General features: G+C 32.6%; 1 long non-coding RNA gene across 1 annotated transcript; it reads left to right on the top strand.

The window, feature by feature from the left end:
• Positions 1 to 5385: 5385 nt before the first annotated feature.
• Positions 5386 to 39345, top strand: LOC141423038 (uncharacterized). The gene is made up of 3 exons (XR_012447700.1): positions 5386 to 5510; positions 32710 to 33553; positions 38473 to 39345. It is a non-coding gene; the product is annotated as an uncharacterized lncRNA (long non-coding RNA).
• Positions 39346 to 72089: the final 32744 nt, after the last annotated feature.

A 72089-nucleotide genomic window follows, 5' to 3' on the forward strand; every position in this document is an offset into this window, starting at 1 on the left:
TTTCTCCTTTCTACACAAGTCCCCTTCTTATGGTGACTTCAACAGGTTTAAAAAATTCTATATTCATTTTAGTATACAGAATACATCAACCATATTCATCTTTTTAACTTCCTTCTTTTACCTCCCCCTCTTATATGTGATCTCCCCTTAGGATGACCGACCTGTTTTTCATAATATTACTTGTATTTGTATTAGATCTTTATTTCACATATGACAATAAAGGCACTTGCACACCCATATTTATTGCAGCACTATTTACAATAGCTAAATTATGGAAACAGCCAAGGTACCCACTACTAACAAATGGATTAAGAAAATGTGGTATTTATATATGATGGAATTTTATTCAGCCACAACAAAGAATCAAATTTTGTCCTTTGCAGATAAATGAATGGAACTAGAGAACATCATCTTCAGTGACATTAGCTAGGTGCAGAAAGCCAAAGGCCATGTTTTCTCTCATATGTGGAATGTAGACCAAACAGATTTATTAGAGACAAAAACATCCTCTCCCATTCTAATTTCATTTTTATTTTAGTTTTCTTGAGATCACCTGTCAAAACAATAATCTCATTTTAGCTACAAATAAATCAGTCATCAGAACTCTTAATCACCACTTTAAGCTACTTCTATTATAATTAGTAATAATCATGCAGATTGAAATCCTCTTTTTCTTCATTTCTTTTTTTTTTTTTGACATGGGGTTCTGGCTTTGTAGTGCAGATTGACCTCCAATTCCTTACATATTTTAGTTTATAATCCTCTTGCCTCAGGCTCAATAGTGGTGGGATTACAGGAGTGCACCACTAAACTTGGTTGCAAAACTGATTCTTAAAAGCAGTGCGTGCTTTTTGTATTGGTGAATATTTTGGCTTTCTATAAATTACAATTGACATTATAAATTAATAATTGGCAAAGATGTATATAAGTGTGAATACTTTGAAGTGTTTCTCTGCCTAATGTGCTCAAAGTTGTATGTCCAACTTTTGCACATTTAAATGGTTAATAAATACTTGGTTAATGGACACAAACAATAAATACAGGAAGGAATTATTCTGCTGTCTCTTCTGACTTTTTATCATTTAACGCCATAGAAATGACATCAGAGTAGAAACCACTTTTGGAGACAATTATATGTTAAAGGACCCTGGGAAACTCGAGGGTAATGTCTCAAGAATCAGGGCACAGGATTAGTTATGGTTGTGAAAATAAAGAAACAAGTAGAGCATACATAATATCTGAAAAAGAAAAGAATATGTGAATGCAAAGCAAATTCTGTAGTGTTTAACACAGAGCAAGTCTTTATATTTTTCACAAGTTTGTTTTTCTTTAATATTCATCAAATAATAAGTGGGCAGCCCATTTAGACTGAACATCTCAAAGTCAGACCACATATGATTTTTCTGCAGCTAATGTAGCTTCTAACAGTGGTCATTTTCTTTTTGAGAAATTGTGCTTTTACAATTTAGACCTAAAAATTATGTTAGTTTATTTGTGGACCAGCATCAGATTTAAAACCATTATTAGAAAGAAAAATACATTTTAACATGGCAAAGTTTGCTTACTGTTGTTTGTGATTAGTATTTTCACAGGTATCGGTTAACACTATCTTGGATATAGTTTAAACAAAAATGCATACTAGCAATGACTAAAATAATTCCTAGTAAAAAGCCATGGCTAGATTTATATATTGCATAGCATTTATTTCAGTCATAATGTATGGTAACCACATGTGATGGATTTACTTTGAAACAGAGGATACATATTGCTGACCACATTATTCCAAAGATTTATTCCAGAATCAAGTCTCCACAGAGCATCATGCTTTGCTCCCGGGAGAGGATAATTGTCTCTGTGTCCTTGGGCTCTGACTCTTGTCTCTCACTTAACACTAGTCAATGAAATAACAATTGTGTTAAGAGGGAACTTAGCCTTCTTGGTTCTTCAGTCAATGTAGTAATTTTCCTGATAAATCTAGCACCCTTAGAAGCAATTTCTTCATCTGTTTTAGGTTCAGTGGCCTCTTTAGAGAAAAAATCAATATGAATTTGAAAGAAAATTCCAGTTCAAAATCGTGTCATCAAAATGCCTTCTACTTCAGATAATTTTTTTTCCTGTTTGTCTATTAACACTAGCATTTACCCGCACACTCAAAGACACAAACAGATTGTGTGTGAAACAAATATAAGGGAAACAGTGAGTTAGAATAAGACCACAAAAAAATATATTTCATTAAAAAATTTTCTTTTTTAAATAATTGACTAATAAATGTTCAAAGTTCTAATAGTTATTTATCTCTTTCTCTTTCCCAAATTCATTATTTTTCTTTCATTTCTTATCTCTTACTCTTCAATTGTCCAGGCTTATCAAAAAGAAATAAATATATACAAATTGCCACACACATTTTACTAATTTTCTCCTGGGCCAGTATTGTAATGTTTCTGATATTAAATCTATTAAAAATTTGGAAAGACATACTCAGTTCCAAATGTAACTAACTACACTGCTAAATAAAATGACTTTGCTTCCAAACTTTTCAGTTTTCTAAAGACATAAATTTGCAGAAAATAAGATCAGTAATATCCCTAATGGTTAAAGGGAAACATTTATGCAAATATATTTTAAAATAAATAGATGAAGTAATTTTTCAAGAATTATTATTAAATGAGACATACACATCTCTATCTTACTAATTTATTTAGCTTACATGTATTCCTCCTTCATATCTTTCCATATATTTATGCTGTGTGTATTTATATTTTTATCCCATGACAGTTATGTAGTCCTTATTCCATGCCAGTATCACTGTATTCACTTTGCATATGTTGAGTTATTTAGTTTTCTGAGTTTAAGATGGAATTCAAGGCACAGAGAGTTTAAATAGATTGGCCATGTAAATTCACCATGGTGACATAACAGGCAATAATTTAAGTTTCAACTTTAGGCAACTTGGTAACAGAGACCACTGAGGAAGTAGGAAAAAGTAAGTTTTAACTGTTGAATTAAGTAATTTGATATTATTTCTACAAAAAGGCCTACCTTATTTGGAAATAGCACCCATAATTATAAAACTTAAATACTGTAAGTCATCTTATTTTAAACATCAAGATGTACTTTTATAGCTTTATTGAAGTACAATGCATGCATAACTCACTTTACAATTTATATTGCACAGTTGAATGAATTTTATATATTTACAAAGTTGTCCAGACATTTTCATAATCTAATTTTGAATTTCTTTCATTACTTGAACAGAAAATGAGTGTCTCTTAGCAGTCACAGCCCATTTATGTCACCATCTTCCCTAGCTCAGTCTCAGGTTTGCCTGTCTTCCTTTCACTATCTGTGGGTGTGTCCTTTCCAGATATTTAATATCAAGTGAGTTGCACAACATTTGGTGTATTAAGTATGGCTTTTTGTTTAGCATATTTTCAAGGTTTATTCATGTTATCATATACATCTGAACTTCATTCTATTATATTGCCAAATATATGTATATATTCTTTATCACTTACTATACATTTTGGTTGTTTCCACTTTTTTACTGTTATAATGTCTTTTGCATAATTTTTATAAACATGTTTTTAAATGTCTCAGATATGCACCTATTTGCAAATTTGTATAAGATAATGTATATTTAACTGTTTGTTAACTGCCAAGCTGCCTTTTAAAATCCAGCATCATTTACAGGACTGTCAATCACATATAAGGATTCAATTTCACCACTTCTTTATTAGCACTTGGTTATCACCACAACTCCTGAATGGAAAGTGATATTTCTCAGGAGTTCTATTTAAATATTTCTAGAATGTATAATGTTACAATGCTTTCATGCATTTTGGTCATTGTTGTATATTTTCAGAAATGTTTATTTAAATCTTCACCCTTTCAGAAACTTACTTGTTATTTTTTTGTTACATTTTAGGAGTTTCATATTTGATCTGCTTAGTAGGCCCTTAATCAGGTAGACTAGTTGTAAATAAACATCTCATTATTTGGGTGTTCTTTTAATGTTCTTCAGAATATATCTACAAGAAAAATAGTTTAAATGTTAATGAAGTTTAGTTAATCTTGCATATTAATATTTTATCTTGCAAATAGTAAGCATAAGTCGGTTAAGAGATTCTTTCAGATGTTTCCATGTATAAGATCATATCCTCAGGGAAAGCTTGGTGGTACATGCCAGCTACTTTGAAGAAAAATCTGGAGAATTATACTTTGAGGCTAGCCCAAGCAAAAAGTTAGGCAGACCCCCATCTCACTGTAATCTCAGCTAGTTCTATGTAGGAGGGTGGTGGTTCCAGACTACTCCCAGGCAGAAAAGTGACTTTTGCAAATACAGATTGTTTTACATGTTCTATTCCCAACTTGATAAAATATATTCATTTGGTTGGCTTAATTTTCCTGGTTACAGCAACCAATAAAATGTTGAATAGAAGTAGCAAGAGCAGATGTCTTTGTTCTGTCACTGTTTTCAAAGGGTAATATGTTAGTCTTTTTCCATTGAGTTTTATATTAGATGTGGTATTTTTACTTAAACATGTCACTGATCAGGTTGGGAAAGTTTCATCTATTCCTAGTCTGTTGAATGTATTATCAAGAAAATCTATTGGGATTTGTCAAATGCTCTTTACACTTCTATAGAAATGATGTGGTTCTGTTCTTTATTAATATGGTGTATTTAAATGATTGATTTTTGTATGTTGAACTTCCTTTGTATTTGGAGGTAAATATGAGGTTGTAGTTTATAATCCTTTTATATACTGGTGGAATTATTTGAGTAATAATCTGTGAAGGGTTTTTTGAAACTGTTTCTATTAGTGTATGATAGTAGTGCAAGGGGTTTCATTGTGACATTTCCTTATATACATATATTATACTCCAAATTGGTTCATCCCCTTCATTGTTCTCACTCTTACCCCACTCCCCTTCTTAAGGTAATTTCAACAGGTTTGCCGTTCCATATGCATACATGTATAAAAGTGCATCAACCATATTCACTCTCCTTTACTTTCTTCATTTACTCTCCCCATACCGTTAGTGCCCTCCCCTTAGCATGACTTGTTTTATGTTCCTATCTTTCGCTGTATAGGTGTCTGTTCAATTTGCAGTGTAGTTTTGTCTTGGTTTTTTTCTAACCTGTAAATATATTGTGCTTAAGTCAGTCTAATCCCCCCAGTAGTCAACCCCATATTTTTCAAGTTTTCATTGTGTGTTATTCCTACACAGGTTTCTTGTTCCCAAGAAAATAATGTATTTCGTGTTCTTTTCTTCTTTTTCTCCTCTGTGGAGGATTTTTACTAGTACATTGTGGAGGATTTCACAAGTTAAAAATTACATGACTGTGAGAAGACAGAAGCACAGCATCTGTTGTGCTTAGACAGCTAGCATGTTAACTGAGGAGCATCTAAAGGTAAATCTCTCACTGCAAGGGCCTTTCCAGATGCCATGGTGCAGGTTTCCGACCACTCAGAAAGAGAGAGAATGTGCACAGCTGAGAAACACAGAAGGTGAGCCTTCCAGTCAAGGTCATGTCCTTCAGCAACAGAATGGCACCTTGGATCAGAGCACTATTATGCTCAGCATAAGCTGGAGTCTTTTATGAACCCAGGGTTTTTATTTTCTATGGATTCTGACTTGTGCATTTTCTTAAGACAGTGTACTAAATAGGTCACCTATGAAAAGCTAAAAATCTGCATTTTTGGACAATACTTAAAGTAACTAGACATGAGAAAATTTGAGATTGTTTTGAGTGGGCTTTGAGTTAATGGTTCCAGCTCACTGTGAAGAAGTAAGCAAATATGGCTTGCATATTTATTTACTTATTTATGTAATAATAAACAATATCCACTGGTATTTTTCTTTTGTTTTGATGCATTTGTCTGTTTGGGTGGAGGCTGAAACAATGCTGGTCTGATATAGTCAGGGTCCTTTCTTTCTTTTTGAATAATTTGTTACAGTTTCAGAATGTTTGCTGTTATTTTTCTTCAAATATTTAGTAGAATTCACTGTGATTCCATGTTTTTCTGGGCTTTTCTTTGTGTTGTTGTTGCTTGCTTGCATTTTTGTTTTGTTTTGTTTAGTGTTTTGAGATAGGCAATTCTACATAGTCCAGGATGGCCTGAGCCCAACAAATGCTGGGATTACAGGTATGCACCACTACACCCAGCTGTGGGAAGTTTTTTGATTATTTACTTTCTAATGGCTTTTCTGATTTTATCTTTACACCATTTAAAAATTATGTGTCAAAGGCTTTACTTATTTAATATTGATGATTTAACTTACTATTGTATAATTTTTCATTGATTTTCTTTATAATCCTTTTTATTTTTACAGGGCTAATTGTCATACTCCTTTTTCACTTAGCAATTTCAAACTTAGAACCTGGTCTCTTTTTTAGTCAATATACTGTTTATTAGTTTTGTTTGCTTTTGAAATAACATCATTTTTCTTAATTGCTTCTTATTTTTCTCTTCTATAGTCTGTTTATTTACACTTCAGTGTTTATTGCATCCTTTCATGTATTTGTCCTGGATTTCATGGCACTATGTTTTTCTAATTCTTAAAGTAGAAGGTTATTGAATATAGATCTTCCTTCTTTGTTAATATTGGCATTATAGCTGTATGTTTCCCTCTGAGCACAGTTTTACCTGAATCCTTTTAGCTTTTGTATCTTGTCTTTTTTTTTTTTCATTATTTCAAGCTATTTTTCATTATTCATTGTGATTGCTTTGATCCAGTGCCTATTTAGGAATTTATTGTTTACTTTTTACAGATTTGTGCATTTACTAAATTACCTTTTGCATTGTTTTCTAATTTAATTTCATTATGAATATACTTTGCAGGATTTCAGTTTATGAGTTCCTGCAGTAAACACTGATTTTTTTCTGAATATCTGCTATTGCAATTTCAGCTCTGAATTTTAACATGGATCATTTTTAATAATTTCTGTTTATTAACTTATATTCTCTATATGGTGAGACAATACCACCATGTTTTCCTTTTTAATTATTTTAGACACAGTTTACTCTGTTTTTTTAAATATATTTGTATTGGTAATTTAAGTTCTTTTTCTATTAGTTCTAAAATAGAGAATTTTCAGAGAAATTTTACATTATTTCTTTTCTCCTTGTATAGTGCGCATTGTTTTCTATGTCTTTGCATGCTATATCATCTAAATATCAGACATTATAAGTTTTAATAATAAATTGCAACAAACTTGATGCTGGATGTGCCAAGTCCATGGTTTTTGCTTCTTGTTGCTGATTACTGGTTTAGCAATGGTCCTAACATCTGTGTTCTCTCTATTTTATGGTCACTGAGTTCTCTGCTACCATTTTTTAATAAGGCATTCATATTTATTTTTCAGTGTCCCTTCCAAGGCTACACCTGAGCTAGTACAATTTGGCCATCTGCCATTGCCTATGTGAGAAAGCACACTTTCAAGTTGCAGGAAGTTTACAAAACAAGTTCAGTTTTGCTTAGTTTTGATCTCTTACTTTTGCAAGCACAGGTCAGTGCCTGGTGTCTTCTATTTCTTTAGGGGTCCCCTGGGTATGTGTATGTGGGTGTGTGTAAAACCAGGAATATGCATATAGGCTTTTACATTAACAAGAGTGCGGTGAAGCAATGTGTGTGACCCAAGTCCAGTAATATTACTGCATTTGTTTTAGGTCTATAATCCACATATGAGAGAGAACATGAGATTTTTGGCTTTCTGAGCTGGGCTAATTTCACTTAAGATGATATTTTCCAGTCCCACTTATTTACTTGTGAATGACAAAATTTCATTCTGCTTCGTGGCTGAGTAAAATTCCATTGTATATAAATACCACATTTTCTTAATCCATACATCAGTAATGGGGCATCATGATTGCTTTCCATAGCTTAGATATTGTAAATAGTGCTGCTATAAACATGGGTGTGCAGGTGTCTTTATAATAACCTGAGTTGCATTCCTTTGGGTTTATCCCTAAGAGTGGTATTGATGAATCATATGGCAGTTCTATGTTTAGTTTTGTAAGAAGCATCCATATTGTTTTCTAAAGTGGTTGTACAAACTTACTTTCCCACCAGCTGTGTATGAGGGTTCCTTTTTCCCCATATCCTTGACAGCATTTCTTGTTGGTGGTGTTCTTGAAGCTAGCTATTCTAACAAGAGTGAGGTGGGATCTTAGTGTGGTTTTGAATTGCATTTCCTTTATGGGCAGAGATGGTGAGCATTTTTTCCTGTGTTTTTTGGCCATTTGGATTTCTTCCTTTGAAAAAGTTCTGTTCAGTTCAGTTGCCAACTTCTTTATTGGTTCATTGATTTTGAGGGAGCTTAGTTTTTCAGCTCCCTGAGTATTCTGGTTATCAGTCTCTTGTCTGATGTATAATTAGCAAAGATTTTCTCCTACTCTGTGGGTGGTCTCTTAAATTTAAAGATCATTTCTTGTGCTGTGCAGAAGCTTTTTAATTTCATGTATTCCCATTTGTCCACGTTTTCTCTTAGTTGCTGGGATACTGGAGTTCTACTGAAGAAGTCTTTGCCTATACCTATTGCTTCTAGAGTATTCCCTGGCTCTTTCATGTACTAACTGCAAGGTTTTGGATCTGATAAATATGATGGAGAAAAGAGCCTCTTCAACAAATGTTGCTGGGAAAAGTGGTTATCTGCCTGCAGAAAACTGAAAGTAGATCCCTGCTTATCACCCTGTACTGGTATCAACTCAAAGTGGATTAAGGAGTTGAGTATTGAAACAGACATCTACACAATTTTTCCTAGATATCTAAAAATACTTGAAGGTATAGGGAACAAATGTTCATTGCTAGTCATTACCATCAAGGATGCTCACTCTGTAGCTTGTCTGGTGTTTAGTGGAATGATGAAATACCATACTTTTCTGACTATAGAAAAGCTTTCCATAAAGAGGAGGTTAAAACACTTGAGATTATTCCAGTCTAATAAAAAATCACCAAAAAGGATCCTGTACTTTTACTGCTGCTTTTTAGATATTTCAATAAAATCTGCTAGTAACATGTAAAATATGAACCTATTAATTATAGTACATTACTACTAAGAGAAAATGTCAAGTTAAATATTACCTATGGGTCCTAAATTACTATTTATAATAAGTTGTCATTATCTTTATAATAATTCAAAGATATTTTCTTTTAAAATAATAAATAGAAATCATACCTAACCCTGGGTCCCAAAACCTGAGAACTGTTTCTAAGCAAATAATAAGAACAAGCTGCTTTAAATGCATTTAAGAGATTATTTAGAATTTTGTGCCAGTTACATGAAAAAATATATGACTCTTAACCACAACTTTTTATACTGAGTAGAGACCATTATCAGTAAAGGGATTTAACCAAAACAAACTATTTTACATTCCAAAACCAAAAGAATAATATATGCAAGGTATTAAAATAACCATTTGCTAATGAACATAGCAAGTAAAATTGTCCTTTGTATCTTTGAGAAAAATTTATTCTTTAGAATAATGATAAATGTTCAAATAGCAAGGAGACACACTTTAAAAAGATTAAAATATAATCAATCTGAATTAATCTATTTTGTGTCACTATTATATTTCATCTAGCAATATAATACTAAAATGTTGAATGTGACCAAGATGAAATAAACATACATTCATACATTTAAGTGTATGCATGCATACATAAACATATAATTAAAGATAACATTTAGTGTCATGAGTAACACCTATAACCAACACCTGGGATGAATGGAGTTTTTCTTTGCTAACATTTTTGAAAAAAAAGCAAATAAATCAATAATTCTTTCATATTAAAATGAGACCTATTGAAACTATTTCAAAATTGGGGGAGGGAAAATAAAGGAGAATGGTGGAGAGAGTGAATTCAAGTATAATATATTGCAAAAACTTTTAAGTATCCTAATGTACTTGCAACATAGCAATAATAATAATAACAATACCTTCATATTAATCTGTATATGTTTTGTCATTATTAGTGCTTTTGCAGATTTTAGAAATTCTTAGTCATTACTTTAGAAATTAAAACAACAATATTAACATAAAAATTGAAGCCATGTAAAATAGGGATGTATAATTAAACTTCTATGTATTTCAAATTCCCCATGCATTTTAAGAAAGACAGTATAGTGGCTTAAAGTATCCTGTAATAATGAATTTTAAAATATTGTATTTTATTCCAGGTTATTCAAGAAAGTGAATAGATTTTTATAAAGAGATTTTTTAAAAATTAAAAACTATGTGTTTATGATAGTTGGCAGTATTAAAACCAGTGTTTCTAACAATGAAATCCATTGCATGTGAGACATTGAGTCCAATTCTAATTAAGTACATTCTGTAAAAGGTAAATTAATTGTATTTACCACCAAAACACCATCTGCTTCTAATAACTGAAAATTGTTAAGTAAATGGAAAAGTTCTATTATGCTGAAAAAAAAATGTCTTATTTTGCAGGAGAAAAACCAAAGCAAGAATCTCAACTGTTGAACGTACAATTAAAGAATTTTAAATTACTGATCAGTGTGAGGCATGTAAATATTTTTGGGTAGTTACATAGCAATGGTTATGTTTATGGGTGTGAATGTGTACCTATACATACATTGTTTTCTATACCTATGAACCAAATGCGTTTTGCTCCTCTAGTCAGAGGAACAGCTTAGCAAATTAATATTCTTTTTCATTTATTTTCTGATATTTTTTACTTTCATATGATAAACATATACTTTTCTGAGATAAATGAATGAAAACACTAATATGGAATCATTTAGGAAAAACACGCCCAGAAAGCTTATATAAGAGCTAAATTATTTTATTGCTCTGTTAAGTGGTGTTACCTTGTGGCATTTACTGAAGTTCTTACAACATATCAATATGTCATACTTGAATTCACCCCCTCCACCATTCTCATTTATCCTCCTTTCCCCCAATTCCTGGAATAATTTTAACAGGTATCATTTTTACATTTACATACATGTGTACACAGTATTTGCACATATTCACCATTGCAATTTTGAAAAAAATAGTTTAAGATAGCTTCACATTTCCATGTACATATGTATTATAATCCAAATTTATTAATCTTTATTTTTCTTCTTTCTACCTTAGTCCCCTTTTTATGGGGGCTTCAACAGGTTTAAAAATTCTATACTCATTCTTGTATAGAGAACATCAACCATATTCACCTTCTAATTTCCTTCTTTTGCCCTCCCCCTCTCATATATGACCTCCCCTTAGCCAGACCAGTGTTTCATAATATTGCTTATATTAGGTCTCTATTCTAAATATGACAGAACCTGGCTTTCATCACTTAAGATTATGATCTCCACTTCCAACTATTTACCTGCAAATGACAAAATTTCATTCTTCTTTGTTGTTGAATAAAATTCCATTGTATATGAATGTCAAATTTTCTTAGTCCATTCACCAGTAGTGGGGCATCTTGGCTGTTTCTATAGCTTAGCTATTGTGAATAGTACTGCAACAAACATAGGTGTGTAAGTGCCTTATTGTAAACTGACTTACATTTCTATGGGTACCTTAGAAGTGGAATTACTGGATCATATGGTAGTTCTGTTTGCAGTTTTATGAGGAGCCTCCAGACAGCTTTCCACAGTGGTTGCACTAATTTACATTCCCACCAGCAATGCATGAATGTTCTTTTATCCCCACACCCTCGCCAACATTTGTTGCTGTTTCTATTCTTGATGGTAGCAATTCTACCAGGAGTGATGTAGAATCCTAATGTGGCTTTGATTTGAAATTCATTTATGGCCGCTGATGTTCAACATTTCTTCATTTGTTTTTTAGCCATTTGGACATCTTTCTTTGAAAAAGCTCTGTTCATTTCAGATGCCTACTTCTTTATTGGGTCATTGATTTTTGGGGAGCCTAATTTTATGAACTGCATGTATATATTGATAATTAATCGCTTATCAGATGTATAACTAGCAAAGAGTTTCTCCAATTTTGTGTTTGGCCTCTTCAATTTTAGAGACCATTTCTTTTGTTGTACAAAAGCTTTTTAATTTTGTGTGGTAACATCTGTCAATCCTTTCTCTTAGCTGCTGAGTCATTTGAGTTCTATTTAGGAAGTTATTGCCTATCCCTATTGCTTCCAATGTATGTCCTACTTTTTCTTGCATTAGCCTCAGTGTTTCAGGTGTCATATTGAGGTGTTTAATCCACATCGATTGAAACTTATACAGGATGAAAGACATGGATCTAGTTTCTGTTTTCTCCATGAAAATATCCTGTTTATTGAAGGGCTGTCTTTTCTCCATCATATGTTTTGGAAACTTTGTCAAAACTCAAGTAGGCATAGCTGCATGGATTCATATCTGGGTCTTCTGTACTGATCCACTGGCCTTCATATCTGTTTTTATGCCAGTATCATACTGATTTTATTGTTATGGCTCTGTAGGATAGTGTGAAGTCAGGTATTGTGATACTTCCAGTGTTGCTCTTTTTGCTCATTATTGCCTTGCTCTTTGTGGCCTTTTGTGGTTCCAAATGTAATTCAGGGTTGATTTTTTAATCTCTGTGATGAATGTCATTAAAATTTTGATGGGGATTGCATTGAACATGTAGATTGTTTCTGGTAATATAACCTTTTCCACAATATTGATTCTACCAATCCATGAGCATGGGAGATCTTTTCATCTTCTGTAGTCTTCTTTGATTTCTTTTTTCACTGATTTATAGTTTTCCTTATAGAGGTCTATCACATCCTTTGTTTAGTTTATTCCTAGGGTTTTTTTTTTTGAGGCTTTTGTAAATGGACTTATTTTCCTATATTCTTTCTCAGTCTGTTCACTGTTGGTGTATAGAAACACTACTGAGTTTTTTAAAATTTTTTTTGCCTCCTGCAACTTTGTCTAAAACTAGTCATGGTGTCTAGGAGTTTTTGAGTAGAATTTTTTTGAGTCTTTTAGGTATAAGATCATGTCATCTACAAATGGGGATAGTTTGACTACTTCCTTTCCAATTTGTATTCCTTTTATTTCTTCTTCCTGTCTTATTGCTCTGGCTATGAATTCCAAGACTATGTTGACTAAGAATAGAGAGAGTTATCACCCTTATCTCATTCCTGACCTTAGTTTTTTCCCATTTAGTATGATTTTGTCCATAGGCTTGTCATATATAACCTTTATTAGGTTGAGGTACATTCCTTCTATTTCTAGTTTCATCAGAGCTTTTATCAATGAAAGGGCAATGGATTTTGTCAAAGGCTTTTGCTGCATCTATTGAGATTTTGTCTTTGCTTTTGTTAATATGCTGTATTATACTTAATTATTTCCATATGTTGAACCATCCCTGCATTTTTCAGATGAAAATGACTTGATCAAGGTGTATGATCTTTCTGGTATGCTGTTGAATTCAGCTTGCTAATATTTTATTGAGGATTTTTGCATCTATGTTCATTAGAAAGATTACTTGTAATTCTCTATTTTGGTTTTGTCCTTGTCCAGTTTTGGGAGGAGTGTAATACTGGTTTTATAGAATGATTTTGGCACTTTTCTTTCCCTTTCTATTTCAAAAGTGTTGGTATTATTTCTTCTTTAATGGTCTGATAGAATTCAGTGATGTATACATTATGTCCTGGACTTTGTTTTTTGGGAGACTCCTTATTGCTGCTTGATTTCATTGCTTATTATAGATCAGTACAGTGAGTATGGGATAGTCATATGTGTGTAGAAATTTCCTATGTCTTCTAGATTTTCAATTTTTTTTATATAGATTTTCAAATTAGTTCCCAATGATTCCCTGGATTTCCTTGTTATTTGTTATCTCCTCTTTTGCACTTTGAATTTTATTAATTTGGGTCTTTTCCCTCATCATTTTATTCAGAAGTACCAAGGATTTATCAATGTTATTTATCTTCTCAAAGAACTAGATTTTTGTTTTATTGGTTAATTGTATGGCTTTTTGTCTCTATTTCATTGATTTGGACCCTTATTTTTATTATTTTTTTCTGCTTATTTTGGGTTTAGCTTGTTCTTATTTTTCTACCAGTTTGAAATGCAGCATTAGGTCATTTATTTGAGAACTTTCTGTTGTTTTTAATACATATAGTCATGAACAGTTAAAATTTTAATCCTGTAATTTTGACAATTATTAATTGGTAATGTGGGACACAGGACTTCTTTAAAGTTTAGTTGATATTTATCCATTTTAAACTCAATAAAATTAAATAGTGAAGTGCTTAAGGATCAAGACTACGAAGAGGATTTTTTTCCCTCTTTGTTCCATGTGTCTAGAGATTAAACAGTCTAATCCTATTAATATTTTCTTAATTGGAAAACCATATAATTTGTTTTGCTGTGTCATAGATATACTTCTTGTACAACACAAGCTGTTTTGTTATAATAGTTTTTGAAATCTGTGTAGTGTTATCTTGGTAATAATTCTAAATTAAAATATTTTTAAATTGAACTGGGAGTATGAGTACTGCCTTGATACATTTCTTTTCTCCTTCTGTCAATTTGATATTAATAGGTTTAACTCCACCTGGGGGAATTTGCAATAAGAAATAGTATAAATCCAAAAAGAAAAACTCTCTTGACAATATTTGAAGAGGCTTGCCTTTTGCAATTACTTAAAACAGCTTACACAAAAATTATTGCTTCATGTATTTCAGAAGACCAAAAATCATGTTCTCCCTCATATGCAGACTTTAGATCCAGGGCAAATGCAGCAATGTTGTTGGACTTGGGTCACAAATTAAGGGGAGAGCACATACCAGAGGAATAGGGATAGGGAGAAAACCCCAAACTTGAAAGTGTTTGATGTCCCTACTGCAGAAGAGCTAATACAGTAACCTTGAAATGCCAGAGGTCAACATGGGAAAGTGACCAGAAAGCAGTGAATAGGTCATGTAGAGATGAATCAATTCAGGTTGTAATATACTTGTGCATGGAAGCAATGTTAGGAATCTCTCTGTATAGCTATCCTTATCTCAAGTAGTAAAAAACGCTATGTCTTTCTTATTATTGCTTATGTCTACTCTTCAAAAAAATTGGAGAAAACGGCAGAACTGATTCTGTCTGGAAGCAAGGGGGGTGGGTGGGAATGACAGGGAGGGGTGGGAGGTGGGGGGAGATGGCCCAAACAAGATATGCACATATGAATAAATGCATAAAAAATGAGAACACCTGAATACTGTATAAAGATGCATTTAATTAGTTGATTTTAAAATTAATCTTGCTTGGTTAATATTAGTTAATTATTAACCACCATGAAATATTGACCACCACCATTTTGTTATTTATTTCATTACTATCTCATGCTTATTTTTTGCTTTTATTTTCCAAAAACTTATAAAATGTTTCCTCATTATTGAGACATTAGATATCTCTTACATTTTTAAGATAACTTGGATATAAGGAAAACATTCATTGAAAGTTTTGTGGAATCATTACATCTGCTAATATGCATAGTGAATATAAAATTCAAGTCATAAAGTTACAGTGAAATGTATAATGAATTTAAATGACAGTTGCACATGAGAAAAATTCTGTTTCATAGTGGGTTGTAGGAAGAAGGCAGGAAATTCTAAATTGGTATGTGATGTGAATAATTTAATAATGCAGAACCTAAATAGAAGCAGCAAATAGAAAAGGAGTCAACATATGGAATTATTTCAGTACGATTTGCATGAAATAAAATCTAATGACTGTGTAATCAACTGAGTATATTTGATTATCTCCCAAACTGTGGATCCTGAGCCAATTAGACACATGCTATAGATGGCCGCACATTCTTGTTGTTTCTTCCATTAAGAGTTGTAGGCTAATTCTACTTTCTTTGAACCCAGGTTCCCTTATTTATTATTATTGTTGTTTTTAAATAATTTGTTGTTATTTATTGAATATCCTTCTGTGTGGCTTCAAACCACGAGGGCACAGGTACATGAAAAACCTTTTGTCCTGTCTTCAGCAATTCTGCTTAAAACTTTGTACTTCATGATGACAGGCTGCTCAGGGAGCTTTCTCTTTCCCAGAAGTTTGGAGCAGACTGATTTCACTATATCTATGTTGGGGTTGGCACCAGTCATGTTTTTGGCAGCTTTTCCTCTTGTCTGCTCAATGACCAACAACCTCAATTTGACAAGGTCTATAGCTGTGCAGAAGCTCTGGTTCCTCTTTAAGTGGTAATGCCTCATGCCAACTTTCTTAAATTTGTGGAAATTGATCCTGTGGTGATAAAGGCCACTAGCATTTGCCTGCCTTCTTGGCACTTCCATTGATTGCAAGCAGGACTGTGGCTTTGACTCACCTTGGTCTTGCTCAGTCTGAATGGCATGTTCAGAGCCAAGACAAAACTGGTTCATTGTTTACTTGATCAATTGAATGTATAGGATTGAATTCTGGGATTTCCAAAGTTGTGTTGTAAGAAGTCTTACAATTTCTTTTTCTAAAAAGTAATCTCTCAAGATGCAAGTATGCAAGAAATTTTTTTCAGCAAAATTACTTCTGTAATTTGGTTTTTTTAATTTGCTTTCTTTTGTTTGTTCATTTATTCATATGTGCATACATTGTTTGGGCCATTTCTCCACCCTTTCCCCCTCCTCCACCTTTCCCCCCTCCCCCAGTCAAGTCTGGGCAGGTCTCATTCTGCCCTTATCTCTGATTTTGTTGAAGAAAACACATAAGCATACTAAGGAAGACAAAGCGTTTTTGCAGGTTGAGTTAAGGATAGCTAAACAGAGAGATTTCTACTACTGTTTTCATGTACCCATATGTTACGACCCATGTTGATTCAACTCTAACTTATCTTTGCATTGTCTCCTGATCCCCTGCTCATGATAACCTGTCATTTTAAGGTTTCTATATTAGTTCCTCTTAAGTGGGGATGTCAAACACTTTCATGTTTTGGGTTTTCTACCATAAACAGCAGGATACAAAATCAACTTACAAAAATCATTAGCTTTTCTATACACCAACAATGAACAACTGAGAAGGAATATATGGAAACAGTTCCATTCACAAGCCTCAAACAAAATCAAATATCTAGGTATAAATTTAACAAAGGATGTGAATGACCTCTACAAGGAGAATTACAAACTCCTGAAGAAAAAGATTGAGGAAGACTACAGAAGATGGGAAGATCTCCCATGCTCATGGATTGGTAGAATCAACATAGTAAAAATGGGTATACTCCCAAAAGCAATCTAGGTGTTTAATACATTTTAGTTTTCATAGGAAAGCAAACAGATAAATATTACTTACTATGTTGAAATTGCCTTTTGGCAAACTTATTTATGTTTCTGATTTGCATACATATTTGGTAAATGTAAAAAAAACTTATAAGTAAAATTTTAATGATGGGGCCATGGAAATAACCTTAATGAATGAAGGGCAAGATATCTAGATATGTTGTTAGGGTCCGAGAATCCTATTCCTCCGAGAGACAGAGAGTCACGCGTGAATGCAATCAACAAAGCAGAGTTTATTGAGCTGGCAAGCCAGGGTCAAGCTCCCACACAGACACACAGGTCCGATTGGGTAGACAAGACCCCGAGCCTCTTTAGGGAAGATCTTATATAGGCCCCTACTGGCCGTTACAGCAAAAGCCCACACAGTACATAGCCAATGAGTTTGTAACACCACATACATTTCCAGTCTATCAATTTAAGAGTACATTACTTCTTAGCCTGTAGATTCAAGGGTCAGTATTTGCGCACGCGGTTACATTTAGCAAGCAGGCAGGGCATATCTTGCACGTACTTCTAGTCGTCTGCTCACATTCCTCACATTCCTCACATTCCACCTGCCCCCATCCTGTTTATCTTATCCTGCACAGGGCATCCTGTGCTGGCTTTACTGGTTTCTGCTATGGGGATCTGCTGGGGCAAAGGGTACATCCTTTCAATGTGTGTGTAATATATGCATGATGGATATGTATATTTGTACATGTATGTATTTGTATGCCCCTATGTCTCTTAATTTGTAACTACAGATTTTACTTATGTATATGGATTTTTTTTGCTTTTGCAGTACTGGAGATCATACATACAGCTTTGCACATGCTAGGAAAGGCACTTTATCACTGAGCCACCTCTAGGCCAATAAGTATATAGCGTTTTTGCTTACTTATTTATTTATTTGTTTTTATTGTGCTGGGTGGGGGTACATTGTGGCATTTATAAATGTTTTTATAATGTATCAAATATATTAATCATTTTAAAACATTTTCTACATTCTGTTTTACTCAATTTCAGAGATATAATTTAAGCAAACATGTATGACTTCATTACCAAATGCTTGAAGATTTTCTAGATATTTTAAGCTAATGGATTTATTTTAATTACATTGTGTTCATATACCCTGAATATAGTTAGTCTTTTGAAACCTACTGAGACTTATTGTATGACCCACAGTATGGAGTTTGTTGGTGAATATTCCATGGTACTGAAAAAAAAGTGATTGAGTAATTATTGACTTTAATAGTCAATCAATACCCATTTGGAGAAAGGACTCCTTTTTCTCAATAAGTATTTGTTTATTTGTATATTGGTTATTGAGCAATGGGGAGATAATTTAGATAATTCCATGAATTTGTCAACTTTTTCTTTCACATATTTGAATCTTTAGTACTTGCTATATATTAATTTAATATTTTGATGTTCTCTTGATTCATTCTTACTATTATCTTGAGGAAATGTGCTACTTCATGCCTAGCAGGACATTACTTATTGAAGGTTAGCTTTATTGACAAAAGTACAACCATATCAGCTTTCTCAGGATTGGTATGGTAGATATTTATTCCTATATATATTTGTGTCCTTATACTTAATATCTCACTCTTCTCATCTACCACCTTGAAATCTTGCTGTCTTATCTAGTTTAAAAGTACATTCCTTTTTACAGGAGACTTTAATATATTTATATTCCCATGTTGTTGATATGGCTTTTTTAAGTCTCATACCTTTAAATTTTTGTTTTGGTTATAACAATTTTTGTCCCCCTTTTCTATTTTTTCTTCTCCTGTACTTTGTGGCAATTAAGTATCTTTTATTATTACCTTGTATCTGCTTCATTTAAATTTAGTCTATATCACTTTGTTCTTTTTTTTTGACTAGGCTAGAGCTAGATTATCCAATAGATTAGGAAATAGCCACTTGAGGCCACTTAAACAAAAATTAATGCAAGTAAAATGTTACTAATAATTCAGTTCTTAAACTACACTAGGTACTTTCAGATGCTTACTAAACACATGTATCTAGTAGTCACAGGATTGGATGGCATAAATTAATTGAAAGTTCTATATTATTACAGACAGTACTATTGGGAAGAGTCTTTCACAAGTAGGAATCTGTAACTTATCATATGGAGTTTGAAAATAATAAATTTCTCCAACCATATAAGTTGTATGTGTTTCCATTTGTGCTTTTCTCTATTCTTTGGGCTTTCTCCATAAATTTTACATGTTCATAAGCCCCAGTTTACACTTTTATCATTTTGCTTCAGTAATTAATATTTTGGAAATTTTCTATGTGTAAATTCCTATATATATCATTCATAAAGGATAATAAAATGGTAATTCATAGTTATATTTTATTTTTCTTCCAGCACATCTGTGTATTCATCTAGTATCATGTCCGTTTGTTCTGGAAACTTTTGTCAACCATTTGTTGCAGTTCCTTTCTGTTGGAGACAAATTTGCTCAAACATTTCCCTCTAAAAAGGCTTTTGTTTCAGTTCATTCTGAACAATTTTCCCTCTGGATAGATAACTCTGTTTTGACTTTTTTGGGGTAATCTTTTGGAATTGTAATCATTTTTTTAATTACCTTCTAGTTTCTTCTGATTCCCACATTGTCAGGCTCCTCTGTAAGTAACAATCTCTCCACTCACTGACAGGGTTTATGTATTGTTTTTGTTATTGTTTTACTGTTTGTTTTTCTAGGATAGAATTTAAGAGGAGGGCACTGAGGACTGAGGGCCAAGGTTTGAAAGCCATGTGAAATTTTCACCTCTATAGTGTTAGCAAATTACTGGCTTTCAGTAGTTGAGGATCCATGCATAATGCAGAAGAAAGGATAAACCACTGTGCTATTAGTGTTTAAATGAAGAAATGCATACAAAACCCTTGAACAATATTAAGTGATTATTGAATGGTAATTACCATTCCTTACTGCAAATGTTTACTCAAATCGTTTGCTCACTGGGCAGATTGTAAACTGTTTCAGATTTGAAAACACCATGTGTTACTCATTTCCCTGTTTTCTCAATGTCTCAGAACTTTCTCATTTTAGCTTACATTCTCAGGGATAGTAAATATACAAATTACCTGTAGAATTTTTCTACCAGTTTATATTCTGTCAAAAAGAAACATATTGAAACATATGGATACTTGAGTGTGTCCCATTTTTTATTTAGTAAATACATTTGTTCATAAGTCTGAGTTTTACTGGAAGCATTGTCATCTTTTTTCCTGGTTGATTTTTAAGGTCCACATGTTAATGAAGTTCCATTGAAGAAAAAGTGAATTAAAATATTAAGTTGAATTTTAAAGTCTCTGCAATTAATAGAAAGAAGTTATTTAAAAGAAGAGTAAAAATGTTTAACAAGTATTTGTTCTTTCAGCTACCTATGATAATTTTGTATTATGTCTCAAACGTCACCTAAGTTCTGAAGTATAATAGTGAATAAGATGTCAACCTTGACATTCTATAGTTTTTAAATTGTAAGACTTGCAACAATAATATAAACATCCTCAGAGTGAGACTTCAAAATTTACCACGTGATAACTCTGTCATCCGGGGAAATATTTTTACTTTACATTTGTTGATACATTATATTGATTTCTGCAAAATCTACCACTGAATACTAAAGTGTTAAATAGTATTTAGTTGTGCTTAGTAAATTAAGTCCTCATTAAGGACTATTTTATCTCTGGTGAATATTTTTTATTATTTATAAAATGTAGTTGTATGCTGTACTTCAAAGATAAGAAAAATCTTTCAATGTCTCCAAATATCATGTGGCTTAACATTAATGTTATTCCTTACTGAAACTAAATGTGTGATTGATAATACAAAACTGGTCTCTTATGAAATAGCACATCTATGTTTTAAAATCTCTTTGACTTTATTTAAGCCAAAGATAAATCAAATTCAAATCTATTCTTTTTGCAATAAGTCAAATTAGCTCTATCATAATTAAACTTTGTAGAGTAAATTGTTAAATAATGATGCAGACAGAGTAAATTTTTTGGTGAATAATTTCCTAGGACCAATCCAACATAATTTCATAGACTGGCTGACTTAAACAGAAGAAACTTATGTTCTTGCCATGTAGAGGATGAAATTCCAAGATCAAGATGCCAGCAAGTTTATTTCTTTTAATGTCTCTGTCCTTGACTTACAATTGGAGGACTTCCTGCCTTGTTTCACAGCACTTTCTGCATTGATCTGCATCCTCACTCTCTCTTATGTATGTCCCAATTGCCTTTTCTAATAAAGATACCAGTCAGAGTGGATTAGGGTACACCATCATTGTCTCATTTTAACGTGATCTTTTAAAGGTCTTATCTCCAAATAAGGTCACATTCTGAGTTAAGGGGATAAGGGCATCAACATATGCATTTTGAGGGAGACATAATTTATCTAATAACAAAAATATGAATTTTACAAGCAATATAGATTCTATATTAGATATTATACAAAAGGCATATATATACATGTGTGTATACATATATATTTCCATATATACTTCTGTTTTGTTCTCCCTCCAACATCCTGGTGCTAAGATCTATCAGAATTATATTATTTTTTAACTGAACCTTAAGCTTGGCTCCCTGGGAAGATACATTACAGTTAATCACAGTATCCTTTTCAGACAGGTTCCCTGTAGACACTGCAGGGTGTCTTCATGTCTTATACTTCAAACATTCTCTGCATTTGAATTTCTTCCACTATGTTAAGTGGCTCATGTTCTAAACACAAACAGCACTGTCTGGTGTTGACATTTACATCAGATTTATAAAAAGTGTAACAATTATCAACTCATCTTCTATTTTGTCTAATTTAAATTGAGAGAATGAAAACATGAGGAAGAAAAATACATGCATAAACAAAAAATATTATGCTTGTTTCCTTCCCTCTTCTTAAATCCTCCACATGTTTGCATATCCCTTGAAATAAGCTATTTCTGCCATCATGCCATCAAAAAGCCTTTGTGTAAATAGACATCACTTTTTGATTAAAAACCCCAAATAAACTAGATGTAGGGATCATACCTTAACATAATAAAAGTTTAATAAGACAAACTAATGGGCAATATCATACTGAATGGGGAAAAACTAAAAGCATACTTCTAATGTCAGGAACAATACAAGAGTTTCCACTCTCAAGACTCTTATTCATATAGCATTAGAAATTTTAGCCAGAACAACAGGGCAAGAGAAAGAATTAGAAGTGTATAGTATAAAAGTAAGAAAGTAAGAATTTAAATTATTCCTATTTACAGATGATATGATTCTTTACTTAGAAAACCAACAGAGGCTCCACCAGAAGTCTCTTAAAAATTGATAAACAAAACAAGCAAATTAGAAGTTTGTAAAATAACATACAATATTAGTAGCTTTCTTATACCAAAAATAGACAAGAGATAAATCAGGAAAATAATCCTATTCACAATTGTCTCAAGAAGAAAAGAAGACCTGGGAATAAATATAATTAAGAAAATGAAATACTTCCATATGGAGGTTATAAATATGGAAAAAAATAATTAAAGACACTAGAAAATGGAAAGACTCCTCCCAAAAATTCATGGACAGGGAGAGTTGATATTGTTAAAATGGTTAAAGTACCAAAAGCTATGAATAGATTTGATATCTGCAGTTTTTATGAGATCCAACATGCTGTACATTTTCCTTAGTTACTAGGAAATGTTCTGCGTGCCTGCACACATTCAAGATGGAATTTGCCTGCTTGGGATAAATGACATACTAGATTATAAACGTTGGATAACATTCTTACTTATCTTTGGAAACCTTTAGCAGTTTTGTGAAGGAATTGTAAGTTGATAGAGGGAATCAGTTTTAGTACTCACCTAATTTTTAGAAAACTAAAAAAGGCCACTTCTATATTAAATGAATGTAGAATTAAAGGAGATTTAAATCCTCCCAAAACATTATGGTTGAACACTTGAGAATAAAATTCTGGATTTTTCTGATTAAGATGATTTGAGTGATAAAAGACCTGGTAAAATTATATGAGTCTTTAACTAATAAAATATTTATGATGATCTCTTTTCCTTGTCTAGCTTTCAGTTTAAGAAATTGTTTTCAGAACCTGTAAAAATTAGATGGATCAATATGAAATTAAATATGCTCAGCCCAAATATTCTTGCCAATAACAGCAGAGTATTTTGCATGCAAAAAAGACCCAAATTAATATGAGACATCTTATTTGGACTTAATGTAGACATGAAGACTTTTTCTCCTTTGTGTTTATTAGTATTATTTTTGTGCTGGGGATATACTGTGACATTTATAAAAGTTTTTAAAAGTATATCATAGTTGAATTTACTCCTCCATCATTCTCCTTTATCCTTCCTTGCCCCATTTCTAGAATAGATTCTTGTAAATTCATTCAAATGAGCTCTATTTTTGCATTAAAATTTCAAGATAGAAGAGCATTTTTTCTGGCAGTTTTATTTATAGTGGTTCCCTCCTACTAAGTTAATAAGTGTAGTTTCTGCAGCAAGAACTAACATCTCCTGAGTAAAGGTTAAAGATAACATTCATAGGTTAGTTTAGGAAATATCTAAGGGTCATTACCAGAGGAGTAGTGTGTAAAATGACAGCAAAAGATATTTAATGATGGACTTATGCTTGTTATGTTTTTATTAATATTAATACCAATTTCTCCTTATTTTTATTTAATATTTATATTAATAAAACTATTTTCTTTTGAATTTAGGGTTAAACAAACATTTGAGCTCTTGATCTTAACTTTGAGCACCTTCATTGGTCACTCCCTTTCTTTTAGCTTCTTATTAGTGCAGAAGAACTTTTCTCTAAAAGCCTCTTTGTTTATATTATCGAGAAGAATATTTTGCAAGAGAAAGAGCAATCTTATTGCATTTAATGACTAGAGTTTGGTCATCTAATGGTAGTGCTTTCTGTAAGTCAACTATTTATTATGTGGTTTGTTCTAGTTTTGTTTTTAGGCTCTTTTGAAATGTATAGTTTGGTGTTGTAGGTCTGGCACTATCAGTCTAGAAACATTTTAAACTAACTTGGCTACTTTATGATTTTTTCTGCCATCCAAACTTTGATTCCAGATTCAAATTTACATCTATACATCTAGACTTCTTTGAGGGCACACTCATATAGTTACTGTATACAACCTACACATACTCAATCAGGTTTTTTTTGAGATTCCCAAAACATTCTTATGCACATGAAAATTTGAAAAGAGTGTCTCTAGCAATGTAGTATTCCAGTTGCCCAATACAGCAATCTCTTGGGGAAATTGGTTCCTGATTCCCCTCATCAAAAAGGTTTTGATTTAATTAGACTGATTCATGACCCAAATTGGGATTTTTATCTTACTATCTAGGTTCCTCTCATAAATAGATGAAGTTTAAAATCACTCCTCTGGAGATGTTATTTCATTTATCCTTTGATACCCATAGTCTTACAAAATTGCTGTACTCACTAAATGCAGAATATATGCTGGAAAGTTAGGTTCTCTATGCAGTAATGTTATTTTTCCTAATTGAAATGGAATACATTCCCTTTCTTTTTAAAATCAAAATTTTCTTACATTTAAAATAGTTCACCTATTCTTTGCTGCTTTACCAGTCATACTGAAACTTGAAGAAGATAAAGGCAAATGTGTTTCAATTTGCTTTAACAATGTTCTAATTTCACAAACTAAATTCTGAAGAAAATTTCTCCACTAAAAGAGAAAAGCTTATTATAATTACATCTTAATATTTTTAACATTTTACTGATAACTACACACTGACACCAAAGATTTATATGAACTTCATAGTTTTTTTTTTTTATTGTTGTGCTGGATGTTGTATCTTGTGGCATTGACAAAAGTTCTTATATCAAATATGTACTTGAATTCAACCCCCCCCCCAATCATTCTCCTTTATATCCCCTTCCATCATTCCTGGAACAGTTTCAGCAGGTTTTATTTTTCCATTTACATATATGCGTATACAGTATTTGAGCTATATTCACCTTCCTACACACTTTCCCCACATCCTCCCTCTTCCCACTGGTACCAACTCCTAAGTAGGGGAGTTCTGCTCTCAGATTTTGTAGAAAAAAATGATATTTTTGTGAGATTTTCATTGTGACATTTTGATATATGTATGTATGTATTACAACCTGAATTCGTTCATCTGCTCTATTTTTCTTCTTTTTCACTTAGTCCCTTTTTTATGAAGGGTTCAACAGGTTTAAAATTCTATATTCATTCTTCTATAGGAAATGCATCACCAAATTCACCTTCTTAACTTCCTTCTTTTACCCTCCCACTTTTCTATGTGATCTCCCTTCAGTGTGACCTGTTTTTCATAATATTACTATATTTGTATTAGGTCTATATTCCAGATATGAGATAAAACATGTTGCTTTTGGCCTTCTGAACCTGACTAACCTCACTTATGATGATGTTCTCTAGTTCCATCCATTTACCTGCAAATGAAAAAATTTCATCCTTCTTTGTGTATGAATAAAATTCCATTGTGTATAAATACCACATTTTTTTAAACATAAATGTCTTCATTTTTGACAGGCATATCTGTGCACGTGCAAATACACAGCACACACACACACACACACACACACACACACACATCTATGTCTCTAAGGCTAGAATTTAAAGACTTGCAAAGTTAAATCATTTTCTCTCCTCTGGATACAACTGTTCTTAGCATGTTGTGTTTTCACTACAAAAATGCTTCAAGATTCTGCACTGTTGTGTGATTCTGAGTGGATTGCATTTCCCCAAACTCCCACGATCTTGACTCTAGAAAAGATGCATTGAAATGGAAGGAGAAGAAATTGTTATAGAATATTGTACGCAACAATAGATTCAAAGACTCATATAGGAAAAAGATAAAATTAGAATTTTTTTCACATCTATGTCATCATTTAGGACATTGATTGTTTTATTCTGCTGTTTGAAAATATGATTTACTTTAAAATATTTTGAAAGTTTTTACCATAAATAAATGGCAAATGTAAGGAAATGTAATTATTTATCTTTAGCATTACACAATAAATGACCTGCATTGAAACATCAGGTTGCCATGTTAATATGTATAATTCTATTATTTTATGTTACAGTTAAAATTAAATTTAAAAAAAAGGAATAAATTTTAGATACTATTCTTCTATTATTTAAAAAGCAAAGGTAGGCTGTGTAGCTTGTTATGTATCTTGTCTTATTTCCGTGACATCAGATGTCTGGTCAAGAGGATAAAAAATGAGAGTCTCCCCCCCATCATTTAAACTAGGGAATGATATTTCTAAGAAAAAAAAAATGGGAAAAAATTTTTGAAAAATAACTGAAAAAATAAAAGAGGAACATTAGACTTTTCAGTTTTATTATTAATTAATTCAATTTTATTTACATTTTTGAGACAGGGTCTCCATATATCACCCAGTCTGATTTTGTCCTCATGATCTTCATGCCTCAGAGGCCTAAGTGCTGGGATTACAGGTAACTCCCATCATGCCCAGTGTAAGGTTTATTTTCACGCAGAGTTGCTTCTGGCTTCTCTGATTATTTTATAAATAGTATTATACTGTATTATAACCTTCATTTCAATGCTAATTCAGCTTATTGTTATATCAAAGGTAATTCTTCCCCTCCTGGCCTATCTTCTGAAACAGCTTCTTAATCCTTGTTAATAGCTGAGTGCTGTTCCCTCTATGGAATATAATCAATTACCATGAATCCTGTGATAAAACCTAGCACCACTTTCCCCCTCTGGGAGACATCAGGTTGAGTATGAGAATTAAGTAACCTGAAGCTTGTCTGAGATGTTTTGGGGCCTTTAGCTTTAGGATGTATTTCTTTATTTGTTTTGTCTCAAACCAGAGATTTTCTCTTCAAGGAAGTTGCTTCATGCATTCTGGATTTGTAATGAGGCAGACTTTCCAGTGAAAAACTGAATGTGAGCACTTTATGCAGCTGTGTTGATGGAAGTGTTTTGTTTGCCATCTCTGAGCATTCTCACTTGAAAGATAGCACCAGGTAATTTGGAAGGATCAAAATTGACAGACTCAAACTCAAGGGAAGGGTGCAACTCAGAGAACTTGAGGCCTGGTGGCATATCTTAATTGAATAAAATATTGAAAAAATACAGCTGTTTGGTTCAGGATTTACAAAAGAAAGTTTTTAGGTATGATTAGGCCAGAATAAGTCAGTCTCTGCATGATAATTTTGTTTTTACTGTTCTTTATTTGTGTGTGTATAAATATTTGCCCATTCACATATTTCTATACATTGCTAGATATTTTATTAATTTATTTATATTTTTGACTAATAGGAGGGGATAGTAGTTATCATGAAATTAAATACATATCAGTTTGGGGGTTAAAAATTACTTTTTGAAATGTTCGTGTTTATCTTCTGATATGTATAAAAGGAATATGACAAATGCTTCATATTTATGTTCTTTATAATGCAAAATGGCAAATGGATCTATCACCAGTGAAATACAGATGGTGGAGAAAAAATAGAAACTGTTGTATTAAATGTTTTAGTTGACTCTATCCATTTGTTCTCTAAATTAATTTACTTTTGTGGTTCACCACTGGAAGAACTTGTCTGAAAAAATTATGATCATGCAGTGTTAATTTAGTTTATGGTACTTATACTTATTAAATGAGTATTTTTGAGCTTATATTATTTCAATGATTCTCAATAGAATTTATAATTCTCTTAACGAATTTTATACACATTATTACATCATCCAAATATAGCTTACTTAACAGTATTATTTCTGATATCTCCCTCACATGTGGTCTTATTTGAAGCTAATCATTTCAAGTGTATCAACCCCTGAAATATATATTATTTCAATCTATTGAACATTCCAAACAGAAAAGGCTTCCTCTTTCTTTCATATGGTATAGATGATTTCTATTCATTCTTTTTAAAGTACCAAAAAGATAGTTTCTATAGAAAACATGTTGGAAAAATCCAGGATAAAATAATAATTTCCTTTATGTTCAAAAACAATTATCTAAAATAATCACACAAACACTTACACTATCATAATTTCATTGATTTACTCTCCAGATAGAATATAAGACGCTTATCTGCAGGAAACACATTTGAATATGTTTCCACAATAACTGGTATTGAAGCTCACATATTTCAAAGGCTAAATAAATACTTGCTATTTATTGTGGATGAATTTTGCAGTATTAGATGTCAAATAATAAGGCTCTTGCAATAAACTTTGTGGAGTAGGATAACTTGAAAATTTTTCAACCAAGAGAAAAATGTTTAGAGATGAAGTGTATTATTTCATGTGTGAATTGATATAAAGACTGCTTTTTAGAATATGTTTATAATCAAGCACAGTGACAAAGTACTTCAAGATTGTTTTTAAATAACTAAGTTTTGAAAATCTGTAACTTTGTGTAATGTCTTTCCAGAATCCCAATTCTTGAACTGAGTCAGTGTTATTTAGCACTGAAAGACTTCAAAATTTAATATCATACTGTTGCTGATACAAAAATTCAGTTTTAAACATAATGATTTCAGTAGTTCTTACTCTCTTCCCTAAAAGCCAAACTTTTCAAGTTTCTCCACCAAACAATTTTATTCTATTCATTGTTTTATGATAAGTTTCCTATTGAAGTAGTCTTTCTCTCCAGGCAGTCAGTTTACTTGCATTGACTGGCTAGTCTGATAGCAAGAGAAAAAGTGTTCTGTCCAAATTTACATTAAAATGCATTTTAAAGCAATTCAAAACACTGACTTTTGGCAGGAATTTACTTATTATGAAGAGAAGAAGAATAGGATCTGCCTATCAAAATGATGAAACTGAGCACACATCTGCCGTGAGTGCTCTGCATGTTGCTGAAATGTATTATTAACCTTGAACACAATATATTTTGTCAAATAAAAGAAATCCCATTAAGAATGCCAATTTTAATATCCATGACAGAGCTCTATTCAAAAGAAGTCCATGCAGTTTTTATAAATCATGAAAATGCAAGCTAGACGTATATGCTTCCTGGCAAATCTGGTGACTGTTATCTCCACATGAACATATGATGTGAACAGTGGGTTTTTTTTTCCTACTAAAAGTTTTAGCTGTTAGGAAAAAATATAACCATGAGCCACACATAAATAAAAGCACAGTTATTTCTAATAATCTTTCATGTTTTAAACAACTGTGGAAAAATATTATTTTAAATATTTTGATAATCTCAAGCACAAAATTCTTAGTGCACTCAGAAGATTATCCCATGAAAGTCAGAAACCATGTTATTATATATGTATTAAGGTCATGAAGAATTCTGATGTTTTAGATGCTCATAGGAAAGAGGGATACACAGCAAAAGTTGAGTTTAAGGTAAACTACACTGCCAATCATTAAAAGTAGAAAACTATGATTCAGCACATATCCCAGTGTTGTGAATCCTGTATTTCTCTATTGGGAGCTTGAAATAGTATAATTATTGGTATACCTGTTCTATCAGTTTATTTGCAACCTGAATCCTTTTGTTTCCTGGCTATTTCCTTTATAGTGGATATCTCCCTTTGTTATTGTCTAACTATTTATTATTATTAATTATTATTTTAGTTAGCATTTCTTTTCCTACACATAATTCCATATTTCCATTTTTTAGAATCTTAAAAACTAATACATTTTTAGAAAATGTAGGTACAATTCCATTTTTTGTCCTTAAGGTGGCCTATATTATAATATTAAATAATAAAGTAAGACATGAATGGAATGGAGAAGATGGGAGTGCATGCACTTCAAATGCTATTTGGCCATGAGATGGATGTTACAAGAAGTGAAGAGTCTTGAGTCAGAAATTGGTCAAGATGAGTGCCAGTGGCCCATGCTGTCAGCCTAGCTACTTGGGAGGCTGAGATGAAGAGGATCAACATTCAAAACCAGCCCAGGCAAATACTTCCTGAGATTCTATGTCCAAAATATCTAGAGCAAAATGGACTCAAGGCATGCCTCAAGCAGCAGCTGACAGCTGCTTTGCAAGTGTGAAGACTTGAGTTCAAACTCCAATACCACGGAGAGAAAAACAAAAGAATACTTTTTATTGCCATTTATAGTATGGCATTTATTTTTGACTCTGAGATATGCTGTTGATATTATGTAAGAATGTAAATTAGGAAGGAATTAAAAAGGGATTGCAAAATCAACAAGTAGGAAAATGTCACAAAAAGTAATTTAAAACTGGATTTATAACATTGGTTTGCTTATTTTCTTGATATTAAGGTCAAAAAGCTTCACATAATTTTCAAGGTTAGATTTATTTTGATGCACATATATCTATTCCAAGTAGTATATGTTGTCATTAACAGGGTGATGAAAATGGTCATATATTGTGTAATTGCTACTATTTCATGTGCTAAATTTATATGCATCTATAACCTACAAGTCATTGTTCTTGGTATTTGGAGTACAATAGGAAATGTAAAATAAAACCATGATCTGTTAATTATTACTATATCTTGTATACACAAAGAATAAAAAGAAGGCTAGTGTGACTAAAGCCAAAATAAAAATGGGGCCAAGGAAACAGGCTCCCATAGCTCACTCAAGTGCCCACGGCACCCTCAGTTGCAATGTTATCATTCTGGTGTTTCAGTTTTCAGGCTAACTGCTCACCCACATTGTATTCTAACTTACAGTATAAATGATGTGTATGTCTCATTCTTCTATACTTTTGCTGAGAATAAGGCCATGTGAATATACAGTTTTTTTTTTAAAAAAGAAACAAATTCCTATTCAAACTATGTAATGGGCCACAGTGTAAATATTTCATCTGTGTTTAGTTTAAAGAAATTTTGTTTCTTGTAATTTTGGTACCACTTCCATCCTCAGAAATTCTTGTTTTAGAATGAAGGTACTTTGCTTTGACTCTACTGTCCAGGTATTTTTTAGTTTGGAAAAAAGCAAATAATTGACATTATATTTGTAATTTTATACACAGAATTCCAGAGTCCACCAATTTAAACTATTTGAACACTGGAACAGAAAAATTTTCTGCTTTCAATAGATTATGAAAGATAAATATTTAAGATAGCATGAAATTAAGATGGAAAGATAGAAAGGTTTTCTCTGTTATTCATGTCCAGAAGACTTCAGGATATTTGAAAACATGACAATAAGTCTTATGAGTTCTGAAAGATTTTAAGTTTGGTATGTGCAGTTGGGGCCTTTTCTGTCATTTTTAACAGCTAAGAGCATTTCCCTCTCACATTTATACAGCATATCATAATCAGAAAATATGTTAGATAAATGGAAAAGACTAATTCTAGTAACATAATAATCCTATGGTCTCTGTAATGCCTAAACACACCTATCTATTAGAAATGTTGACAGATTAACATATCAGCATTGCTGTCAAGGTAACTGTTTTACCAGCATTACTGTGGATGTAATATTCTAGGTTGAAGGCTAGTAGAGCTGGCAGATGGGTGTACATTGCTCTCATTAGACTCTGTGTTTATTATACAAATAATCCCTATATTTAAACATTAGAATAGATATCCTCCATAAACAATGAAAATGTCACATGCTGGACCAAATTCTATCAGACTAAATTCTGATTCATTTAAATTCCATTGGATTAAAGGTTTGCCATAGTCATTTTGATTTTATTTTGTTTTGCTTTGTTGTCATCTGGACACATTGAGTGAAAAAATTATATGCTTTGTCATGTTGGAATTCTGGCTCTTGATGTGGTATAAAATGTAGGTAAAAAAATCTCAGGGTTGACAGAGTGGCTCAAGTGGTAGAGCACCTGTTTAATAGGTATGAGGTCTCAGATTCAAACCCAAGTAAATCCAGACACACACACACACACGCACATACACACAAATCTGTTTCAAAGTTTGACCCATATTATAATCATTTTTAATTTAATTTTCTCATACAGTGAATATTGAGCCAACAAACAATTCTGAAGCTGTATTAATTGTAATAACTAAGACTTAATAAATTGGGTCAAAGTATAAGTATTACATCAAATTCCCCTAAGTTAATAAAATATAATCAACTTCCTTTTTATGCATGCATTTTTATTCCCTATAATTTAACAAACTCTTAAACCTATATTCATTCATGCAACTCCTATTTTATTTTTCACATAGTTTATTAGTTTAAAGGTCTTTTCACTAAGTCTAAAGGGTTAGATTTTTTTTTCCAAGTCCTACTAAAGACTAAAATGAAAGATAGAAAATACAATACACATTACTGGAAGTCTATCATATACCTTCATAATATTTTCACTATCATTCTCCTGGTATTGTAATTTTGAAAAAAAATGTCAAAATTTTACAAAATATAAAATTCCTCATTAACAATGTACTGACCTTCTATCTTTCTATTCTTACAAAATTCTTAAAAATTGTTCTGAAAGAAAAATATACTTTGTTTTATCTGAATCTACTCTTGATTACTGGGGTAATTTGGTGAACATACTGGTAATTTGGTGAAGTAACAACATTTATCTATCCCTAGGATCTCTGGGGATATGACCAGGAGCTTCCAGAGGACTCCCATTTTTCAAACAAGTTATTCATCTCTGAGTAATGCTGGGGATCAGGCCATGTTCCTCAAGCATACTGAGAAAATGTTTTTCTACTGAACTACACCCACAGCTCACTGGTGAAAACTATACTTCAACTCCAGCACTATGCAGTTTTGCCTGAATATTGCAAATACTGAAACTGAAAGAATGCCAAAAATTAATACCTTCAACCAATGACTTGGGCCCAGATACATAAACCACAATGCAGAAGCACAAGAGCATGAAAAACACAAAACACATGACTCCACCTAAAGTCATGAATTTCCCAATATGGACTCTAATGATAGGGAAATGGATGAAACTCTAAGCCAAGACTTCAAAAATTTATTATGAAAATGATAAATTAAATCAAAGTGGACATGATGCAAACACCTGAATGATTTCAAAGAGAAACACAAATAAAAAGCTGAATGAAATAAGGAAAACAGTATGAGATATGAAAAAGGAATTCAATAAACAGAGAAAAAAGTTCAAGGGGAAATTTTGGAAATGAACAGCTCAATAAATAAAATGGAAAGCTTTGCCAGAAGAATGGATTAAGCAGAAAACAGACTATAAAGGCTTGCTGCCAGTAGAGATAAATTATAACATTGAGACAACCATAAAAATGATAAAATAAAAAGGTATGAATGGAACACACAAGATCTCAGGACACCATTAAAAGACCATGCCTATGAATCATGGGCACTGAGGAAGAAGAGGTGCATAAAAAGCATATTCAACAAAATCATAACAGAACATTTCCCAGTTCTTGGGAAAGATATGGACATTCAGGTACAAGACACTTTTGGAACATCAAACAGACAATAACAGGGAAGAAACTCCACATATCATATTACAGCTAAAACATTATACAGACATAGTGAGGTTTGACTATTGAAAGCTGCAAGAGAAAAGTGCAAACATGCATATGAAAGGAAACCTATCAGAATAACAGTAAATTTTCCAAAGAAACTCTAAAAGCTAGGAGGTTATTGGATAATATACTTCAAGTCCTGAAAGATCTAGATTACTCTATCCAGCAAATCTATCCTTCATAATTGAAGAAGTAAAAACCTTCCATAAATCTACTATTCTATTACACCTACACTAGTGCTATTCTGTTATACTATACACTATTACTAAACTCCCCCTAGAACAAGAGCACTATAAATGACCTACTTATAGGTAAACAAATATGAAATGATACTATGATCAAAGTTTTCTAAAACTCTCAGTCTAAATTTATGTCAATAATTTTCTATGTATGCCTCCCCCAGCACTCAGATATAATTGAAAGTATGTAAGTGATTCACTACACCATATCACAATGTAGTTGTCTTCCATAAATAATACATTTATTTACAAAGGAAAAATGGGTTTCTGATTAAAGACTAACCTATTTCCAGGAAGTATTTGAAATAGAAATCCAAAAGGAATTATATGCAAAAGAGCTGATTATAACTTTTCATAAAACCCTCACGTTTTTCTTTTTTGTTTTTGAAGGCAAAAGTCATTAATTATTTACCTCTTAATTTCTAAAGATCATAAAGTATGTGATATTAGAGGAGTTATTAAAAGTAACACAAAATGTTTTTTGTCTTGCAAATATTTATACTACTTCTTAGAAAATCCAAAAAACACTTGACTTAGGCAAATTATGTAATGTCTGTTTTGTGATTAGTTGAAAACTTAAAAAGATTTAACCAAAAAGGAAATCATAAGTTATGTAAACGTTCTTTAGTTAGCTTTTATATTTTAGAAAATGTAATTATTTTATATTCAACATTATATATAAAATTATGTCTAATATTATGTGTTTTCATCCTTCTTAATATAGCAAAAGACTTTCCACTGTGAATGAAAAACAACTTCATAAGCTAAGGTATATCATCATACAATTGTATAAATATGCTTTCTTCTATGATCTATTAATGCCACAAAAATGGAAAATGATCAGTTCCTTAAAAACAAAACTAGGTTTGGTTATCTAATTTAATGGGAATTATCCTAAAAGAAATTTAGAACACATATTTTAAAGAATATTGTTGAAGCATGAAATAATATTATGCTTTGTTTCTATGTACAAGGAAACCCAAATTTTTAAGATATTTATGGCATTTTAAAATATCTATTAGTTCCAAAATTTGACAGAGCTTAATATGTTCACCAAGTAAAATCACACTTATGTAATCACTTTGCTGTCATTTTCTTCTGATAGTTTTCTGTTATACTTTTATGATGATTGGAATCATGGTATTTTCATGCAGTGAAATTTTTGAGAAACTTCTTTCTCAAAAATTCTGTCCTGAAGAAGGTGGTGACATTTTCAGTGACAATACTAAATGTTCCAGTGTATGCTTTGGTGACAATTTAAGGAATTAATGATTAACAGGATAAAAGAAATATATAACATTTTTGTTAAATCATAGTCCTGATGATGATGGGGTAAAAGATAAGTTTTGTTATAAGATTCACAAATTATAGGACTAAGGATTTTCTTTAATCAATAAATAACATATAAATTTAATATGAAGTAAAAATTTTATGATTTTCAGTATCATGTAAATATTATCTACACCAGATAGGAAGACAAATGTGTTAAACACTTTTTAAATATATCCATAAAAAATATGTGTATAAATTTAACTCCAATATTTAATTCTCATCCATTGAGATTCTGACAGCTGGTAGGATACACTAAAAACAAACAACATAGCAATAAATCCATGAGGCATAGTTTCTACATGCCCTATAAATTCCTTGCAGGTAACAGTAAGAAATCATAAGATAAAATATGTTTTTCATCAGTTTTTCACTTATTTTTTCCCCTTTGTCAGTAAAACTGCTCAAGCGATCTACAGATACAGTGAAATTTCTATTAAAATTCACTGTTTACCATGACATTCTTCACACAAATAGAGAAAAAAAAGTGCTAAAATCCATATGGAAGCAGAAAAGACTCTGAAAAACCAAGCCAATACTGAGAAAAAGATCAAAGTAGGAAGCATCACAATATTTGATTTATACTACAGTCATAGTAATAAAACAGCATGGTACTGGCTAAAACCAGATACATATAGCACCCGGGGGGGGGGGGTGGGGAAGCACAGCCAAAGCCATCTGATTCTCAATAAACATGCCAAAAACATTTATTGGAGAAAAGACTTTTGTTAAAGACTCTTTAGCAAATGGTGTTGGGAAAACTGTATAGCCACAAGCAGAGGACTAAATCTAGATACCTAGTCTTATCCTATACAAAACTGAATCAAAACAGATCAAAGATCTTAATCTAAATCCTGAAACTTTGAAAGTAGTAAAGGAAAGCATAGAGGAAACACTTTGAAATATAGTCATTGGCAACACTTTCTGAATAGGACTGTGATTGCTCAGGAAATAATACCAAAAATTGACAAAAGAGATTTCATTAAATTAGAAAGCTACTGCATAACAAAGGAAATGATTACCAGAGCGATGAGACAGCCAAGAGAGTAGGAGAAAATTTTGCCAGACATTCATCTGACAGGGAATTATTATCTAGAATATATAAAACCTAAAAAATTGCTAAACATTAAATGAGCAAATAACCCATCAATGAATGGGCAATTGAAGTGAGCACACAGCTCTTAAAAGAGATACAAGTGGAAAATAAATATATGAAAAAAATGTTCAACATTTTTTTAGTTCCAGCAGAGAAATGCAAACATAAACCATATTGAGATTATATTTCATTCCAGCAAGTATCACTAAGAAAACAAAAACAATAAATGCTGGCAAGGATGTAGTATAAAAACAAAACAAAAAAACCATCCTTCTGTTTTTGTGCCACTACCATGCTGTTTTTATTGCTATGCTCTGTAGTATAATCTGAAGTTGAGTATTGTGATATCTCCAGCATTGTTCATTAGGTCAGTATTGTCTTGGCTATTCATGTTCTTTTGTGTTTCCAAATGAACTTTAGGGTAGATTTTTCAATCTCTGTGAAGAATGTAATGGGAATTTTGATAGCAATTGCGTTGAGCATGTAGATTTCTTTTGGCAGTATAGCCATTTTTACTATGTTCATTCTGCCAACTTATAAGCATGAGAGATATTTCCACCTTCTGTAGTCTTCAACTCTTTCTTTAATGGTTTGTAGTTCTCCTTGAAAAGGAGTCATTTACATGCTTTGTTAAATTTATTCTTAGGTGTTTGATTTTTTGAGGCAATTGTAAATGGAATTGTTTTCCTATATTCTTTCTCAATTTGGTCATTGTTGGTGTATGGAAAGGCTACTGGTTTTTGTAAGCGGAAACAAAATATAGGACCTGGATATGAACACACAGCTATGCCCACCTTATTTTTGACAAAGGTGCCAAAATCATACAGTGAAGAAAAGATAGCCTCTTCAACAAATATTGCTGGGAAAAGGGGTTATCTTCCTGTAGAAAACTGAAACTAGATCCATGACTGTCACCCTGTACTAGTATCGACTCAGTGTGGATTAAGGACCTTAATATCAGACATGAAGCCATGCAGTTAGTACACAAAACAGCAAGGACTACTCTGGAAGCAATAGGTATAAGCAAGGACTTCCTCACTAGAACTCCAGCAGCCCAAAAACTAAGAGAAAGGAAGGATAAATGGGACTGCATGAAATTAAAAAGCTTTTGCATAACAAAAGAAATGGTCTCTAAATTGAAGAGTTCACCCACAGACTGGGAGAAAATATTTTGCTGGTTATACACCAGACAAAGGACTGATAACCAAAATACAAAGGGAACTCAAAAAACTAAACTCCTCAAAAATCAATGAACCAATAAAGAAGTGTGCAACTGAACTAAACGGAACTTTTTCAAAGGAAGAAGTCCAAATTGCCGAAAAACATGAAAAAGTGCTCACCATCCCTGTACATAAAGGAAATGGAAATCAAAACCACACTAAGATCCCACCTCCCTCCTGTCAGAATAGCTAGCATCAAGAACACCACCAACAACAAATGTTGGTGAGGATGTGGGGAAAAAGGAATCCTCATACACTGCAGATGGTAATGTAAACTAGTAAAGCCACTTTGTAAAACAATATGGAAGTGTCTTAAAAAACTAAACATCAATCTGCCATATGACTCAAGTTATTACAAAGGCACCTGCACACCCATGTTTATTGCAGCACTATTCACAAATGTGAAACTCTGGAAACAGCCAAGATGCCTCAGGACCAACAAATGGATTAAGAAAATGTGGTATTTGCACACATTGGAATTTTATTCAGCCACAAAGAATAATAAATTTTTTTCCTTTAGAAGTAAATGAATGGAATTGGAGGACATCATCTTAAGTGCAGTTAACCAGGCTCAGAAGGCCAAAACTCACATGTTCCCCCTCATATGTAGATTATACACATAAAACAAATGCAGTAACATTTTTGGACATGGGTCACACACTAAGGAAAGAACACCCACGGGAGTAATAAGGAAAGGGAAAGAACCTAAAGCTTGAATGTGTTTGATATACTCACTGTAGAGGAATGTATATAGTAATTGTAAACTGTCAGAGGGCACTATGGGAAGGGGACTAGGATGTAGTGATGAGGTCTGGTAGGGATGAACCAATGTGAGTTGCAATACTCATGTGCATGGAAGCAGTGCTAGGAATCTCTCTGTATAGCTATCTTTATCTCAGACTAACAAAAATGCTGTGTCATTCTCTTTATCTCTTATGTTTTCTCTTCAACAGTATCGGAGATGAAGAGGGCAGAGCAGGTTGTGTCCAGAAGCAGGAGTAGAGGGCAAATAATGTGTACACATGTGAGTAAATGTAAAAATGATAAAATTTAAAAAAAAATTTTAATCCACCTTTCCACACTCTTGGTGGACATGTATATTAGTATGTATATTAGTCTAATCACTATGGAAATTCATAGAGAAATCCCTCCAAAAACAGAAAAAAGAGATTCCATTTGCTCCAGCTGTACCATTCCTTGGTATTTACATAAAGCAATGTAAGTCCATTATATAATAAAAATACCTGCAAATCCATGTTTACTGGTGCACTGTTAAGCATGAGTTATGGAATTAGCCCATGAGCCCATAAACAGATAAATGAATAAAGACAATGGGATATATATATTCAATGGAGTATTATTCAACCATAAATAAGTGTTTTGAACTGAACATAATGTTAATTGAAATAAACCAGACTCACAAAGACAAATATTGCATCTTTTATATCATGTATATATAATGTAGAGTTAAAAGAACAACAGTACATCAAAGGGTTATTATCTGTGAGGAAAATGAAACTGGGGGAGTGGGCCAAGGGAGAGTAATTGGGCGTGAATGTGATCAAGTTATCTTATATGCATGATAGAAATGTCACAATGAAACTCATTATTTTGTAAAATTAATATGCATTAGTAATTTTTTTAAAGAAAACTCAACTCAACTATGACCTCCTCAAGGTAGTTAAGTTCTGTTTAACACATAATATTAGAAATAACTTCAGGATTTAATGCTTGAGTGGGAAGCACATTTTTATATAACATACATGGGGCAGAAAATTTACTTGTAAAAATTTAGTAGCCTGTGATTTACTATTGCCCATATCTAGAACATCATTAGACCTGGAGTCCTATGAGTGTGGAACACATGTTTTGTCTTAAATGCAAAAAAAAAAATTTATATAAGCATTTTCTTAGGTATGTGTAGGTAAGAGTTAATTACCAAAAGTACAGATGAATCATTTTGTACCTAAAAAGTGTAAGACATCTATTAGTGAAAGAAACTCATTGATGAAAATTTCTTTGTATATTTTTAAAGGAAGACCTAATTTTGTGTAGGCCTGTTTTATTTTTTGATATTTCCAACAAAATATGGAAATATTAGGTATTCTTATAACAACAGTAGCAGGTTCAGGTATTGAATAAAATTGTTAAGTATCACTTATTTACTGACATGAGAATGATGTTCAAATTCAACAATACTCATTTAATTTCATTTAATCGTGAAATATTTATTCTGATAATAATAGATTCTATTGTTCACAATGAACATTTACATAGATCAGGATATAATTAGGAAAAAAATCTAATGTTCTCCTGTGTTTATAGCTGGCCTACTGAATTTAGTAAAATATAGAAGAAAATGTTAAACATAATTTGAAAATTCATTTCATTGTTTTTAAAATAAAATTTGGCCTAAAATACTATTTTTGTCAATTTATTCCTGAAAAACAAAACGATGGAATTTTGGTTGACATGTTGAGCTAGATTACAATTTTGTTTATAGATGGTTTATGTTTAGATTATCAGAAGCTGTCAAAAAATAAGTGAATGTGATGACAGTGTTATTTTAAACATCCACAAACAGATGAAATAGAACATAATAGCTCTTGGAAACCTTCTAGTTTTTCATAATGCTTGATTGCTCTTTATAGCCCATTATATCAGAGACCAGGTTGTTCAAAGTGTGATTTGTTCTGAATAGAGGAGATCATTCATCATTTTTTAATTTCTAAATTTCCCCTGTCTTTGGAAACATATTATAGGCTGCACTGTGTGTTGGCATAACTAAACAGCTATGGCTTCCATAAGGGATTCAATGAAATAGCTGAGTAGTAAGTACATATCAGTACAATGGATAATTGCTAAGCAAGTTTGCCATCTTCTTTCTTCACCAGATATCTCTTTTGACCTGATGTTTTGACTGACAATAACTGTACTTTTTATGACCAAGAAAAGAATGAAGAAAAACAATGGAAATGGAAAAGATTCATGATATATTACCTGTTTGAGTGAAATTTTGATGATTTCTCAAATCAACTATAAGATGGGTTGCAATGCTCTTCTGTAATTCCCAAATCACATATGCATTCACTGAAATGTAATTTTAAGGTCTCTAGTTTGGTAAACTAATTTGGAATTTAAACTTTTATGGGATATCTTCTTCAGAAGGTGGTAAAGAAATTTATTTAGAAAAATCATAGAATACATCAAATATATTGTAAAGATGTGCGTTTCCAAAAAGTTGATTCACATTTTCAACTAAATTCTAATGGAAATCACAGTGTATTTTGTGGAAATTGACAACTTAATTAAAAAATTTACATGAAGATACAAATGGCCAAGATTAATCAAGTCTAATTTGTTAAAATTATTTTAGGAAATAAATTATTTCACATTCTACAATGCAGAAAACATAATTTCATTAGTGTTTTTTTTCAATATTCTGAGTAGAGTAAAACATTGTAATGAAAGAGAAAGTATTAACTTTTTTAAAATCTTCAAAGTTTTAGGAACAAATGGAATTCAAACTTGAAGACTTATGTCTTCATACTATTTAGATTATTTCTTTCTTCATTTTTCAAAGTATGTAACATCCAAAGATTAAGAAATTGTTATGTGATATTAAAGAAAATCAATTAAATAGTTGAGATTAGTTAGAATCATAATATATTTTCCCAGGTACAAACCATGTTTTTGAATTGATTATAAAAACCAAGTGATCTGGGTGTCACAGAAAACACCTAAAATCCCTGCACTTCGGAGACTGAGCTATGAGAATCATGAATTTGAGTCCTACCTGGACTCTGTGATTAAATGTTATCAGAAAAAAAAAAAAACAAAATAAAAAAAGTAAAACTATTCCTAAGAGCAATAATGATTCTAGCACATATATAATCCTATTGTTGGTATTTACATGTCAGCTCACAAGTCACAAATAGCAATTTTCAACCCAAGGCTTTGGATTTCTTACTATATAAACATATGAATTTGTGTAAAAAGAAAAAAAATGACTAAAAACAAAGAAGCTTTTAGCTGAGAAAAAAGCATGATAAAGATATGGATGAGATCACATGATAAAAGATTATTTCTTACATTTATTTGTTTGTCTATACTTTCTTTTTATTATTGTTGTCCTTGGGATAACAGTGTGACATTTATAATATTTCTTACAATTTATAATAGTTGAATTCATCCCCTCCATCATTCTCCTTTATCCGCTCCTTACCCCATTCCCTGGAATAGTTTCAACAGGTCTCATTTTTCCATTTACATACACATACACATAGTATTTCCACCATATTTAGCCTCAAACCCCCTTTCCTGTATCCTCCTCCCTTCCACTGGTACCAATCCCCCGGACAGGACTTGTTTTGCCTTTCTGTTCCCTGTTTTTGTAGATAATGGCATTTTTGTTTGTTTAAACAGCTATACAAGATTTTTCATTGTGACGTTTTCATGTATATATATATTGTAATCCAAATTGGTTCATCCCCTCTATTTTTCTACTTTCATCCTTAGTCCCCTTCTTGTACTGATTTCAAAATGTTTAAAAATTTTATATTCATTTTTATATGGAAAGTACATCAATCATATTCACCTTCTTAACTTCCTTCTTTTATACTCCCTCTCTCGTATGTGATCTCCCCTTAGTGTCATTTGTTTTCATAATACTGCTGCATTTGTATTGGGTCTATATTCCACTTATGAGAGAAAACATGTGGCCTTTGGTTTTCTGAACCTGGTTAATTTTACTTAAGATGATGTTCTCAGTTCCATCCATTTACCTGCAAATGACAAAATTTCATTATTCTTATGGCTGGATAAAATTTCATTGTATATAAACACCATATTTTCTTAACCCATTCATCAGTAATGGGGCATCTTGGCAGTTTTTATATTTTTTTATTGTTGTGATGAGGATACATTGTGGCATTTACAAAAGTTCTTACAATATGTCAAATATATTGTACTAGAATTCATACCGCCACCATTTTCTTTGATACCCTCTTCCCCATATTACAGGAATAATTTCAATACATCCATTTTTCCATTTACATACGTGTGTGTACAGTAGTTACACCATATTCACCCAGAATATTCATAAGATTCAACCTCAGTTTCATATTTTCTCATGTCATTCCACATCACAACTGTCTTCAATCTTATTTCCACATAAAACCGCATCAATTTCTGAATGTTTATTATCTCCCAAATTTTATGTGCTAAAGTGCCGCTAAGACCAGTACTTAAATCACTTCCGTATTTGTCCGATGAGTTATTGATAAGGAGTTTCATCTCACTTTTCTATTTCTCAATACACAAATTCTTTATTCGCTAACATTTTATTAATGCATTCTAACAATCGACTTGGGATGGGGGACAGATCCATTTGACTTGGATGCAAATATCCTTTTTTTATCTCAAGGTTTATATTACAAGCTTGATAATGTTGCTTAAAATTATCTTCTTGTGTTTACCTTCTCTGTAAAGACTGTCACAGTCTGAAATCAAGATGCTGGAAGAGTTTAGTTCTCATCTGAGGGTTTGGAAATTTTTTCTTCCAAGTTCAGTTTTTTTTATTGTTTTCCCAGTTCAACCTGTTGTAGTTGTGAGAATATAGTTTCTTTTCCACACTGTCAGTAGGTGACTACATTTAGCTATTTGATGTTAATTTATTCCTTTGTTACTTATCACATGCATTCTCATCTTCTGTCTGTCCAATCTGCCTCATACTTACCAATTCTGACTTCCTTTTATAATACCAGGGACCTACCCTGGTTTAAATAGGTTCTGCATTGGGTTGACAAGCCTGAATAATGTCCATAGTTTAAGATGAACAATGGCCAACAATGTAATCAAATGACAAGAGTACTACTCATCATAATCACAGTTTTGGGAACCCTGCATGGTGTGTTTAGTAGGTGTGTGTAAATTGGAAGGGGGTGTTATCTTAAAATTCTACACTATGCAAATATTATAGTGTTCATCTTCATAAGAGAAAATCACTCAAACTCATATCTTTTATGGTTGGGTTGTGAAAGAATTTTTTTCTGGCTTCATAATGTAGTTGGAGATCGTTCACCTTCCTTTGTTTGTTCTAGAATAAATTCTATAACAAGTATTTTCTATAAATGTTTGAACAGATTCCCCCATGAAAAACCCTGAGACTAAAAACTTTCATACCAATAATCCTTTGCCACATTAAAAAAAAAACAAATAAACATGAGTGTACAAGTGTCTCTATTGTATCCTGACTTACATTTCTTCAGATATATGACCAGGAGTTGTATTGCTGAGTTGTACAATATCATAATGTTTAATTTTTTTGGAGAACCTTCATACTGTTTTCCATAGTGGTTGTACTAATTTACATTCCTAAAACAGTCTGTAAGTGTTCATTTTCCCAAATCATCATCAGCATTTGCTGTCCTTGTGTTATTGATGACAGCAATTCTAACAAGAGTCAGGTGAAATCATAATGTTGTTTTGATTTGCACTTCTTTTATGGCCAGGGATGTTGAGCATTTCTTCATGTGATTTTTGGCCATTTAAAGTTCTTCCTTTGAAATATTACTGTTCAATTTATTTTCCAATTTCTTCATTAAGTGATTGATTCTTTGGGAGTTCAGTTTTCTGAGCTTCCTGCAAATTCTGGTCATTAATCCCTTGTCAGAGCCATAGATTTTTCTCCCATTCTTTAGGCTATCTCTTCAGTCTACTGGTTGTTTCTTTTTCTATGCAAACTGTACACTTTCATGCAGTCCAATTTCCTGATATATTTTCATAATTGCTGAGCTAGAAGAGTCCTCTTCATGAAGTTATTACCTGTGCCTATATATTCCAGGGTATTCCCTATTCTTTTTTTGTAGTAATTTCACTTTCAGATTTTACCATAAGATCATTGATCCAGTTTGAATAGATACTAGTACATGATGAGAGACTAGGACCTAGTTTTAATCTTCTACAGGATGATCTCCACCTGTCTCAACATCATTTGTTGAAGAGGCTATCTTTCTTCTAATGCATGTTTTGGACTCCTTTGCAAAAATCAAATGACTGTAACTGTGTGGGTTTGTATCTGGGACTTCTATTGTGTTCTACTGATTTTCATGTCTGTTTTTGTGCCGGTACCATTTTGTTTTCATTACTTTGGCTCTTTAATATAGTTTGAAATCAGGTCTTGTGATATCTCCAGGATTGTTGTTTTTGCTCAGGATTGCTCTGGCTATCCTAATTCCTTTGTGTTTCCATATTAACTTTAGGACTGATTTTTCTATCTTTGTGAAGAATGTCATTATTCATGGTAGTTAAGCTTTGGAAATAGCCCAGATGCCCGACAACTGATAAATGGATTAAGAAAATGTGGCACAATGAAGAATTATTCATTTGTAAAGAAAAATGAAATTATGTTGTTTGCAGGTAAATGCATAGAACTGGACATCAATATGTTAGGTAAAGTAAGTCAGGCTCAGAAAGACAAATTTTGCTTATTTTTTTCATATGTGGAAGCCAGACCTATAAAATAATATATACATAAATTCATCTACCTATCTATATCTTATACATACATAACTATCTATCTAATACATAATATCAGGTATAAAATATAGAGAGAGAAAGAAAGTGAGAGAACTATAATTGTAATGATCTGTCTAAGGGACTTTGGGAAATACATAGCATCTTTGTTTCAAGATACTGAAACCAAACCCACTGAAACCTGTTGAATAAGAGGAGAGAAGGGCAATAAAGAAAGAGTTACCAATAGAGGTAGTTAATCTGATTAAAGTACAATGTATACATGCATGAAATACCAAGGCAATACCCCCTTGAACAGTCAATATACACTTAAAAATGAAGGAGAGGAAGGTAAAACAGGTTCTATCTGGGGATGGGTACCTGGGGGCAGGGTGGGTAAACAGAAATGGTAAAGGAAGGTGAATATGGTGGATGTGCTTTGTATACATGTTTGAAAACAGTACAGTGAAATGTGTTGAAATTGTTCTAAGGGAGAGGAAGAAGGAAGTTGGTAGAATAATGGAGAGAATGAATCGAATGAAGATATACTGTAAATGTCACAATCCCAATATCGCAAAAAATCCAAAATGTCACAATAAATTAATTGTACATATATTAGTATAAGTAATATATGCTGATATGCAAAAAATAATCTAAAAAGGACAATATGTAAGGTTAATAATTACTGCAAATAGAATCTTGAAATGGAGCTAGAATAAGTGCATTAAAACATAAAAATAAGAAAATGTGCTCTTTATTTTAAGTATTAATATATTAGTTTAGAGTTTTGCCTAGAAGAGTTTTTAAATTTAAAAATCATGTATAATTTGATGTACAGTAGTCAGTTGCTCTTATATTTTAAATGTTTTTTGCAGTTTAATTTTTTTGCAAGAATAATTTAATAAATTATTTTATATAAATTTTCAGGTGTGGCACCATTTTTCCATTCAATGTTTTTGCCTATTGACATAAATGTGATATTTTATTCTTCAGTGAATACTGTTCTATTTTATAACTATCTTACCTTTTCTTTTATATTTTTTAAATTTATTTCTACACGGGGAATACTTCTTAGTTTAGACAATTGTAATACTAATACCTAACTTGTGAACTTATAATTTTTTTTATAATTTTTATTTTTGTTAAATTACTTTTAATCAATCATTTTTGTGCTAGATCCTATTCATTTTGTTATTGTTGTAGAAACATTTAATTCATTTGGTATAAATTTTAACACTTTTATATTTATAAAGCAATCATAAAGAAATACAGTTTCTACATATCACATATTCTTCTTATTATTAACATCTCAAATTAGTATGATGTATTTTTTATAAAGAACAATGCTGGAGATATCACAATACCTGACTTCAAACTATATTACAAAGCAATAGCAATAAAAACAGCATGGTACTGGCACAAAAACAGACATGAAGACCAGTGGAACAGAATAGAGGACCCAGATATGAAGCCACACAACTTTAACCAACTTCTTTCACAAAAATGCTAAAAATATACGATGGAGAAAAGACATCCTCTTCAACAAAAACTGCTGGGAAAACTGGTTAGCAGTCTGCAAAAAACTGACAGTAGTTATTAATCAAAGCAAATACTGCATTCATATTTTATTATTTTCACATTTCTTGTGGTCCAGTATCCAACCCAGGATATGACATTGCCTTTAGTGATCATTTACCTATTTTTTTTCAGTAAGTTCTCATGGTTTTCTTGTGTTTGATAACTACATTAGATTTCTATGAGTGATGTTAAAAATTACCACAAATTTAGTGACAAACATATAACATTACAGTTTGGAAAACCAGTCTTGCCTGTGTGAAGTTAAGGTTTCAGGGAGGTAGGCTTTGTTTTTCCTTTTCTTGCCTTTGGCATGTTGTAGAGGCTGCCTGTCCTTCTCAGCTTGTGAGCCTTTCTTCACATCATTCTAGCTTCTCCCTTTCTCCACCATATTTCCTGCTCCTCATTCCTCACTTTGAAGAACACACTTAGTTCTTATGAAGCTCCTTGTGATTACCCTGGACCATCTGGATAACCTGTAAGAAACTGTTAGCTATGTTGTTTAATTTAATCACATCAAAAGTTCATTTTACTATTGTATATGTATAGTATTTTCAGAAATTTACCTCTTTGTGAAAATCTTTCCAAATATTTAGATCTTTGATTCATTCAAAGCTTTTTAGTTTCCCACAAATATGTTCTGTACATGCTTTGTTAACTTTACACCTAAGTATTTTCATTTTGGGCTCTATTGTTAATGATATTATTGGTCTTTAGTTTTGTTTATAATATCAAATTCCAACTGTTATTTGATACTTGGGAAATTGCTTTGGTTTATACACATTGTTTAGTGCAACCTTGTTATACTAATTAATTAATTCCAGGAGTTTATTTGGTAATTGTTTAGGGTTGTCTAACCAAAATTAGTAATTATATATTTTTTAAATCTACTTATTTTATTTAATTTTCTTTTCAAATTGCACTAGCTGGGATGAATGATAAAAGATCCCTCTTTCACTTTTGTTTTCTATATTTTGTCTTGGTTATCCTGGCTAGAGTCATATATATTCTTTTTTTACCTTTCCAAGGAATTAACATTTGATGTTTTTTAATTTCATTGATTTCTGTTTGATTACTTACTATGTATTTCTTCTGCATGCATTAAAGTTAAAATATTCTTTTTGCTCTATTTTAGAAGGCAGAAGTTTAGACTGCTGAATTTGATCTTTATTCTTTCTTATATGCTGATGAAGATTATAACTTTTTCTCTCAGCCCTATTTTTGCTTCTATGCTCAAATATCAATAAATTGTATGTTTATTTTCATTTACTTTGTAAACTTAAATTTAATTTTTCTTCTCTTGGGGTTTCATCTGGTATTGTCTGGAAAAAAAGGTATCAATGTAGTCATACTTAATTTTTCAAGCTATTCCAATATCCCTTTACCTGGGAGAAATTTCTGACTATTAATCCTTTGTGGCAGGAATTCTTACTGAAATATCAATGTTGATAAAATATTTCTTCTGTTGTTTTGTCTGAAGATAAAGACTCCATTTTCTTTTCATGATTTTTACTTTTAATGATTCAAAGTATTTGAAATACCTTCATAAGAAAACATATAAAAGTTACAAGCTTATCATCTTGTTTATGAAATTTCATGAGTATAGATGACAGATAAACAACTGATTTTACTCTCATTCACACATTAGGTTTGTTACCTGACCATTCATTTCCTTTGTAAATGTAAAAGTCATGTTGAAAAGCCAAGTATTACATATTTGATACACTGTCAGAAATTTTGTGGATGCCACAACCTCCACTCAGCACAATTAAAAAAAAAGAAAAACCAAAGAATGAAAATGGATTTTTATTGGCCTATATTTTAAATTTCCCATAATAAGGGGTTTCATAATGATGTTTCCATATGTGAATTCTTAAATCTGTGGTTCTTAAATAGCTCCATAGTAAAATTTTACTTGCCTAACTTTTATGTGCATAAATGTCATAGTATATTTGTATCTTCTCCAGTTTATCAGCTTCAAGGCTATTGTGTTCTGGATTTCCATAGGTACATATACATAATAGTTACTTATATGTCATATATGAGTAACTGTTTTCAATGTTCTCTGACAGCCATTCTTACCATGCCTTCATTTTTATTTTTTATCTCAGTAGGGCTGGAAAATAAGCTTGTGGAAGGAATTTTTCTCAAGAAATTTATGTGGATGATATATTTCCTGAGATTTGCATCTCTAAAGAGTATCTTTTGATTCCTTCACACATGAATAACAAATTAGTTGTGCTTTAAATTCATACGTCATAAACTAAAGCCAAACAATAATGCAGCATTTTCCCTTTTGTTCTTCGATGTTTTGTGTTACAGAAGATAAATCTAACACTATCTTTCTTGGTTTTCATATAGAGACTCTGAAGCAAAGTATCATGGGGAAGATTGTGGGGAGCTTTACCTTTTACAAAACTCTACAGGTGGGTCTGCAGGTGTTAAGACCCCGGCAGGTCCCTGCATTGGAAAATGAACTGAGTTTGGAGAAAGAAGAGCTACAATATCCTTTTTATCTTCCATCTTTAGAAAAGATTTAGAACCATATAATACCTCATTTGGAAATTTGTTGGTCTTTCATTTTGTTATCGTAGAAAGACTGACAATACATGCATAGTAAGTATTAAGCATGTCACAAAATATATGGAAAAATTTTGCCATAAAGAAATGACAAATGTTTGAGGAGAAAGATATACTTAACTTGAATTGTATAACAATTGCATGTTGTACATGTGTATTGAAACATCATGTTATTCCCATTAATATGTACAGTTTTTATGCTTTTATGTACCGGGCAAATAATTTAATTTTTAAACACTTTATTTAAATTAAAAAGGGAGTTTTAAAATACTTTCTCAGTTTTCTTGAAATGTCTGTTAGGATGATTTAGAACCAGCTTGACTGCATTAACATCACTTTATGTAAAAGAGTAATTTTACCATTAATATTCTGACATCAGTACATATATAAATAAAATAATCCTCCCTAGTCATGCAATATTTAATACGTAGGTTTGATTCATTTGGTAGCTTTGTTTTAACTGACATATAATTTGGGATATAAATAAAATTTCTACACACCAAACTATCTTCATGAAGTAGAACAGAGATTCAATCTCATTGCCAAAATAACAGGAACCTGGTGAAAACAGTGGTTAGACACCTCAGAGATGTTCTCATGAATGGAAAATAAGATGAGTGAGCATGAACGTGTCTTATATATGACATGAACAAGTGTTTTTGCAAGACTGGTTGATGAATACACTACAAGAAAAGCATGGAAACATGACTGATTTTTATAAAGCCAGTGTTTCACAGGAATTTTTTGTAAATGATTTTATTGTAAGAAAGCTGATATCTGTGGTTTTCTCCTATAACAACACAGTAGTGAATAGATCCTTGGGGATTTCAGTTCAGTCAAGAGCATTCAACTTTTGCCTCATCCTGTGCAAAGCAAAGTCTTTCCCATTATTCAATGATATGTTACATATTTAGCAAATGCAAGTTGTTAATTTATAATTTTGATTTATTAAAAGATGTCTTTCTGTGGACTTCTAAAATTTAAGCCATTGTCATATATTCAGTTAGTTTTACATGTATAAATGAATTTTAAACCACTCAGAGAATCTGTTTTTAAAGAAGCATAGCAAAAGAAGGGTAAAGTCAAGATATTTGCATAACTCACTTTGTCTTGCATCAATTATTGGATAAAATTTATAAACTTACAGATAATAGTGATTACATTTCTTTCAATTTAAAGCAATAAAGCTGAGAGAATGGGCTTCCTAGGACATGACTGTAACCCCGGCTACTCAGAGAAAAAGTTAAGGATAATTTCAGTTTGATGACAGCCAAAACAAAATATTTAGCAAAATCCCATCTCATCCAAAAAATGGAACATGGTGTCATGTGCTTATAATTTCAGCTATGCATGAGGCTTAGGTAGGAGGATTATGTTCTAAGGCAAAAACCTGAGCCCTAACAAAAAATAACTGAAGAAATAGGACTGGGGGCCATAGTGCAAGTGGTATATTACCTGCCTCAAAAGCATGAAGCCCTGAATTAAAACCCCAATTCTGTCAACATAAGAAAATTACATATAGGAAATTAAAATAAAACTAGAAATTTATTACTTTTCCTTTTAGACAACTCATACTTAATTTCAAGACACACCAAGCTATCTTTTGACCTAAGAACTGTGCTAGTAGTCTTACAAAAGACAAAAATATGTGGGAAATGACTATTTATATGGGTACTTATCATTTTATAATTTGTAATGGAAGCAAAATATGTTTTCTAAACTTCTGGAAGAAAACTAATGTTCTTCTTTAAAATGTTTGTGGAGTTTTAATTAGAGATAGAGAATTTAGATTTACTAGAATATGCTAAGAGAAATATCTTCTTCAATTCTGCCCATCAGACAGTACAAATATTTCTCTGTAGATTTCACGTCTGATTTTCTCAGGACAAGTTAACTTTGAAATTTGCTTTCTGATATGTTATCTGTTTATTCTTTTCTATCTATAGTAATCTGGATGCATAAGAATCAAAGTCCCCTCAATATGCTGTCCAAATTATGTAACTTTCCCCAATTTCTTATACATTAGTTCTATATTAAAGATATTTTTCCTACCTGATTGACCAAGTGAATAGACCACCATCCTCCTTTTCAAATAATACTGTGAACTTCTTTTTCTTTTTTCTTTTATCATTTTTACATTTACTTACACATGTATTCATTGTTTGGCCACCTTTCCCTTCCCTCCCTGCCACATTCAGGGAAGAAACTGTTCTGCCCTCTTGTTCCCTGGTTTTGCTGAAGAGAAAACATAACAGACACACAGCATTTTTGCTAGTTGAGGTAAAGATAGCTTTACAGAGAGATTCCTAGCATTGCTTCCATGCACATGTTTATTACAACCCACATTAGTTCATCTCTACAAGACCACTACTTCCTAGTCCCCTTCCGATAGTGGCCTCTGCCAGTTTAAGACTACTTTATTCACTGCTTTATAGTGAGAACATCAACCACATTTAAGTTTTAGGTTTCCTTCCCTTTCCCAATTCCTCCATATGTTCTCCCCTTACTGTGTGACCTGTTTCCAATAATATTACTGCATTTGTTTTAGGACTATAATCTGAATATGAAGGAGAACATACAACATTTGACCCTCTGAGGCTGGCTAACTTCGCTTAAGATAATGTTCTTTAGTTCTATCCATTTACATGGGAATGAAAAATTTCATTCTTCTTTGTGACTGAATAAAATTCCATTGTGTATAAATACCACATTTTCTTAATCTATCTGTCAGTAGTGGAGTGTCTTGGCTGTGTATGTCACTTGGATATTGTAAATACTGCAGCAATAAACATGGGTGTGCAGGGACCTTTGTAGTAACTTCAGTTGCATTCCTTTGGGGATGTCCCTAGTAGTAGTATTGCTATACCATATAGCAGATATAGATGTTTAGTTTTCTGAGATGCCTCCATATTGTTTTATAAAGTGGTTATACTAGCTTACACTACCACCTGCAGTGTATGAGGATTCCTTTTCCCCACATCCTTACCAACATTTGTTGTTGGTGGTGTTCTTGATGCTGGTTAATATAATAGGATTGAGGGGGGATCTCAGTGTGGTTTTGATTTGCATTTCATTTATGGCCAGGGATGCTGAGCACTTTTTATGTGTTTTTTGGTCATTTGAACTTCTTCCTTTCAAAAAGTTCTATTTAATTCATTTGCCCAGTTCTTTATTGGTTCATTAATTTTGGGGGAGTTTAGTTTTTTGAGCCCCTGTCTATTCTGGTTATCAGTCCTTTGTCTGATGTACAGCTAGCAAATATTTTCTCCCACTCTGTGGGAGGTCTCTTCAATTTAGAGGCCATTTCTTTTGCTATGCTTAAGCTTTTTATTTTCATGTAGTCCCATTTGTCTGTCCTCTCTCTTAGTCACTAGGCTACTGAGTTTTACTGAGGAATTCCTTGCCTTCTTTGAAGGTCTAGTAGAATTCAGCTGAGAATACATCAGGTCCTGGACTTTTTGTTTTTGGGAGACTCTATTGTTGCTTCTATTTCATTATTTGTTATAGATCTATTTAGGTGGTTAATATGCTCATCATTCGGTTTTGGGTGGGCATAAGTATCTAGAAATTTGTCCATTTCTTCAGGATTTTCCAATTTATTGGAATATAGGTTCTCAAAGTAGTCTCTAATGATTACCTGGATTTCCTTAGTGCTTGTTGTCTTCTGTCCTTTTTTTTTCAGATTTTACTAACTTGGATCTTTTCCCTTCTCATTTTAGTCAGTTTTGCAAGGGGCTTGTTAATATTGTTTATTTTTTCACAGAACCAGCTCTTGGTTTCATTGATTCTTTGTGTAGTTTTTTTAGTCTTTATTGCATTAATCTCAGCCCATCTATTTTTTATTTCTCTCCTGCTTGCTTTGGGTTTTGCTTGTTCTTTTTTTTTCTAGTATGAGGTGCAGCATTATGTCATTAATTTGAGATGTTTCTGTCCTTTTAAAATATGCACTCATGGCTGTGAACTTTCCTCTTAGGACTGCCTTTTTTGTGTCCCATACATAGTGGTAGATTGTGCTTTCATTTTCATTAGCTACAGGAAACTTTTCTTTTCTGCTCTTATTTCTTCTATGACCCACTGATCATTAAGCATGTTACTCAGCCTCCAATTATTTGTGCATTTTCTGCTGCAGTTTTTGTGGTTGAGTTCTAGTCTTAATGCATTGTGATCAGATAGAATGCATGGTGTTATTCCTATTTTCTTATATTTGTTGCAGCTTGCTTTGTGCCCTATGATATGATCTATTTTGAAGAAAGTTCCATGGGCTGCTGAGAAGAATGTATATTGTGCTTTTGTTGGATGAAATATTCTATAGGCATCAGTTAGGTCTATTTGGTTTATGGTATCATTTAGTTCTAGGATTTTTTCACTGATTTTAAAGTCTCCCACTACCAATGTGTTGGAGTTTATATGTGCTTTTAACTCTTTTAATGTATGTTTGATGAAATTGGGTGCATACAGATTGATAATTAGTATTTCCTTTTGATTTATTGCCCCTTCTATTAGTATGAAGTGTCCTTCTTTATCTCATTTGACCAATTTGAGTTTGAAATCTACATTGTCTGATATAAGTATTGCTACTCCTCCCTGTTTTCTGGGGCCATTTGCTTGGTAAATCTTCTGCCAGCCTTTCAACTTAAGCCAGTGTTTATTTCTATTAATAAGATGGGTCTTTTGTATACAACTTTTGAGGGGGGAGTTGAGTCCATTGGCATTCAGTGTTAATATTGACAAGTATGTAGTGATTTCTTCCATTTAGTTGTTTTGTCATTAAAGAATTTGATTCTATGCTTTTGAATAAATGCTACTCTTTGATTACTTGTCTTTTCTTCTCCTGTGGTTTGATACTTCTTATACTCCTGTGGTTTTATTTGCTTTCATCTTCTGTGTACAGAATTTCTTGTAGAATTTTCTGTAATGGGGACTTGTTGGTTATGTATTGTTTTAGTGTCTGTTTATTGTGGAAGATTTTTATGGCTCCATAAATTTTGAATGAGAGTTTTTCTCGGTAGAATATCTTAGGGCAGAAATTATTTTCATTCATTGTCTGAAAGATCTCACTCTGTGCCCTTCTTGCTTTTAAGGTTTCTGTTGAGGAATCTGGTTTTATTTTGATGTATTTACACTATACATTATTTGTTTTTTCTCTCTTATAGCCTTCAATAAATATTCTTTCTCTGTTCTCTGTGCTTATTGTTTTAATGATATGTCATGTGAAGATTCTATTTTGGTCAAGTCTGTTTGGTGTCCTGAAGGCTTCCTGTACCTGAATGGGCAAATTTTTCTTGAGATTTCAGAAATATTCTGGTATTATTTTTTTTAATATAGTACATATCCCTTTGACTTGCAACTCTTGTTCTTCTTCAATGTCCATGATTCTCAGGTTTGGTCTTTTGATACAGTCACTGAGTTCTTGCATATTCCTTTCACAGATCTTGGTTTGTTTGACTCACATTTCCTGTGTTTTTGCTTTGATTTCTATTTTATCTTTGACCTTTGAGATTCTGTCTTCCACTTGTTCTAATCTGCTGGAATGGCCTTCTACTGTGTTTTTTGTTTGACTAAAGGTACTTTTTATTTCCAGGACTTCTGTTTGTTTCTTTTTTTTATGAGTTTTCCATATCTTTGCTCAACTCTCTTTTATGTTTTGTATTGTCATCTTCAATTCATGTATTTCCCTTTTTATAGTGTCCTTTGTTTCACTTTCATGTTTGTTGAAGTCCTCTCTAAGTTCACTTCTGTCTTTCTATGTCTTCTCATGTTCTTTATTTTTGGTATCTTGAAATTACTTGAGTGCATCTTGTACATTCTGGTTAACAATGTCTAATTTGTTCTTGAATTTGTTGGTGATAGCCTCCAAAATGTCTTCTTTGAGGTTTTTAATGGGGGTGTCACTGACCTCCATAGTGACATTTATCATTGTTTTGATGAGATCAGGATGTGAGTATTCATTTTTTTAATTTTTTTCCCCATGGGTCATGTTTTACTGTGGTCATTTTATTTTATTTTATATTTTTAATATTTTTAAAATTTCTTTTATTCATATGTGCATATGTTTGGGTCTTTTCTCCCCCCTGCCCCCCTCCCTTTCCTTTGCCCCCTCCCTCTCCCTCCCTACCCCCTCACTACCAAGCAGAAACTATTTTGCCCTTATCTCTAATTTTGTTGAGAAAGAGTATAAGCAATAATAGGAAGGACCAAGGGTAGCTATACAGGGAGTTGACTCACATTGCTTTCCTGTGCATATGTGTTACATTCTAAATTAATTCTTCTCGAACTAACCTTTTCTCTAGTTCCTGGTCCCATTCTCTATTGACCTTCTTCACTCCAAAGTTTCTGCATTAGTTCCTTTGCATTGAGGACATCAAATGCTCTTATTTTTGGGGGGTTTCTTGCCTATCCTCATACCTCCCTTGTGTGCTCTCGCTTCATCACATGATGAGTCCAATTCCCTTGTTGTGTTTGCCCTTGATCTAAAATCCGCGTATGAGGGAAAACATACTATTTTTTGGTCTTCTGGGCCTGGCTAACCTTGCTCAGGATGATGTTCTCCAGTTCCATCCATTTACCTGCAAATGATAAGATTTCATTCTTATTCATGGCTGATCAGTATTCCATTGGGTATAAATACCACATTTTCTTAATCCATTCATCAATACTGGGGTTTCTTGGCTGTTTCCATAACATGGCTATTGTGAATAGTGATGCAATAAACATGGGCATACATGTGCCTTTGGAGTAACCTGTGTCACAATCCTTTGGGTATATCCCCAGGAATGGGATTGTTGGATTATATGGCAGATCTATGTTTTGATTTTTAAGGGGCCTGCAAATTTTTTCCAGAGGGGTTGTACTAGTTTGCATTCCCACCAACAAGTGTATAAGGGTTCCTATTTCCACACATCCTTGCCAAAACCTGTTTTTGCTGGTGTTTCTAATGATGGCTTTTCTAACAGGGATGAGGTGGAATCTTTGTGTGGTTTTGATTTGCATTTCCTTTATGGCTAGAGATCATGAGGATTTCTTCATGTGTCCTTTGGCCATCTGAATTTCTTCTTTTGAGAAAGTTCTGTTTAGTTCACTTGCCCATTTCTTTATTGGTTCATAAATTTTGGGAAAGTTTAGTTTTTTGAGCTCTTGGTATATTCTGGGTATCATTCCTTTGTCTGATGTGTAACTGGCAAATATTTTCTCTCACTCTGTGTGTGGTCTATTCAGCTTAGAGACCATTTCTTTGGTTAACCAGAAGCTTTTTAGTTTTATGAAGTCTCATTTGCCTATGCTGTCTCTTAGATGTTGAGCTGCTGAGGTTCCATTGAGAAAGTCCTTGCCTATACCTATTAGTTCCAAAGTGTTTCTTACTCTTTCCTTTACCAACTTTAGAGTTTGGGGTCTGATATTAAGGTCCTTGAACAATTTTGAGGTAATACTGGTAGAGGGTAATAATCATGGATCTAGTTTTAGGTTTTTGCATACTGCTAACCAGTTTTCCCAGCAGTTTTTGCTGAAGAGGCTGTCTTTTCTCCATTGTAAATTTTTAGCATCTTTTGTGAAAGAAGTTGGTTATAGTTGTGTGGCTTCATATCTGGGTCCTCTATTCTGTTCCACTGGTCTTCATGTCTGTTTTTGTGCCAGTATCATGCTGTTTTTATTGTTATTGCTTTGTAATATAGTTTGAAGTCAGATATTGTGATACCTCCAGCATTGTTCTTTTTGCTGAGTATTGCTTTGGCTATTCGTGGCCTCTTGTGTTTCCATATAAATTTCACGGTAGACTTTTCCATCTCTTTAATGAATGTCATTGGGATTTTGATGGGAATTGCATTAAACATGTAGATTGCTTTTGGGAGTATAGAAATTTTTACTATGTTGATTCTACCAATCCATGAGCATGGGAGATCTCTCCACTTTCTATAGTCTTCCTCAATCTCTGTCTTCATAAGTTTATAGTTTTCCTTGTAGAGGTCATTCACATCCTTCGTTAAGTTTACTCTTATTATCTGATTTTTTTTGAGGCTATTGTAAATGCAATTGTTTTCATATATTCTTTCTTAGTTTGTTCATTATTCGTGTACAGAAATGCTAATGATTTTTCTTTGTTGATTTTATATCCTGCTACCTTGCTATAGTTGATCATGTCTAGGAGCTTCTGAGTAGAGTTTTTTGGGTCTTTAAAGTATAGGACTATATCGTCTGCAAATAGGGATATTTGACAGTTTCTTTACCTATTTGTATTCCTTTTATGCCTTCTTCTTGCCTAATTGCTCTGGGTAGGAATTCTGGTGCTGTTGAATAGGAGTGGAGATAGTGGGCATCCTTGTCTGGTTCCTGATTTTAGAGGGAATGGTTTCAGTTTTTCTCCATTAAGTATAATGCTGGCTGTAGGTTTGTCATATATAGCTTTTATAATGTTGAGGTACTTTCCTTCTATTCCTAGTTTTCTTAGAGCTTTTACCATGAAATGGGTGTTGGATCTTATCAAAGGCTTTTTCTGTATCTATTGAGATGATCAAGTGTTTTTTGTCTTAGCTTCTGTTAATGTGGTTTATTACCTTTATTGAATTTCATATCATCTCCTGCATTCCTGCGATGAAGCCTACTTGGTCTTGATGAATAATCTTTTTGATGTGTTGTTGAATTCGGTTTGCCATTATTTTATTGAGGATTTTTGCATCAATGTTAATTAAGGAGATTGGCCTACAATTTTCCTTTTTGGAGGTGTCTTTGCCTGGTTTTGGGATAAGCGTGATACTGGCTTCATAAAATGTGTTAGGCAGTTTTCCTTCCCTTTCTATTTTGTGGAACAGTTTAAGGAGGATTAGTAATAGTTCTTCTTTAAAGGTCTGATAGAATTCAGCAGAGAATCCATCAGGTCCTAGAGTTTTCTTTTTTGGGAGAGTCTTGATTGCTGCTTCAATTTCATTTTGTGTTATAGATCTATTCAGGTGATTAATGTCCTCTTGGTTCAGTTTGGGGTGATCATAAGTATCTAGAAATCTGTCCATTTCTTCAAGATTTTCAAATTTATTTGAATATAAATTCTCCAAGTAGTCTCTGATGATTTCCTGGACTTTCATTGTGTTTGTTGTTTTCTCCCCATTTGCATTCCTGATTTACCAATTCATTTTTTTTTCTCTCCTCCTTTTAGTCAGGTTTGCCAGGGGTCTATTGATCTTGTTTATTTTTTCAAAGAACCAACTTTTTGTTTCATTAATTCTTTGTATGGTTTTTTTGGTTTCTATTTCATTGATTTCAGTTCTTATTTTTATTATTTCTCTCCTTCTATTTATTTAGGGATTTGCTTGTTCTTGTTTTTCTAGGAGTTTGAGATGTATCATTAGGTCATTGATTTGGGATCTTTCAGTCTTTTTAATATATGCACTCAAGGCTATAAACTTTCCTCTCAGGACTGACTTTGCTGTGTCCCATAGTTCTGGTAGGTTGTTTTCATTTCATTGACTTCCAGGAACCTTTTAATTTCCTCTTTTATTTCATTAATGACTATTGTTCATTAAGCAATGAGTTGTTCAGTTTCCAGCTGTTTGCCTGATTTTTGTCTTTACTTTTGTTGTGAGTTCTACTTTTAATGCATTGTATGATTTCTATTTTCTTATATTTGCTGAGGCTTACTTTGTGTCCTAAGATACGATCTATTTTGTAGAAGGTTCTGTGGGCCGCTGAGAAGAATGTATGTTGTGTAGAAGTTGGATGAGACGTTCTGTAGACAACGACAAGGTCCATTTGATCCATGGTATGTTGTAGATCTAGGATTTTTGCAGTTCATGTAAGGGAGTGGTCCCTCCCACTCTCCAGAGCTCAGGGCACACCGCCCTCTTTGCTATGTGTCTTTTTTTTTTTTTAGCTGCTTATTTATTATTCAGTTTTGTTATTGTTGTTGTTCCTTCGGTGGATATCAGTCTTTCCAGGGGGCTATGCTGATTTGTCCCAGGGAGTACCATGTGCTACTTATCTGCTTACCTGGTAGTCTGCATTTCCCAAGAAGATTAGGAGCTGGTGTCTGGTGGCTCAGGAGCCCTCCTCGTTTCTCCATTTGACATGGTGTGGGAATGCTATGTGCAGGCTGGGGGTGTGGAAGGTGTCAGAGTTTTGCCTGTCCTTGGTAGTTTTTCCTGCCAGGTATATCTCCAACTGTGTACTTTAGGAAGTACATTTTCTCCTTCCTCCCTCTAGTTGCCATCTTGAAATCTCTCCCATTTTTTTTATTTCTCACTGAATCCTGTATTGAATTATTTTTTTGAGGAGAGTTTTTCCATTCCTCCTGCTTCTACCATCACTCCACTTGGTGCTGTGCAACTATGCTTTTGATAGGATAGTTAGTGGTTTTGATTGCCTGATTTCTTTCCCTGACTCAATCTTTGTGTTGTGACTGACTTGGTTGTTAGCTAAGTTGATGTGCTTTTTCCGTCTCTGGCTGTGTGGTGTAATTTAGCAATAACAAATACACAGGTTTGATGCCAGACCAATTGTTTACATATCAAGAAAACCCCTTGATGATAACGCAGAAAACCTCTTAATAATGCAGAAAAAAAAGAAACAATAAAAAGCACTGGGTTAAAGAACTACAGAAAGTTCAGTCTTTCAGTAAGAGTTCTGGATTAAATCCTTAGATGTCTAATCCTGGTATTGGCATACAAGCAGAAGCTCTGATGTGGTCTCAACATGTGGGTGGCTTGTGAATAGTATTTGGTCCTTCTGCACACAAGATTAGTTGGAATTGTGTGATGAGGTAAGACTGCCAGCTCATACGAATTTGTCAAAGCTGTTGTTTTTACAAGGTGGCAGCTGCATTGCCCTTCAGCTGTAACTCTGTTTGCTCAGCCCCTCTCCCAGCAATGAGGCAATGCAACAGTGAATTCTACCCTCTGTCACAGAGATCAGCTCCAGGATCCACCACCTGACCTGCTTTGGGAGTTTTGGCTGTTGCTCCAGCCCTGCTCTGAGCCTTTATGCCTCTCCCAATCACTGGCTCATCTGGGAGGTTAACTTGTCACCCCATCAGGCTCTCAGCCTTTGCAGCTTTTCCCATATTTCACTGAGAGTTAGGTGGTAAAAGTTCAGCTCCCTGTCCCAGCCCCCTTCAACAGGGCAGGTTCACAGTTCCACCCCCACCTCTGTTATCTGTGTTGTGTTATAGTTCACTGTTTAAGTTTTTCAGTTTTGCTGGAGGGAGGTTCAGTCTGCCCAGGAATTGTGCTGGATTATTTTAATAGAAGGAAGGTAGGAGAGTAGCATGTGGTCTGTGATGCGCACCTGTTCATTCTGCAGTTTCACACTGAATTGCTTCTACCCAAAATAATAACCATCATCACATTTGGTGCAGATAAAATTAAAAGACTGACCTTTAATTCAATTTTTGATTGCAACTAACAGCTGCAAAAATCCAATGTGGTACAGCCAGCAAGGCATTTCAAGCCCTGGGAAAACAGCCCCGTCTGCTCCTCTCTCTCTCTCTCTCTCTCTCTCTCTCTCTCTCTCTCTCTCTCTTTTAATTTTCTTCTTTTCTCCAAAGAAGCAGAAGACAGAGCATCAATGAGAATCAAACTCTGCACAATCCTGGACTCCTAGTCCATGGAAAGCCTGCCTACACCATGCCATACCAAAAAAAGCAGCACCATTTCTCCCCACCAGCTGGCTCCAAAGCTGCTTCTGTGAAAGTGAAGATATCTGGTAGAGACAAACCAATGTGGGTTGTAATACACAAGTGCATGTAAGCAATGCCAGGAATCTCTCTGTGTAACTATCTTCATCTCCAACTAGCAAAAATGCTATGTCTTTCTTATTATCACTTACGTGTTCTCTTCAACAAACCTCAGGGGTAGCAATATTAAAACATACAAAACAAAACCCTTGCAAAGCTGATTCTTGATTCAGTGCTATGCAACTAGGAAAATAAAAATAAATTACACTAAAGTTTGGTTTTCCTTAGCTATAGTGTCATTTTGGATGCCGGACTCAAAATCATAAAATTTATGACAAATTGAAAATATCAATTTACTTTTTTTGAAATTATAAATCCCTGAGAAAAGAAATATCCATTTTGCATAAAATATTTATCTTTGATTGAAATCCTCAGTGGATTAATATATGAAATAGATTGACAATAATGTCTTGTAGATTACTTATTCTGAATTTGATTACGTTATCTTGTGAAAATTTTGCTTTAGACTAAATATTTGTATTTCCCAAAAATTCATATGGTGAAATCTAATCATCTAGATGATTATATTAGAGGATCAAAGTCATAAGCCTTTGATAAGTGCCCTTATAAGCGAGACTCTAAAGGCTTACCTAATTCAGTCCTTCTATAACAGGAGGACACAGTTAGAAGATGTGTACATGAGGGAGAGTGCCCTCACAAGATACTGCATCTGCTTCATCTGCACCATAACTTTGATCTTCACAACCACAATACTATGAGAAACCATTTTCTCTCATATATAAGTCAGTCCATGTATGGTAACTTGTTACAAAAGTCTGAATGGGTTAAGGATCACATAGAGTTAGCTCTCAAATTGTATACTCAGGTCTGCCATAAATAAAATGCAAGCTTACTTATAACCTTGAATACTTATTATCCTTAGTTTAAGTATTGTGTATTCTTTTCTTTTGTCAGTGGTGGGGTTTGAACTCAGGGCTTTCATACTTGCTTAGCAGGTGTTCCACTGGATGAGTCACATTGTCAGCCTTAGTGTTGCATATTCTTAATAGTTATATATTAATGTTTATATTACATTATAACTTATAGAGTCCTGAGCACTGAGTAATTATAATTCTTCATATCAAGGTATGAAGAATTACTGTTTGCAAACTGTACTATTAGTGTACTGTTATCTGTACTGTTAGTGAAAATAAGAAGTTACTTTATTTTTTCCCTCCCTTTCTGCTATTTAACTAATTAATATCCTCCCATGATTATTAATTTCCAGCTGATATATTTCATATTCATACTTAATGGATGGTAATATAGGAGGCATGGTTCTACTTCAAATTATGAGTTAGGCCGCCCCTTATCAGGATGAATTGGCAGTAAATATGGGAAATTTGCTACTTCACCATTTCCAGCCTCATATTGCTGTTTTAATGGAAACCCAGCCATGCACTATCATTACAAATGAAAATTATCTCATGAATTTATTTACAAACTTTGCTTCCTATGTAGACTAATGGAAAGGGAAATCTTTACTTCAACATTCCCATTGATAAATGTACAAAAAATTCATAGCACATGTTCAGCCAATAATACACATCGAATTAACAAGTTATTTCATAAAGTTGCAGAGACTAAAATTGTAATTTGGGTATTTATTTGTCAGGGGATTCCTAAAATTTCCTCCCCTTTGTGTATCATCTTTCTATTTATTTATACCATGTTTACAAGTTTCACTTGAATTATTTTGCTACTTGACCCTATGTTCATTTTTTTTATTACTCATTAAATAAGTTAACATACTTTTCCTGAGAAAAGAATGCTTAAAGTGATTATTAGGTAGCTATGACAGATAAGATGCTGTATGGTTTGAATATGAAATGCTCATCTGTTGAAGACTCTCTCCCCAGATGATGAATCCAGTCATCCACAGGTGGTTGCATATTGTGCACTTTGATGTAATCAATGGATTAATCCATTGGTGGATTCATAATTTTATAAGCATTGTTAGGAGATGATGGAAACTTTCAGAGATAGGGCCTAGTTGGAGGATGAAGGTTACTGGGTGTAAATTCTTGGGAGCTATAAGTTGTCCTCAGTCACTCTCCACTCCTTGACTGCCATGAGGTGATGAACTTGAGGAACTTCCCTCCACCAGACCCTTCAATGAGACATTCTGCCTCAACACAAGCTCAGAAACACAGGCAGCTGGCCATGGACTGAAACCTCTGAAACCTTGAGCCAAAACAAAACTTTCCACCCTTGATCTTGTTTTCTCAGGTGTCTGTCACAGTAACAAAAGTGTCAGTAATACAGATGCCTTCTATCTATTGAATGTTATTTTATGCACTAATAAAGCATTCTGTAAATGAACTTTCTAATAGTCACTGGCCACAGATCGACATTGAACACTTGAAACATTGCCAGTGAACCTGATCATACAAATTTTAATTGAGTTTCATGTCACTTACTATAAATATTAACTTAAACAGCCCAATCTAGTTAGAGATTACTATATTGAGTAATTATTTTCTAACTCTTTTCTTCTCTCTCTCTCTCTCTTTCTAATTTCAGCACTTGGGATCAAATGCAGTGCTCCACCCATTCTATGAAAACACTCTAAAGCTTGAGTGACACCCCTAACCCTCAGGTTCTCTAATTTTGTCCAAGCTGGTCTCAAATTAATTATCCTTCAAATTGTTATCTGCCTCTATCTTCTGGGTAGCTGGTATTATAGGTTTAGTGATTTTCTAATGTGTAGTTATCTTCTTTCTTTTCTACTGAATATCTTTATGCTATATTTTACTTATTTATAATTTTTTAATTTACAAATGAAGATCACTCTTTCCTTTCATTTTTAAAACCTAGACTTCCTAATATGTCATACTAAAATTTGAAGCTATCTGAATATATGGAGCCTAAAAGGGAAGTTTATTAAAGCATTTGCTTTTAAAAGTCTTAAGAGTGTTTTATGTTATTATCAATTCATGGGAAATAATTCAATAATTATTGATTAGTATTAAGTAGTATTTTTATTAATTTATGGAAAATAATTCAATTATTACTGGTAAAAATTAAGTCAATGATATTGCTAGCATATGACAGATTTTAAAAAATATTGTTATGTCTCTTTAAAAATGCTGCTGAGATTTCATTGAAATTGTATATGTAACTATATGTGGAGTCTTGTGTATTGCCAAGAGAAATATCAATGCACACAGACAGAAAATAGAACTGACTTCTAAAACGTGGAGTGCTTGGTTTGATGTCAATCCTCAAGAGCTAATAATGTAACTCTCAATAATGAGTATTATTTCCGATATGCAAACTAATCTTTTATACACTTTCCTTGTTGAAAATTAAAATATGTCATACCTATATATCAGGACAAAACACTTTCCACATTGTACTCTTTACTTATGAGGCATATTGTATTTTTCGAGTGAGTAATACAGAGACAAAATCAGTAGCCTGAAATAGTGCTGTTAATAAGCAGTAACTGTAGAATTAAAACCAGGGCAGACTCCAAGCTCACAATCATCTACTGACTTTGATCAACACACTGCAGTATTGATACCAAATGAATGATTGTCCACCATGGATCTTATAGGGCATAGCCCAGAAATAACACTGACACTGCTGTTTTGAAATTGCTTTCTGTATTTTAAAAATCACATGAAGTTGATTCATCTTGCTTAATGGAAACCTCACTGTGAGCTTTTCCTCACTGTGTGCTAAGGAAAAACAGGGTTTTTCATATGCTGATGGTAGAAGTGTGGATTAGTATATTTCTAAGAGCAATTTGATAATAAATATCAAAGTCTTAAAACTAATTTTGCTTAGTTCTTTGTCTTTAAGAATTTGTTCTCAAGTAAAAATTAAATATCAGTGGTAATCATTTGCTACAATGGTGTCCAGAAAACACAAAGTATAATAAGTCAAACCTTTAAAAACACAAAATGCTTAAAAATGGGAACCAATATGAGTAATTAGCATTTTAAGATTAATGAAGTATAACATAATATAACCATCATAAAGACACTACAGACAAGTAGTATTTTCTTATTGACAGAATTTATATTTAAGTGTGTCTATAACTTCTAAATCAATAGCTACCTTATGGTCACTTTTTAAAGGAACATTATATATTCATACACAAACACACACACACACAAATGCAGGTATATGCAATACCAGCAATCATTGACCTTTTAAAGTTTTTTAAGTACTAGGGCCATGGCTCAATTGGAAGAGCACTGAGTTCAAATGCCAGTATGGCCAAAAATAATTAGTCAGTTAATTAATTAATTAAACAAAGTCTGTTTTAATATCTCATCAAACAAAAATGACTTGGACTACATTACCCTATAAAAATCTTTGTCAATGGAAAATACGTTTAATTTTTAAATTTTTTAATTTTATTTTTGCTAAGGGAAAATTTTGTGAGAAAGGCTGTATAAAATTAATGACAAAATAGAGATAGTGTTATATTGTCACATAAAATATTTGCCTACCTTTTCACAATGTTTGATCAAGATATATCAAGGCAGAATGAGCACTAAGAACACCTGCATAACAAAGATGAGTCCCTGAGTCAAACATCAGTTCATCAAAAAAAAAAGTCCCTTGGATTTCAAAAGTAAAAGTAATGTTTTCATAGAAATAGCAAGCAACGTTAAAATATTTTGGGCTGGGAGAGTGGTTCAACTGTTAGAGCTTCTGCCTAGCAAGGTTGAAGCCCTGAGTTCAAATCCCAGCATCAACAAAAAAACAAAAATAAGAAAAGATACATCAAGGTATGTTAAAGTGAAACAAGATATTTATTTTAGACTGTGTGAAAGCAATAGTAACAAAACAAAGCATAATAATAATAAACAATTTTTTACCAGATTCCTAAATTCACATCTCTACTAAAGCCCCGAGGCGAGGTCTTGTTAGTCGTTTAAATGGGCCTTTAAAAAAATAAAGAAAATTTAGCTCAAGCATGTACTTATCTTACTATGTAGTGAGGAGCTGGTAGTAGCCACATAGATTTGTATGCATATGTGTATGTATTGTGTATAGCACACACTGTTAAGCAAAACAAGACATTGCTATTAATCTGCAGCCAGGGATAACCAGTCAAATTTAGATATGTTACCCACAGCACTTCAAATGGTTAAGATATTTATATTTTTACATGTTTATGTGAAATATTCTAAATTTAAGTAGTAGTTTTAACTTTTTAAAATATTATAAAATCAAGCTAAACATGTTTTTAGATAAGAAATCTTTCTTATAGTAACAATTATCTTCCTTTCATAAAGAATAAAAGGTGTATTCTATTTGATTACATAAATAAACCATATTTCCTTTATCCATTCATCTATTGACAGACACCTATGCAGATTACATAATTTTGCTATTTTGAATATTGCCAAGATGAATGTGGCTATGCAGGGATTGCTTATGTATGCTGACTTCGTTTCCTTTCCATATGTTCCTAGAAATGGTAGCAGCAAGATTATGTTATAGTTCTGTTATTACCCTTTTTGAAGAACTTTCATATGGATTTTCACAGTGGCTATACTAATCTATATTTCTGCCAACAATCTATAAGTGTTTCTTTTTCTCCATATTGTTGTTAGTATTTGTTATTTTTTATAGTAGCCATTCTACACAGGGGTGAAATGGAATTTTGAATAGTATGGTTTTGACAAGCAATACCCTGGTGGCTAAAGATATTGAGCATTCAGTCACATATCTTTTGGTTTGTACTTCTTGTGGGAAGTGACTATTCACATCATTTGCCTTTTCTAATTGTATTGCTTCTTTTTGTTAAGTTTTCAAGTTATTAACATATTCTGTATATTGTCTGACAGCTAAATTGCTGTAGAGTTTATATTCAATTTGCTGAGTGTCTGATGTGCAAAACTTCTTAATTTGATGTAATTCCATTTATCAGTTCTTGCTTTTATTTCTTGAGCTATAGTCAAGAAGTTAAATTGCTTCCTATGCCAGTATCTTGCAGTGTTTCCAGTAGTTTCATATCCTGCCATTTGTAGGAAAATGGATGGAACTGGAAGACATTATTTTAAGCAAAAAGAGGTACAGAAAGACAGAGTAGCATTTGTGTTTTCATAAAGAGGACAAACAAATAAACAAAAAGATGACCTGAAAGAAGAAAAGGGATAATTATAATCCACAAAGAGGGTCAGAGACCATGAATGTCATTTCTGGAAAATAATATTTTCTTCAAACATAACTCTGTACTAGTATTTACAAATATTCATGTACTGAATGTAATTCTTTATGATGATTTACATGTAGTAGAACTGAGCATATGAAGTATTATACTTGAATAATAGTTACAACCACAGCAATATGGTAAGGGAATAATATGATGACCACATTGTTCCAAAGAGCAAATATAAAGGGCTTTTGGGCTGTTGAAGTGGCTCCAGTGGTAGAGAGCCTGTCAAGCAAGTGTGAGGCCCTGAGTTCAAACCCCATTACCACCAAAAAAAAAAAAAAGAAGAAGAAGAAAAAGATGAAGGGTTTTCTATTTAACTCAAGTGAAATTCAATGTGTAATAAAATATTTCATTATGAATACTTTATTGCAACTTTTTTATTTTTGTACATTTGTAGAAGACTAGCAGAATAGTATTTCAAAGAATGCCACTTAACTTCTACATGGAATGAAAAAGGCATAGCATCTCAATGTGATTTCTGAAACTAAAAATTATAATAGATCTTATAAGATTGTGCCTATTTATATGAATAAAAGGAAATTAAAATAATTTAAAAGAAATCACCTTGTTTTTGAGAAGAATGGTATTGATTATAACTCTCACTTCAATGTTTGCATTCTTCTTCAGTCAATGGGTTTTCTGAACCATTTATAATTTGCATAGATGGAGATTAACAAAATTACCAAAGGAAAGAGAAAAGAAAATCCTGAACAGATTTGTGTGAGCAAACACTTTAGTGCACTGCAAGTGGAACTCCTCCCTCTGCACCACCCTGAATCAGATACTGCCTTGTCTGTGAGGTGCCGGCTGTGGTGGGTCACTATGGCACTATAAACAAAATCAAAACATGCTAGTGTTATCACAGTTATACAAAAACTTATGCTAAATAGTCCTATGTTGTAAAACTGGGAAAACTCTACATGCAAAACCTTCACTGTGTTCAATTGTTGTAAACTTCTGATTAAATTGTCCATTCAAGAATAAGCCATAATAACATAATAAAAAAACTGGCCTCAAAGCACAAGAGAATATTGTGAATACACTCCACACATGGCTTGATCACACTCAGCTTTAATGACTAAATATATACATACCACAAACATTCCTCTGCAATTATATATTCAAATATGAACTTATGGTTAACTCATGCTCAAAATATATCTTTTCCTGAGAATAAATTTTCATTTCAGTATCAAAGTATAATTATTTAATTGTCCTTTTTCAGATTTTATTGTGTGCATTTTCAGTATTTCATATAACTTTAGTGTTTCAATATATTATCTATATTGAGTATTGATATGCTTTTACCATTTTATTCAACAAGATGAAAATCAATTTTCTTTTCAAAGTTATTGTTAAAACTGATCACAGAGACATTTTTCAGCATACATAAACTCTACAAATAATTATATAGGATTGAGAATGAATATTTAATAAAATATTAAAGATGCAAAGTGCTAACAAGTATAATTGTGACCTTTGAGGAAAATAATTCTGAAATCTTTATCAACATTATTTACTACTTACTGATTCTGTTCTTCCTTTTAGCAGGTATTGGTGAAGCTCCATTAAACTTTCCATTAGTTGGTGCTCCCTCCATGGTTGAGGCTAGTCCTGTCCCTCACTCTCAGGTGGCCTCTAGTCAATGGCCTCTAGAACAAATGCCTTATATTTTGGTGTAGTGAACTCTTATATTGCAGTAAATGCCCCAAGGTTACTCATGGAATTAGAGGTTAGCCTTTATCTAAGCCCATATATTATCCTTGCCTTTTTCTATTCTCTATTGATGTATCCTTCAGTTCCTTATAGAACATTTCTGAGAGAACTCTCTTCAAATCATTTGGCCTTTTCAGGCTCTCCATCAAAGGAACACGCCTATCTGTTTGCTGCTTGTTATCAGGTTAGTGGTTGTTAAAGTAAGTTTATGGGATGAAATAAATGGCTACAAACATGCACTTAAACAATATAATTATTGATAAGACAAATATTTTTTATTTTCACTTTAGGTAGAACATGCAATTACTAGAATTTTTTGAGATTCCAAAATCCAAACAATCTTGATTTTCCTGTGCTCCGAACAAAAAGATCACAGCTTTTTTTAAAACAACAGGACTTGGCTTTTCTTTAAAATAATTCAAAAAGGCATTATGAGACAATTGTGATATTATGCTTATCATACATTTGGAACCACTGTGGTAGTCAATGTAATTTTGTAAAAACAAAGTAGAGGAAAACATGAGATTTAGCCAAAAGCTGAGAGATTTGGGAAATTGATGTTTCAGTCACCTTTGCTTCGATTCATTATTCTATTTAGAAAGAGTTAAAATTTAGCTTTTACTTTACCCGTTTTGTTCTTTTCTTTCTTGCTGTCTCTTGCTGTCTTCATCTTCCTAATATCAGCAGCTATCCTTATTTATAGATTCCAGTTCAGTTCTCAGCCACTTCTTCTTTTTCCTTTGATGTGTGACTTTGCATTCCTTATAAGTTAACCCAGAGTGTATAAACATCTTCCATCAAATGCAGAAGTCTCCTTCCAGAACCAGGAGCAGACTTGTTTCTGACAACAGTCATTGAGGCTGACAGGATCAAGCCTGAGAAGAGGATATCTACAGATTTTGCAAAACTGAATGTGGGTTTTGTGGAAGTAAACTTGTGTAAATTAACCTGGGAAGACCTGTGGCTGCAAAGCCAAAATGGCAAAGATGTATTCATAGAGAAAAAATAATTTCTTTTTTTTTATTTTTTGTTTCATATATTGTTATATAATTATAAAGATTTTAATATACTTAAAATAAGTCTGGAATTTTGTGCTGTGATGGAAAGAACACTGTTCTTTCAGAAATATGCAACATAGGTAATTCAGACAAAATTATCAGCATGTCAAACCTTTGCTCTAATGATCATCAGGGAAGAGTGAAAGAGCTGTACTTTTTAATTGGTTATTTCCTAATGGAGTAATACTTTAAGGTTCATAGGTTTTATATGGTACATGCAATTTTAACTACTGCTGTATTGTTTTATGTATTCAAATTGAACACTTTACATGTTTCACTTGGATCCTTAAACTGATCTAACCATGAAGGGCACAATATTGTAAATTGAAGATTGACTAAGAGGAGTGTATAATGATTCAAACAAAAAGCACCAATGAAATAGTATAGACAGGAAGGTTAAAGTCAATAATTAACCAAGACTGCTGAAGAAAATAAAGGACAAAGCAAAGCAATGAGTTTGGTATAATCTAGAACATGAAAAATGTATAGTGACATAAATTAAATATCTAATAAAAAACAGTTATAAAGCATTATTTGATTAAATTTTGTTTCAATTTTCTTGGTCCAAAATAATTACTGTAGAATTTAACATGGTAGGACAAATAAAAGAGAAAAATTGAAATGCAACAGATACAAGGACAATACTAAGAGAATTATCGTCTCTAAAGGACTTTAACAATCTACTATCAGGTAAATTCTCTCTGAAGACATAAAACTAATTATAGATCAACTGACAAAATGAATTAGTAAATCTTTGAGATTTCATGGAGGAGGAGTGAAGGTGTTATAATGATAGGTAAATTTTCCAATATTCAAACTGGGACAGTCTTTGCATTCAGTGCTATTTAATTTGGAGTGCATAACTATGTTGTTCTTCTGAGAAATGTAGTAAAAACATTGTTTTCAAAAAGAATCAAGATTTTTAAGTGCAGTTTGGATTAGAAAATCAAAGAATATAGTAACAACCAATTAATATCAGCTTTTTTTATGGTACTGGGGATTCAACTTATGGTTTTGCCCTTGTTAAACAAGCACTCTACCACTTAAGCCATATCCCATGTTTCTGTTCTTCTTTTCTGATCAGGTTTTGCAATTTTGCCCTGAGAGGCCTCAAACTACAATCATCCTACCTCTACCTCCCTAGTTTTTGGGATCAAAGATTTGTGCCACCATGTCCATGTTCATGAATTTTTAATATTCTAGAAAGAGTTCAAAATAAAATCATGAAAAGATTTAAGGTAAACATTGCTTTCTATAGTCTTCCTTGAAGTCATACCATAAGTAGTGCCCTGTTACTAAATATGATTAATGAGTATTCCTTTATCTAAGCATTCAATTGGAACAATTTCTCAAAATAATTATTTAAAAACATGGACAAACTCTTGGCCAAATTTATTTTGGAATTACTTGCAACTTTAATTTACATACAGATGAGTGAGGCTGAGGTCATGGCATTGTAATCTATTTATCATTTTAACCAATGACATGTTGAAAAACATAGATGGAAAGGTGACAGATTATTATTTTAGCCAAAACCTGAGAGTAAGTGTCATTTTCTGGTTTCCAAAGTCACTGTAGCAAATATTTACACTTTACAGTGGGAACCAGGAAGTCAAGCCATGATGACATCATATAAAAGTCTTGTAGAAGAATAGATGGTAAGGACACAGAAAGGATAATCAGTAGGTACAAAGTTACAGTTACATCATAACAAGGAGTCATAGAATGCTATTATATAGTAGGGTGATTACAGATAGCAATAATGTACTCTGCATTCCAAAACTGATATGAATAGATTTTGAAGTTTGAATTTTTTACCATAAAGAAATTCAAATATTTGATAATATTTTAACATAATTTAAATATTACATTGTGTATATGTGTAACAAACCATTGTTACTCTCTTCAAATTTGCAAATTTTTTATATACCAGTTAATTTAAATTTAATTTTGAAAGACTATAAATATTTTCAATGACAAGATAAATTTTCTATAAGTTATGAACAGGAAAGAAGCATAAGTGAAAGCTAATTAGATAGACAAACATCTAAACATCTATTAAATTTTACTTATTTTTCTTAAAGCCTCACATGATGGTTGAATCTCTTTATGAGGATTAACAAAAATAGCAACCATGCTCCAAGACATCATCTTCCACTACAACTGAGAAGAACATACACTAATCACATGACATGATTAACAAAGAAATGATGAAAATTTCATCTGGAT

Source organism: Castor canadensis, chromosome 5, assembly GCF_047511655.1.
Source record: "Castor canadensis chromosome 5, mCasCan1.hap1v2, whole genome shotgun sequence".
Lineage (NCBI taxonomy): Eukaryota > Metazoa > Chordata > Mammalia > Rodentia > Castoridae > Castor > Castor canadensis.